This window comes from Carica papaya, chromosome 8 (assembly GCF_054855325.1).
Source record: "Carica papaya isolate Zhongbai chromosome 8, ASM5485532v1, whole genome shotgun sequence".
Lineage (NCBI taxonomy): Eukaryota > Viridiplantae > Streptophyta > Magnoliopsida > Brassicales > Caricaceae > Carica > Carica papaya.
Window position 1 is genome coordinate 15,562,103 of NC_142316.1, and position 72,089 is coordinate 15,634,191.

At 35.5% G+C, this 72,089-nt stretch overlaps 2 protein-coding genes and 6 pseudogenes across 4 annotated transcripts in view; 6 read left to right on the forward strand and 2 right to left on the reverse strand.

Moving 5' to 3' along the window:
• The window catches only part of LOC110807364 (POLAR LOCALIZATION DURING ASYMMETRIC DIVISION AND protein), a 5,175-nt gene extending 1,195 nt beyond the window's left edge, over positions 1–3,980 (reverse strand). Inside the window, exons 1-3 of one of the 3 annotated variants that reach the window (XM_022032485.2) lie at positions 3,385–3,979; positions 1,926–2,386; positions 191–446 (exon numbers count right to left, since the gene is read on the reverse strand). In XM_022032485.2, the coding sequence (XP_021888177.1) occupies positions 191–446; positions 1,926–2,386; positions 3,385–3,835 (1,168 nt within the window). In that variant the 5' untranslated portion in view covers positions 3,836–3,979. Of the gene's footprint in view, positions 1–190; positions 447–1,925; positions 2,387–3,316 lie in introns of all 3 variants that reach the window. The other 2 variants (XM_022032487.2, XM_022032486.2) reach the window with 2 other exon arrangements.
• Positions 3,981–9,548: 5,568 nt separating this feature from the next.
• On the reverse strand, positions 9,549–23,087 carry LPPGAMMA (Phosphatidic acid phosphatase (PAP2) family protein). The gene is made up of 2 exons (XM_022032488.2): positions 22,207–23,087; positions 9,549–9,932 (listed from the first exon to the last, which is right to left on the reverse strand). Exon 1 carries the CDS (start codon positions 22,899–22,901, stop codon positions 22,227–22,229), a length of 675 nt encoding a protein of 224 aa, XP_021888180.1. The 5' UTR covers positions 22,902–23,087; the 3' UTR covers positions 9,549–9,932; positions 22,207–22,226.
• Positions 23,088–69,229: 46,142 nt separating this feature from the next.
• On the forward strand, positions 69,230–69,348 carry LOC148242279 (5S ribosomal RNA; annotated as a pseudogene).
• Positions 69,349–69,554: 206 nt separating this feature from the next.
• Positions 69,555–69,673, forward strand: LOC148242280 (5S ribosomal RNA; annotated as a pseudogene).
• Positions 69,674–70,234: 561 nt separating this feature from the next.
• LOC148242281 (5S ribosomal RNA) lies at positions 70,235–70,353 on the forward strand (annotated as a pseudogene).
• A 561-nt stretch (positions 70,354–70,914) lies between these two features.
• LOC148242282 (5S ribosomal RNA) lies at positions 70,915–71,033 on the forward strand (annotated as a pseudogene).
• A 207-nt stretch (positions 71,034–71,240) lies between these two features.
• On the forward strand, positions 71,241–71,359 carry LOC148242283 (5S ribosomal RNA; annotated as a pseudogene).
• A 206-nt stretch (positions 71,360–71,565) lies between these two features.
• Positions 71,566–71,684, forward strand: LOC148242284 (5S ribosomal RNA; annotated as a pseudogene).
• Positions 71,685–72,089: the final 405 nt, after the last annotated feature.

Here is a 72,089-nt window from a genome sequence, read left to right on the forward strand (position 1 = left end):
TTTCAAGCTTTTTTATTTTTTTTCTTAAATCTTATTGATAATTTATTGAAAAAGCCCATCAAATGTGTATTGACTATTTTAATTGGTAAAATCATTGTTGTGGTTCATGAGCTCCCCTGGAAAAAATCATGTAACCTATACGCCACCAAAACAAGGAGCATGTTGAATGTATTGAGAAAAGAAATTCCACCTGAGACTGTTGATAGAGAGAATTCAGTCAGACGTCTAACACAATCCTTCAATGCTTGAAGTTCAGCTTCCTTTTGAAGGATCTTGGATTGTGCTTTCTGCAATTCAGATTCCAGCTCCTCAATTTGGTTTTTCTGCTGTTCAATCAGAACATGGCATAGTTTCTTATCCAGTTCTGTTGGCAACACTCCATGGCACTGAATAGATTCAGAACCCGGCTCCAACAGTGCATGAAATCCATTGCCAGAAACATCAGCCTGTACAACATTTATCTGGTTAACTGGACGATTTTATAGTTTCAGAAAGAAGAAACCAAGGACACCTTAAAGGGAGAGATTTCATCATCAAACCAAGACCTCATGCCAGAAAGAGCAGAGTTATTGGTATTCAGATGAGCAAAATCTTTATACCTATCAGTAAATGAATCCATATAAAGTAATATAAATATTACATGAATCCTATCTATCATTTTTAGGTCATAATTTCTGCATCTCTGTACTTGGGATTAAGAATTATACTAGTTGTGTATATCAAGAGTCCAGCCAACATATTATCCATCAAGTCTGCAAGCCTGCAACCTTGAAGCAGCATAAGTTTGAATTATTCACCAACAACATTCATACCAGTCAAAACTTAGTACTGATGTGATTAGCTGATAAACAACTAAATAGTTTCACCAGAGATAGCAACCAACTGATTTTGGAAGACAATTATGTGACAGAAAAGACAAGGGAGTATCGTTCAAGTTTCGCACCAAAGATTATTCAATGTCCCATCGAACCATGGCTTGTCACAGTAAATGGTTTAAAAAGTTACCAAGCATTATACTACCCATATTTTGCACACAAGAAAATGATGACACATGGCCTGAAGACCCAAGAAAACACATCTCCGTTTGTAGAGATGAAATAAGTAATAGAGGTCTCAGCTCCTTCCCTTCCGTCCCTTTTCTAGTTAGAGCAAGCTACTTTTAACTCTTATCTCATATTCTTCAAGGCACCAGTGCCTAAGCCACAAAAAAACACTAAATATGTTCACCCAATTCATTCTTTTCTTGTTTGCAGAGGCCACCAACATCAAGGTTCTATTTAGTTAATTTCTCATTCAATTTCTAGTCATTTCCGAGTTCTAATTCTTTTATAAGACAATGGATGTAATTAGAACAAATATTTTAGTATTTGAGCTATTTCTACTTCCATGTTAAATTTTTTAAGAGTAGAAATTCATCTCACTTCTCATGTGGGAATTCAATTTCTTTTTTGAAGAGTAAGAATTTAATTTCCAACCTCAAGAAATTTAAGTTGCGAGTAGAGGTAACTCAATAACAAATAATCAAGTTTTAGTTACATATATCAAGACTAACATGAACAATTGAACTAGGAAATTATAGGAATTAAATAGAATATGAAGCAAAAATAGCATAAGGGATGACTCAAAGCTGATTGTATATCATGGCAGCATGGAGAGAATTTTGGCTTGACGCCTACTAATATTGGAAAAGCTTACAACTTCTGCAGATTTTGGTTGCCTATGCTTCGATTGCCATTTTTTCCAATCAGATGTAGCTTAACAATTAAAAAGTCAAACAACATCAAGAAGTAGAAGAGTTTCTGAGATTTATAGAACTATACTTACAGAGAACACTCAGCTCAAAGCTTGATGATCAATGGACAAGAAAGCAGAAGCTAGTGATATTTAAATCTGTAAAAAGGAGGCAGATTACTTTAAATACTCACCTTGCTTGGATTATTTCTTATTGCTTCATCATTAGAACCTTCTGTGAAGCACCAAGGGAGCTTTTGCAGTTCACACTCTAGCTCTGCCTCTAGTTGATCCATTTCCAGCAACTCAGGCTCTGGTTCTTCTGTAAGTACACTACTTGGATATTCACCATCATCTACTGTAGGGAGACCAGACACATTGATAGCCTGAGGACCTCCATTGTCATTAATAGACTTACTAAGAAGCAATTGTCTATTGTTGCCACTTATTCTTTTTGAGTTTGCAGTGACTTCATTTGCAGAACTACAAACTTGAATGGTCCGTGATGATTTTCTTCTATAAAGCTCAGTCTTTAATTCCTCAACAACTTTTGTCGTCTCATCCATTGTTGCGTTCAGCTTACTGATCTCAGATTTCCCAGCTGACATCATATACATTATTCCAACACCAAGGCCCCATCCAAAAAGAGAATTATCTAGAAAGTAGAATGTAAAGTAACATTTAGGAAAAAAAAAAAACAAACAAAAAAAGGGTAAAGTCATTGCTCCACAGACATAGATGACATTCATGCAAAATCTTGAACATAAAGATATACTGGACAACCAAACAATTGGAAAGAAAAAGGGAAAAAAACTAGGAAAACCAATTGTTTTTTTCCTTTGAGCAGTGCTACGGTTAGAAAACAAAAGAAAAGGAACTAAGAACATTTGTTACCTCTACCTGGTACCCGGTCTCCCTTCAGTTTGGAACAAATGAACTTCATTTGAAGATCCACATTACGTCAAACTAAAATAGTAAAACTCTCATCCAAAATGATAAAAATTGACATCTTTTCAGGGTTTTAAGCGAAACTAAAGCAACATATTCCAAATTCCATCAACTTCAGTGGAGTTCTGGATCATTATTTTAGTTCTACTTAAAGTCTCTTTTGAGGTCAATTTCCATATAATTTTCATAATTTATTAGTTAACTAACGGCATATATTCAAATAAATTAAAGAAATATAGTTAATTTGTTCCGAAAATAACCTTAAAACCAAATGAATCTCTATGCTGATAGTTTATTCCAATAAAGCCAAAGAAAATATACTGTTCACCCCTTTTTCATTGCTTGAAGTCAGGAAGTCTCTTTGTTAAAGTGGGAATTTTCTACTACAAGCAAAAACGAAAAGAAGGATTTCAACCAATAACCCGTGACATACACATTTCCACTGAAACCAGTATGAACAAAGAGACATAAAGGAGGTTATTTTTCCTTTGTTACAACTGCTAATCATAAAGTATGCTTAGTTTTACTTCAAGTAATTAATCCCTATTGATGGAACCTAAGATCATTGTGAAGAAAACGCGAAACTATAACCAATTCCCCCTTCTGCAGACAATACCAAAAAGTGTTATCTGCTTACCGAGAAAAACAATGAACGATAGAAGAAGATAAATTTCAAGCTCGAGGTTCGGCATTCTAGCTTGCTACCTTTATTGGAACACGATCCGCACTTGACGTCGTTCTTAGAGGTTTTCATCTTCTTCAAGGAAACAGCAACTCTCCTCCTACACAAATCTAAGCCAGCACCACTTTTTTTGTCAGTTTTAGCAGAACCAACTGATTTTATCACGCGACGAGCCCTAGCCCCAACTTTCTTTCGCAAAATTTTGGACCTAGATTGACACTCACTTTTGCAAGTGGAACCAGAACTCGAAAACCTGAAGATCGCATCTCCATTTTCACAGTTACTCACACAGGCAGATTCGATAGAGGTAGTTTTGATCGGAGGAGTCTGGGGTTCTTCGGGAGCTTGTTTTTCTCTATGAAAAGCATTATCTGTCAGGTTGGCGACGGCGCGATCAGCATTGGGGCCAAGGAAGTGCTTAGCGAGGAACCCCGTAGATCCTGCTACTGCAGCTGCTAAGAGAGCTTGCCACATCCAAGATCAATAGAGAAGGAAACCACAGCGTCTTTTTTGCAGGGGGCAAGAGAAAGAGGAGAGTAAGGTGGGAGACGAGACGAAGACGAAGGCTCCTTCACATGGCTTTTCCCGCTTTGCACCAATTTCCAATTTTTTGCGATGTTAATTGTTATTCTGCGGGTTGCGTCAACGTGGTATCTTACGCTACGGTGTCGTTTTTGGATTTTAGAAAATAAATTATAGGAAACTTTGTTATTATCTCAAAATTCAAAGAATGTTCAATTAAGGAAGTGGGTAGGTTGATTTACAGCTAGTTACAGCTTGCATACTAAATATATATATATATATATATATATATATTTTTTTTTTTTTTTTTGTAAAGGATTGCAAGAATGAATTCCACCATTGCCAATTCACATTCAACAGGGAAACAAGAAAATTTATCTCATCCTAATTACATACTTATTTACTTTACATATGTTTTTTTTTACGTGTAAATACTTTTTAATTTTTATATTATTTTATTTTATTTTTATAAAATTACTTTTAACAAAAAAGTTTAAAAAAATAAAAATTAATAACTCTCTTCTCCCTCCTAGGGCTTTGACCTGTCTTTTTCCTTAAAACTCGTACCAACTAGATAGAATGTCAACCTACACCCGGTTTTCTCTTTCTTATCTTTTAAAAAAATATAGATAATCGTATCAGTCGCTATTTTATTTTGTAATAAGTTATTTTCACTTTATTATTTAAGTTATATTGTAGTTACTATAAACATCTTAATGTTTAAAGTAAGATACCAACTTATATTTATTTTTCTCCTCCTCATCTTTTAAAAAAATACATATAAGCTGGCAGTCGTAATTTTATTTTGTAATACATTATTATCATTCTATTATCTAAGATATACTGTGAGTATTATGAACACTTTGATGTTAAAGGTAGGATCTCAACCAAAACTTGTCTTTCTCCTCCTCATTTTTCAAGAAAGTATATATAAGGTAGTAGTCGCTACTTTATTTTACAATAGATTATTGTCATTCTATTATTTAAAGTATATTGTAGGTATTACAGACATCTTGATGTTAAAGGTGGGATACCAACCCAAACTCGTTTTTCTCCTCCTCATCTTTCAAGAAAATACATATAAACTAGTGGTCACTATTTTATTTTGTAATATGTTATTATCACTCTATTATCTAAGGTATATTGTGAGTACTATAGACACTTTGATGCTAAAGGTGGGATACTAACTTAGACCTGCCTTTCTCTTCGTCATCTTTTAAGAAAATACAGATAAACTAGCAGTTGCTGTAACACCCAAAATTTTCCTTTATTTTATTTTATTTTTATTTTTATTAGAATTTTGTTTAATTTTATTCTATTTTAATATTTCATTTATAAGGTTTTAATTTAATTTAATTAAATTTAATAGAAATAAAAATAATAATAATAATAAAATGAGGTAAAATTATTTTTAAGATTTAATTGAAATTGATTTTGGGAAAAATAGGTGAAAATTTGAATTCTGGGGGTGTTTTTGAAAAGAAAATCGAAAACTGGGGGTCAAAATGGTATTTATAAAAATAGTGCCACGTCAGCAGCCCCGGCCAACCAGGACACGCCGCGTGGCAGGGACGCTGATGCGGGAAGCCACGCGGGACGAAGACACGTAAGCGATCCGCGTGCGCGCGATCGGACGGCCCAAATTTGTTCCTGCGCGTACGGACGGCCCAGATCAAAAGCACGCATGGACGGTCCAGATCTCACGCGTGCGGACGGCCCAGATTTGATCACGCACGGACGGTCTAGATCGCATTGCGATGGACAGCCCAGATTCATTTCTACTTTAATCGCAATCGGACGACCCAGATTAAATTATGATGGACGGCTCAGATTAAAAGGGGAAGGTTATAAATAATAGCATCCACACCCAACCCCAAGCTCTAGCCGCCAGAACCCTCGTCGAAGAAGACGACCCAGCTACTGGAGGAACCCGCCGCCGCACCGGAGGATTTTTCGACCGCCAAACGAGGTAAAATTCTCCCGTTGGCTTATTTTTCGATGCTGAACCTCCCTGTGGCCAAATCGGAGCCAAACCACCGGTCAATTGGTCAGAAAACACCGCCGAAGTCCAGTGGCGCCACCGCGGGTTTTCTCAATTTTTGCCTCCGATGAGGCCCTTCCTGGTTCCCGTTCGATGTAATTTTTATACCACTATGACCACCGTCCTTTTTTCTACAGGTTGAATGGAGCAAAACACCAAATCGCAACTCGCGCCGGAGGAGCCGCCGCACCTGAGAGCTTCACCGTCAGTAAATCTCGGTTTTCTGGAATTTTTTGGCCCACCGAGGGCCCTAGGGGTGCTTTATCATAAGAACCAATGCAAGTTTGGTCGAATTCGACCGAAAACGGCCAACCCAAGGTGGATCGCTGCCGTGGACGGCAGCGCCGTCGGAGGAGGACGGTGGAGCCACCGTGCCGGAATTCTGAAATTAGCCGAAAAGGCCCTGGGTCTGATTTGGGATTTTTTGGGGACATGTGCAGGTACCGGAAGTGTGTTTCAGTTTCCGGAAAAAAATTCAGGGAATCTAGGGACTGCCCGTAGGAGCAGTGAGAACTTGATTTCAGACTCCGAAACAAGTAAGGATCCCTCACCCTATTTTTTATCACGGCGTTAAAGGTAAATAAATGATAAAACAATATCTTATGAATTAATAGATATGTATAATTAATTAAGACTGCTAATGGAGACCGAATCTGATGTATTTTTCGGTCAGGTATTGTTTGATTTATTTTACAGTTTTGAATGTAGTATGGTGCCTGATGTGTTTATTCCATGGTTTCGTATGCATGAATCACAGTTTTATTTTTTATCACGGCGTTAAAGGTAAATAAATGATAAAACAATATTTTATGAATTAATAGATATGTATAATTAATTAAGACTGCTAATGGAGACCGAATCTGATGTATTTTTCGGTCAGGTATTGTTTGATTTATTTTACAGTTTTGAATGTAGTATGGTGCCTGATGTGTTTATTCCATGGTTTCGTATGCATGAATCACAGTTTTATTTATTATGTTTGGAATTAGTGTGAACCCGATATTGTGTTGCCTTGTTTGGTGTCCATTACTGGTTTACGTATTTATATTTGATTGGATAATTGAGATTAAGAAAAAAAATGAAAAAATGTATGTGAATTGATAAATGGATAATGTCGACAGCCTGACTAGATATCTTGGGAGATGGTGGACAGACCGAGTCCATAGGGAACCCTATCGGGAATGTAGTCTCTCATATCGGATGGGGTATGAAGACTTTATGTGTTTTAGTGCCCATACCGGACGGGGTATGGGGACAATCCGTTTTCTCCTCATACCGGACGGGGTATTGAGGTTTATGGTTTTGGCGCCCATACCAGACGAGGTATGGGGACGGCCCTGGAATTAAGTTATTAATGTGAATGGTTCACGTGTAGCGGAGACTCCCTATGGATCTCCATGGATACTAGTAGACTGATAAAAGAGAAAATTTGTTACCTGATGATTGAAATACAAAAGTATGATATGTGTTATGTTACAGAGTGTGCATGATCTTATGATGTTTATGATGTTATTGTTTCTCATAAGTTGTTTTCATGAATTTCACTGAGATAAGTGGACAGTAAAAGTTTTTATTATTGATAAATGAGTTTGTTATAAATTATGCTCCATTGATAGTTTTTATTTTCTACCAACCTTTACTTCTGTGACAGTGAGATAATATGATGTCTTTACTGGGCTAGTGTAGCTCATTACTTACTTAACCATTTCAGATCAAGAGGACTTGGTTCCCGAGCCCGTTCTACAGGAAAATGGCGAGTAGAAGCCAAAGAATTTATCAATTTTCCTTATAGCATTCATTCATAGTATTTCTTTTAAGTTAGTTTATTCTTTCATACGTTTAATTCGTTTTGATTATTGTATAATGGATGTTAATCATAATCTACTTTATTTCGCTTCCTTACTTAAAATAAAATATAAACATTTCCTTTTAATTTCCGGAGTCGTTACAATTGTCACTTTATTTTGTAATATGTTATTGTTGCTCTATTATTTAAAGCATATTGTGGGTACTATGGACACTTTGAGGTTAAAAGTAGAATACCAACTCAAACTCCTCTTTCTCCTCCTCATCTTTTAATAAAATACATATAACCTAGCAATTATCACTTTATTTTGCAATAGATTATTGTCGCTCTATTATATAATAAAATAATTCATATATCAAGTTTGGTTACACACGATAAATGTATTAATGGTGTTAACAAAAAAATAGATATGGATTAATATGAATATTTTTTTTAAGTACAAAGACCCCAAAAATTAAGGAAAAAAAGCATCTAAAGATCAAATGGAATATAATAAAATAGTACATTGACAAAATGGTATTCATACTTATTTTTTTTATATGGCCATATTATAAGAATTTATGGATTACTTTTTAATTAAGAATTTATATTTATTAAGAATATGTTAAACTATAGTTATAGATATATTTACACTCAGCTTATTGTGTAATATAAATGAACTAAAACTTACATAAACATCTTGTAATATTAAAATATAAACTTATAATTTAGTGTAGGCTCATATGTCCCAATAGGAAGTTGTAATAAGAGAACCTTATATAGAAAGTAACCTAGGGCTAAATTTTCCCAACAAGTCCTATATATATATATGATTTGTCTCATTAATAGTTTTCATTTTTTAAAAAATAATAAGAACAGAAACATTTAAAAGCAATTAGAAACTTTATCATAATAAGATATCAGATACGTATATTCTATTTTTACTATTTAATTATTTTATATTCTAAACTTTTATATTCAATTATAAAGTTTGCAATTGGTACCAATAGATACACAAAGTATTCTTCTCCAATACCATTAGAAGCAAATCCACAAATAAAAATTCATTTTCTTCTCCTACTAAAAAATGGAATCTTCATTGAAAAGTAATAATCAACAAAAATGCAAGAGAAAGTAGAAAGATCCCATCAAATGGATGTTCAAAGATCATAGTGCAAGGAACAGAGTATCCAAATTTCATCAAAATTAGGCAAGAACTAGGCATCTAATCTTGGTAAAATAGCTTGTTCCTTTTTAGTCTCGAAAATCTTAATATAACCATTATATATATTTTTATCACATTAATTTTATTTTGTATTTTAAAATATAAGATGATAACAATATCTAAAAAGTTTTATCTACCATCCAACATAACTATTATATATTATTATATTAATTTCACTTTTTATTTTAAAATTTGAGTAAATAATAATATTTTAAATTTTATCTTTACATAAGGAATATAATTATAATTGATCTTAAACATTATTTTATTTTTTATAGAAAAAAATTTCATGTTACATTGATCTGTATTCCTTATATATATATATATATATAATTAATATCAATATTAATATTTAAATTTTATTTTACAATTTACATTGTATTTTACATTTTTTTAATTAAAATTTTCTAATTTACTTAAAATTTTTTTTTTTAAAAATTATTTTTTAATTTTCTTTTTAGTCTTTGTTTTCTGTTTTTTGTTATTGTCCTTTTCTTTTACTTTTCCATTTTCGCACCGGAAGTACCGTTTGATCTAGCAATTGAGGGAGAGATAAATATAAAAATTTTTCTAATATAAGAAAAATATATATTTTTAAAGTATAAGAAGACAATTTATACTGCAATAAAATATAAATTATTATATTTAATTTTTTTCGAATTAATATTACATCTTTTGTTACATTTTTTTTAAAAAAAAAAGAAAATAAATTCAAGTTACATTTCCTTTTTCTGTTTCGTGTTAATGTAATACAATGCCTATTTTAAATACAAAAATAACCTAACAACTTATGTTTTTCTTTTACACTTTCTTGATGCTTTCTACAGCAACAAGCACTTTCCAAAACTAAGTCCTTCATCGGTATCCAAGTTATAAAGATCCAGATTCAAAGAGAAGTCTAATAACACGAATAATATTTGCTAATCATCAGATCTAGACCCCAGAAAAAAGAAAGAATACAGAAAACAAACCTAGAATGCTTATTTAGGCTTTCGACCTGCCACAAAAAGGAAAATTCGAAGATTAGTTTCAGTCGATAAGATGTATGAAATAGAAGGATCTCTCAGACAAAGGTTGTACTTCTTAATACAAGAAACAAGATACTTGGAAGTACCTGAGCAAAAGATTAGACATAAGCTTGAAATCACACACTAACATGGAATTAAAAGGCTCAGTCATTGAATTAGGTAAAGTAAACAGATACAATTTTACAATTCCGAGAACAGATAACAGAGACAATTTTTAGTGTACTTTATACAAAAAGCTCAGATATACTAAAGAAAAATGTTAAAAATTGAATTAAAAGCCTAGTACTTCAAGTAAAAAGTGAGGATACAAAATATCTCAGAAAATAGTCTCAAGTAAGTTCATATGGCCAACCAACACGAAGAAGAAACACCTGCTAATCTCACTGCTTTAAGAGTTGAGATTGGACGACAACAGAAGTCGTTTGGAGGATCTTGAGAAGCCCATAGATGCAAGTAAAACAAAATTCTCAAATATTCTTTCTTTTTTATAATGGTTAAATACCTCATATAATAATTCTTGAATTGTACACTCAAGAGCCATAAATCATATTACCAATACTTCAAAATATTTTCATATATATATATATATATATATTCTTTATTCAAGTAATAAAAAGATTGTCACTGCAGATGATTTTGTGAATACTAATGCAGGCAAGGGCGACATCAAGATTAGTTCTACTCTTATCTTAGAAAATGTGTTATACATTCCTAAACTGTATGCTAATCAGTCAATGAGTTATCACATAACTTGAATTACAAATTAATATTTGATTTTTCTCACTATGACTTTCAAGACCAAAATTCAAGGAAGATAATTGGACATACTAAAGTAAGAAACATATTCTACTACTTGCATGCACGTAGGGGAGCCTTCTCTACTATTATCACCGACCCACATACAATATCTAGCTCCACTATAAAAGATTTGGGCACCCATTCTTCTCTCATTTGAAAGTTATGTTTCTCTTATTATTTAAAATTTAGAATATGAAAATTTAATCTACAATATCTTTAAGTTCACAAAACATAAGCTTATAACATTGGTAAAAAAGTAAAATAATAAACGGAGAAAATTAGTCTTTTATATGTATCAAATAGGGTTAGAGTTAGAATAATTGTTTTGAATTTAGTTGACAGCAGCCACCGCTGCATTGATTCTGACCGTGCTAGTGATTGCTTTAATTGCTTATAACCTATAGAGTATTCAATTTTTATGTTATAATCAATCAAGAAAAGAGTAAGAATAATTTTCGCAGATTTTTCTCTCTATTTCTCTTCTCTATCTTCTCTTTTTTTTTTTTTTTCTTAGATCAGATAGTCATGCTAAAAGCTTCGGACAAGGTAGTATCAAAGTCAGCTAAACGGATGGAACCCGAAACACTCGAACTCACCATGGAGGAGGACGTCAATTGGAAACTCTCCATGTTTATGGAAGAATCATGCTAGTGGTTCAGTGTGATCCTGAATCTACTACGTGGCAGCTTTGCCGACTGGGTCGAAGAAAGTTCAACGCGCCTGGTAGTTAAGACTCACAAAAATAGAGGTCTCTTGCCTCCTTCAAACAGCGTGCCTATAGGTTCAGATGAAAAAGGAAACATTAAACCGGTTCAGTTTTTAAATTAGTCCTAAAAATGCAGACCAAACTCAATTCTCTAGCGGCTCCAATTCAAATTGGTCCAGCCAATATTTTGAATCGAACCGATTCACCTGCTACACTTCTCTTTCTTTCTCAAGCAGTAGCGGCTGGAAATGGAAACCTTAGAGGTCTCTCTCTCATCCGCCTCGGTCAGCCAGACGCAACTCTTGGCGGTCAACCAGATGGAAAGAGTTACCTCCTAGAAGCTCTACTCGGTTTCTGTTTCAATACTCGTGAGGTCAAGATGGGATCTTACAAGCCTCTTATTCTCCAGATGGTTTTCAATATGGAAAAAAAGAAGCAGAAGAATGAGAGACAGAAGTAGAAGAGGCAAAAGAAGAAGAGGTGGAAGAAGAAGACGTTACCGCGACGACAGAGGCGGAGCAATTAGAGCGGCCGACTGCGACCATGGTGTGGATGGGTCATTCAGTAAACAACTGATTTCTTAGGGGTAACCAGTAGAAAACTGCTTTAAATATATATAAAATAATTAATATATATAAAATTCTTTAAAATATCTATAATATATATATAAACCTGCTTTAAAATATAAATTTATAATAATTTAAAAAATATTTATATATAAATAAAAATAAAAACTACTTTAAATATATATATATATATCTACATATATACAAATATACTAAAAAATATAAGAATTAAACAAAAAAAAGTAAAAATTGGATTTTCAATTTTGGGGACAAAGTTGACGTTGAAGTAAAGGGTATCGTCAGAATATTAAGAGTAGAAAAGTGAAATAATAAAAAATATAAATTAATTTTTTGCATGTATCAATTAGAGTTAAGGTTATAGTTAATGTTTTAAATTTATTTCACAACAGCCACCGCTACATTAATTCGACCCTAACATTAATTTGGCTGCTTTAATTGCTTATAACCTATAAAAGGTTCAAATTTTATGTTACAATCAATCAAAAAATATAAAATAATTTTGCAGATTTTTCTCTCTATTTCTCTTTTGTTTCTCACTTCTTTCTCTTTTCTCTCTTTCTCATATCAAATAGTCATATCAAAGACTTCTAACAAATATTTTTCATTAGTAATAAAAGAAACATAGCTCTATTTTCATTAATCCATAATGATATTTTGAAACTAATTCGCGCATTTAATCAATATGGGACTCGATGATTCGTGTCATTTATTGACGATTGTATTAGAATTACTTAACTACTTTGCCTCATTCAAATTTGAAATTACCTATATTATACCCCCCAGTTCGCCAACATGATACAACCCAATCTGGAATTGACACTAAGAGATTCCACATGAGTAAAACCAAAGATTTTTTTTAGTCACATACTTTAATCATTCTTTCATTAGGAATCAATTCTTCATAAATTATCCTACGTTCATACTCCAAAACAAAATTGAGTAGCAAAACACAAGGATAGTCACCTTTTAGCTACCATCATAGCTTTCCTATTCCAAAGCAACATTCTAAACAATATTGAGGTAAAATCATCTTTAAACCACCTATATTATTAACCGTCTGCCAATCAACATTCTTGATTTCAAAAGTCCCTTAGAAATGCTTCAAAATTTTTTTCCAACTATAATTATTACAAAACCATATTATCTCTCGGATATTTGGGTGCATTGTCTTACATTCATATTCATCCCCCATCAAATAGGAAAACTTAATTCCCATACCTTAAAATGTGTATTTTTATAGTACTCCTCTCAAAATGAGTATAAATATTACCACCTATCCATTCAAAAGTTTCAAGTGTCCGTAATATTATATTTGTTGAACAAGAATTCTATTTCACCCAGTCTTATCTTCATAAGGAGCTCATATTGAAAGATAATGATATAGAATTCTTAACAAACTTTACCCTACCACCTTTGCTATACATCCTAACACCATCATCACAAAAGAACATTCAGAACTCATCATAACATTCACCTATTCAAGAGATCATATCAAACTCTAGATTTCCTCATATATATATAAGAAAAAAGATGTATTTAGCCTAAATCAATTCAAGAATCCAACCTTGATCTTAGAACTGAAGACATATAAGACAATCGATAGATATAAAGTGAGATTGGTGATAAAGAGCTATACACAGACATATGGGATAGACTATTATGAGACATTTGCACCAGTAGCCAAGATGAAAACTGTACAAATCTTTGTTATTATTAGTTATTGACTTTGATTGACAACTATAATAATTTGATATAAAAATATCTTTCTATATGGAGATCTTGAATAAGAAATCTACATAGATTCCACCAAGCTTTGATAGACAAGTAAACTTAAATAAGGTATGTAAAGTAAAAAAGCCTCTCTATGTACTTCAATAATATACAAGAGCATGGTTTAATAGGTTCACAAGGATAATGAGAGACCTAGAATTTAACTAAGCTCAAGAAGACTATGTTCATCAAACATTCAAAAATAGGGGGAGTTACAGGCCGATGATATCATCGTGACAAAGATTATGAAAAAACAAAACTGACAATAAAATAGTATATGACAGAAGAATTTGAGATTGTGTAACTTGATAAGTTGAAAAAGAAAAACTTATATGTTGATGACATTGCCACAACAGGAGATGATGAAAAAGAAAACTAGTACTAAAATAGTATTTGATAAAAGAATTTGAGATCAAGTAACTTGATAAGTTGAAGTATTTTTTGGGAATTGAAATCGCTTGCTTAAAATTTGAAATTTTTATTTTTCAACAAAAATACATTCATGCTCTATTGAAAGACTATGGTAAGTTAGCATGCAAACCAGCTAACAATCCTATTGATCTTAATCACAAGTTAGAAATAACAAAAGAAGATACGCTAGTAAAAAAAAATATATTAGAAATTAGTTAGAAGATTGATATATTTATCTCACACGAGACCAAACATTGCCTATACAATGAATGTTATAAATCAATTTATGTACAATTCAAAAGAAGTGCACCTACAAGCAGCCTACGGAATAATATATAACCTAAAAAAATCACTTAGAAAAAGAACTATATTTAAGAAGAATGATAAACTGCTCTTAGAAATCTATACTAGTGCAGATTATGCAAGGTCAATTGTAAAAAAAAAGTCTACCACAAGATATTGTACATTCCTTGAGGCAACCTAATCATTAAAGAAGCAAGAAGCAAAATGTAATTGTTAGATCAAATGCAAAATCAAAATTCCAAACTATGGCATAATGAGTATGTAAACTACTACAGCTAATAAGAATTTTGAAAGATCTTGAAGTCAAGTGAAAAAATCTCATGCGTCTATAATGCAACAACAAGTTATAAGCATAGCATACAATTCGATGCAACATGACCATACCAAACATATCGAGGTCGATAGACATTTTATAAAAAAAAAACGAAATAATTACCTAATATGAACTCGTACATGCCTATAATTCTAAACTGGCAGCTGTTTCGATTAAAGGTTTAAGTAATCTACCATTCCAAACTTTTTATTGGCAAGCTAAGGATAGAGAACATTTATTCCCTACCCTGAAGGAGAATATTAGAGAAATAGTGAATTAGGTTAAAAGGTATAAAAGTAAATGATATATCATGTAACTAATTCTAATTAATTGTTTATTTTCTTTTCCGTTCTAGAAAACCTGTATGTATAGGATAAATAATATTCAATAAAATATATATTAAACCATTCTCAACACTAACCAATAGCATCCCTAAAACCTTTAATCGATCAATAAATTGTGTCCCAGGCAATTTCTTCGGCACACCCATCTTTGACAGGTAAAGAGAGAAAACAAAAAATTTACCCCAATTCATTCCTATATGATGAAAAATCAATATGTTGAAAACATGCAAGAGAATTCATTCCACAAGCCCCACAAAAGAAAGGAAGATAAGTGAAAGCAAAACCATAAATGGGTGTAAGAGATAAAAGGAACAGTTGGCTGTCATTCTCCTATTTATCACAATTTCCCAGCAATTATGATAAATGGATGATTTGACAAACGATCTTTAGGATGGGGCAGGATCAAATAAAAATGTAGTCATGGTGAATTAATTTATTTTCCTTGGAAGATTTCATCGTCTACAATGATTAAACTATTACTTGAATATGTCAATTTCCCTGGTTTTAGCTAAGATATGAATAAGAGCCATCAAAGCTTCTCAGAAAAACATATAAACAATATTGATCACTTCTCATTGTAAGACACCATAAAGATAACCTCATACTACTACTCCTACTAATAATAATGATAAGAATAATAATTATCATCTTTGCAGTTTAAAAACAATAAACATTAGCAAAAATGTCTTTTAAAAAAGAAATGTAAGCAGAGATGATAAAAAGAAATTACATCCTTACATGCCAGACCATCTCATTGGATTAAAGCACACTCTGCCTTCAATGAATAAAAACAAATACTACCTCAATTAAAAAGGTTAAGATTAAAATTTTGGATCCTAAGAATGACTAATTGCCAAGGAACATCAATAACCATATGGATAGTTGACATTGATACTTTTCCACAATTGCAGCATTGACCTAATTTCAAATGTAAATCCATTTCAATGATTACAAATATCCAGGTTGTCTAAGGCATAAAACTCCAAACTACTTGTCAATCTGAAGAACAAATACGAAGGTCAGACATGATAATTAGTTTACAACTGCCTAGAACTTTTTCACTCTTTGCACAGTTGGACGCTTTCTTTAGTAGCTTGCACTGTTTGGGAATTTTATAGATATTCCCTTCTAAGAGGAAAGCAGTGTAACTTATAATGAAGCAGCATTCCTACTGTGGTCAGAAATACAAAAGAGTTTTCTAGTTTAGATCATGCATATGGACTAGAAATCTACCATAGTGAATCACCAAGCAACATGAAATGGCAGCATCAATTTGTCATGCATGTAGGATCCCTTGCTTACAGGGAGAGCACTCAAAGAGCGATTCCCTCATATTGATGCTATATCTCGGCATAAGAACATCATAATATATGAGTCATGCAAATATATTAGAGGGAATAGAAAGTGGATTGTGAATGTGGTGAGAAATCTCAATGATTGGGAGATTAATAAATATGAGTCGCTCTTAAGTAGACTTTCCCTTATCTCTCTTATTGGGAGCAATGATCAACCATTTTGGAACCTCAAAGACAATAGATCCTTCACAATCAAGTCATATTATACTCACTTGATTAAGAATGAAGTTGTAGAACTCAGGTTCCCATTTTAGAAAATATGAAAGGTAAACATTCCTCCCATAGTTGCTTTTTTTGCATGGGAGGTTGGAGACGGGTGTATCTTGACTATTGATAGTTGATGAGAAGGAGAACGATTATGGTGAATGGTTGCTTTCTTCGTAAGAGGAAGGCTAAATCTTGTAATCATATTGATGTAATCCCAGATAGGCAATCCCGCAGCAAGCAGGAATCCGCGAAAGTCCAATATCCCGCGGGATAGTGACCCGTGAGCATGCAGCAGCCGGGACAGCAGATTCCGTGCACACTGCAAGATGGCCGCGTGTGCGCATCCGCACACGCTTGCGGGGAAGGGGAATTTTCCCTGTGGGGTGCGGGAATCCTTCCCCAACAAGGATTCCCGTGACTTCCACTCCTAAGTTGGATTGGCTTCTCTTCAAAGAGGGCTTCTTAGACCGGCCCAACAGCCAGGAAGATTCAAGCCCATCCGAAGGCCAAAAGAAACTAAAGGCCACGGGTATGAGAGACAAGAGAATCCGCAAGCTTGGGAGGTTACTTGGTGAGATTAGGAATGTCAGGATAGCCCGAGAAGAGTCCAAGCTTAGCCTAATCAGGCATGGAGGTCCGTGGTATGCGTATGCCACGCATGCGAGCAACTTAGCTCACATGTGCTGGCTCGGATGTGTTGGAAAAGGGAAACACGCACATGCGGGATTCCTCCACCCATGAGGGAGAATCCTCTCGCAACTCTCCTCTAAATATTAGATCAAAGAGACCTTTTGGGATTTGAACACGTGGCATGGATAAGGTAACAAGAAGAAGAATTCATGAAGGAAAGCAAAAGGAGAGTTCTAGCACAAGAAGAGCTTATGGGAACGCAAGCAGTGTGGGAAAAGAATCCCACCCACGCGGGAGAGTTCCAACCCGAGTGGGAACCTTTTTTCTTGCAATCTTTTCATATGTTTATTTGTTTTTGTATTTTGATTTCTTTTAGGAGAGTGCTGCTACAAGGGATCTACTTCATGTTGAAGACAAGTTGCAAGGGAAGATAAAGAGCACATGATGAAATTCGGCCAAGCATCCAAGGATTCCTAGTCAATTTCTTCTACTTCAACATCAAAAGATTCTCGGTTTTCTTCAATTCAAATTCTTCAAGATAATCAATTAATTAAAGGACATGTAATGACAGATACTTCAAGCCAAGAGGGACTCAAAGATTTGTCCAAGAGAGAAGACACACTATCCTAGTTATCTTTATTTTTTTAATTATTATTTTAACGAAATTTGGGTTGTATTTAATTTAAGAATTTTATTAGAACTCTAGAGTTTAATTTCAATTATAATTAATCCGGTAAATGTCTATATAAAGAACTCACCTTTAGTTTGTAATCAACCAATTTCAAATTAGTAAAATTTTAAAATTATCTTACTTTTAACTTATGCTAACTGTGAGAGTGAGTGTTCAATCAAGTAAGATTACTGCAACCGTCTTGTTGAGCTAAGAAAACGAATTGACTTATTGGGTGTCTTTGTTACTCCAATTGATTTCCCAGTTACCTTGGTTTGCATTTATAAGTTAATTATGGGTCAAGTAGGGAGGGTTTGCTTCGGGATTTAAGATTTCTGCATACTGAAGTTATAAGTAGGGTATTTGATTGCATTATTGATCTTAGGTTCCGCATCAGATATACTGTTTTGATGCCCATTTGCATATAAGTTATGGACTATGGTGTATATCCTATTACGAATTAGATAGGCAATTGTTGCCTTAGTAAGAGATAAGATCTAGGTTTGGAAAGGCATTAGTAAATGAAAGAAACATGTGGGTCGCAATCCTCTTACTATTTTATAAATGGTGTGGAATGAGAGAAACAAAAGAGTTTTTAAAGGGGTATAAAACGATTTAATTAGTGTTAGATATAGATGGCTCTAGATCCTACGTTCTTTGATTATGTGGCATCCTATTCATTCTTCAAAGAAATTTGGGGATTTTATTGATATACTAACTGACTTGTAAATATTTTTATACATGGAGGACACCCCCTTGATGTTTGTGAAGTAATGAATTATTTTTTAAGATAAAAAATGTAAGTATATATATAAATAAAGGTACCAAGAGAGTACCACCTATACATAAAAGAGTTTACAATTCAGTTAGGAGATCAATGACATTCTCAAAATCTTCCATCCTATATCTGTCATGATCGAAAACAAAAGAACCAAAAGTGTTTAATCATCTATTTGTAATATTAACAATCTCTCCCTCAATCTCATTAAAAGCTTTAGAATTCTTCTCCTTCCATATCATCCAAAAAATAGATAAAGTAAAAAGCTTAAGACAACCTTTTGTATACAAATTCTTGTCCACGCCCAAAGTTCATCCTTTACTGATCCTGCCATCACCCAATTAATCCCTAGAAGCCCATACACCATATAACAGGCACCGAAGAAGAATATGGTTACAAGATTTTGCATCCATTTTACACAAGAAACTTTGATTCACTAGAATTTTCCCTCTTCGCATTAGTTTGTCAATAGTCAATATGCATTCTATGCCCATTTTTGAAGCGAAAAAACCAATTCTTGGTGGAGTATTTGCCTTCCAGATCTGATTACCGGGAAAATTATTAGTCCCCACCCGCTCCCTCCTAGTCAGAAATTTGTAGTAAAATTTGACAGTGAATTCCCCTTTTTTTCCCACATTCCATACCAATTGATCGCTGAAACTATTTAACTGAATCTGAGATAGCACAAGAAGTAAGACTTCATACTCATCGATTTCCCAATCATTGAGATTTCTGGTGACATTCACAAACCAACCTCTACTCTCATTCTCCTCAAAAAAGGCCCCCATAACTCTCATACTTTTCCAAGAAGCAATTGCATAAATACTCAGAAATATATCCTCAAGTTTACTCTTTCCAACCCACTCATCTTTCCAAAAACGAATTCTGTCACCATTCCTCAACTTCTATTTGAAGCATTCTTGGAAGAAGTAATGAATAAATGAATTACACAATACTTTTTGTTTACAAAACAAAAATTGTATTGCATGTATGCTCTGTGCTAGAAGCAAATGACAACAAATAAACAAATTTATGAAAGCTCCGTCTCTACATAAATTTGAGAGGAGACTTGCTCGATAGAAGGGAGCTTTCTATCTAAGGGAGATAAGTTCGTTATCATCAAGAGTACCTTATCAACTTTCTTTATTGACAATCTGTCACTCTCATAGATTCTTGTCACTCTGGCTACAAACAATTTAGAGATATATGGTTTCATTCTTGCAGAATGATCTGAGGAGCAGAGAAGGTACCTTGGGAACATGGGACTTGGTTACATAGCTTTTTAACGTAGGGACCTTGGCATTAAATCACTAGTATCTTTCAATAAAATGCTTCCTAGCAAATGGTTATAGTACTTTATGATTTCTCAAGGATATTTGTGGTGGAAGGTGATCAGGGCTAAGGTTGGGTTTGCTGATAGGGATGGATAGCAAAGCAAACAAGGATCTACATGGTACGAGCTAATGAAAGTAGATTAGTGCAGGCTAGAAGAATTTAATGAAACCGCGTCGACCTCAAGTTGGCTTTTGATGTGAGAATGTGTTTCTGGATCAATGTATAGTGAGATAGTCTTGCCCTACATGTGCAATTCTGATATTTTTTTTGGCTAGGTGGAAAGAAGTTTTGGTGGATAATTGCTTCTTGGTTGCTCTTGGCCAGGTGGCACGTGATATGGAGCTCAAGTGCAAACTAATTGATCGAGAGGAGGGGGATTCTTCATTTGTCTTCTTCACTGGCCTAGATCCTCCCAACTTTTCCTCCATAGACAGGATGAGCCCATCTAGGAACTTAAATCAAAGGAGCCCTTCTATGTTAAGACATTTTACTGCCATTTAGCCCATCCTCCTCCTATTCCAAATGTGTTATCATGGAAGCAATTTGGGAGATAGCAGAATCACCTTTTCTGCCAGGGCAGTTATAAAGGGAGAATTTTGACTTTTCGCAAATCTAATGAAAAGCAGATAAAGTACTTGCCAATGGATGGTACATCTGCAATAAGACAAATGAAATGATTGATTTTTTATTTCTTTACCCTGAATTTGGTAGTGGTGAGCTCCATTGTGGATGAACTTGGTACTTAGCTGGGTATCTAGGTTGATAAGAGTAGAAAGAAACCTCTCTCTAACTCCCCTGGCTACCATGTCGATTATTTGGAAGGAGAGACATAAGGGCTTTTGAGATGTTTGTTATCCTTTTGAGTGTCAGAGATTTGAGGTTCAAACCTTTTATCCTCCGTTCGAGGGTCAACCTCTAGTTTCTACTTGAGGATTTTGTTGTAAACATATTTGCACCAACTTGTAATGTACCAATCTTTTATACATGGGTGGCAACCTCTTGGTCCCTTGTCAAGATAATCTTTTCCATCTTGAAGAAAATGACAGCCATATATTCCTGAGATGTTTTTACCTCATAATCACCTTGCATCAACTATTTTTTCATTGACTTGATGCAAACAAGTAAAATTTAGTCATATGCATGTTTAAACTTCTAACTTTTGTTTTACCCAACAAATCTCCACCAAAACTTTTTGAATGTCAAGGAATCTAGAAATTTTCTTATGATGATGAAACACACAAAAAGAAACAGGCCAATGGATATAAACTGAGCACATAACATGAGGGAAAAATGGCAGTAGACGATCCTGAATTAAAGATTATGACCATTCAAAGGATAATAGTTGGGAAGATAAGGCTCTGTTTGGTCAATTAAAATATTTTCTAGCTTTTATTTACTAAATTCATGTATCTTTAAATAAAAATATATTGGCTGATAGAAAGGAATAAAAAGTAGTTCTTTCTTTTTTCTAACAGAACTCTGGTAACTTCAAAAACCCTAATTGGAGCCCCTTTTTTCTTTATAACACTGAAATCAACAATAAACATACCTAGAAACTCAGTTATACTTGTTGATGAATAGCCAAAAATAAGCAAACTAGAGCATCAATGTCATATATCAACGCCTGATATCCCAGACCTTTTCAGATGCGCCAGAGCATATACGTATATGCATATATGTATATGTATATTGAAAAGGGAAAATGAAATAAAACTGATGAGCCCTAACATATATTACAGGAAATGGTAGAAAAAGGATATAGGTTCACATTCCCAAAACAGCACAACAAGATCAATTAAAATGAAACATCTGATCAGCAAGCAAATTATATTTTCTTTTTCATCTTACTAGTACTTATATTGCAGGACTGATGCTTCCAAAATTCCATACCATCACTAACCTCATATGATATCACATATATTTTCCACCAAAGAAGCAAAACCGATGGAACACGCCTAAGCTTAACCAAAGCAGTAAAAACATCCAATTAACTAATTTAATAAATTAGAAAAGAAATTAGCCAAAGTCCAACGTACCCAGTTGACTATTTCATCAATTAATCGCACTTACAATCCACGCCCTTCCTAGCAGCTCTTGCATTATCATACTCAAACTTCAATACGTTGGGTATATGCGAAGTATCCTTCATATAAAACATTCTCCCAAATGCGCTCTCCTCGATCACCGGGAAGTAGCAAAATAGAATAGAATTCACTACCCAAAACCATACAGCGCCAAGCACCGTCCCCAACGTAGCTCCGGCGAACACCTGAGCCACCGTATGGTACCCCAAATACACCCTCGAGTACATGGTGAGCAAAGCCATAGACCAGTTCAGCGAACTCACGCTCCATCTGTTCTTGACCCCCATCCAAAATCCAATTCCCTTACAAGTCATAAGTGTGAAGTACATAGAAAAAAAAAACATGTACTGAGAGTGGCTAGAGGGCCACCCATGAGAATCGCACATCTCAAGGAGGGCGCAGGTCTCGGGTCGGGCCTGTTGTACGGATTTCTTAATGAGTTCGTTGATGAATTGAGAGATGAGGAGGCCTAGAGCGAAGAACATGACTTGAAGCTCGCGTCGAAAGATGAAGTGGGAAACGAAACCCCCTAAACTGATGAAAACCGGAACCAGAGAAATCCAGGCCAGGAAGTGGCCCAGCTGATCGCCTCTCTGGTAACGGACGTGCGTCAAGGTAACGGCCTTTAACGGAGGGTGATGAGCCATTATTCTTGCAGCTGGAGATGGGATTGAAGGAGACCTGTGCAGTGACTAATATAGGGATCGGTAAATGCAGAGGGGGACTTTTGACTCTCTTTTCAGGTGTTTGCTTCTCGAGAAACTGTCGAGAAAGGAAATAGTATGACAGAAAAGTGAAGAATCAAGGAACGGAGGAACTGGCCTTGGAGATTTTGACACGTGGATACAAAGTATAATTTAAAAATTAAAAAAAAAATCGTCTTCTTCTCCTTCCCTCTATGCAATAGGTTTCAACTCCCGGCCGTTCTCATTGTGTTCTAAACTATATTTTTGTAGGTATCCGCATTATAATTTAATTAAAATATTCAATTCCAATAAAATTTTTAATTTAATATTTTTAATCTAAAATAATTTGTTAGATATTTTAATAAAAATTTAATTAATTTGATCTTGATGTAATTTTAAAAATAATTACAAGACTTTTCAATTAAACATTTAAATTTTAATAAAGTTTTGAATTAGAAAAATAATGTAAGTTTTAATCTGAACAAATATTTTTAAATTAATAATTTTAGATCCACGAAAATTTTAATAAATGCATTTAAACTCACCCTTCTTCTACTCATATATTCTCTTAATTTTTTTATCTTGTTTATATTCTTTTCTGTCATCTATGCCAAACTTACTTTTATTTAAATAAATATTCATTAGTTCGAAATTAAAATAAATTAAACTGTACTAAAAATTAAAACTTGTAAAAGACACGAATGGATACTCAATTAAGTATCAACACTAAATAGAATATAAAATATTCTCAAAATAAAACAAGTTTATGCATTAAATTAAAGGAAATAGAATTATGTTTCATACTTGCTTTCTCCAATAATACTCAATTTGTGTTACCTCCATATTCAATTGAAAGAAAACCTAAAGGAGAAAACCTAAAGGCACGAAAAAAAATAGGAAACTTGAAGAGGATAACTACGTAAATTGTCTAATATTTGACTATGAAAAGAATGTAGAAGTCGTTGGATAAGAACTAGTAAAAATATAAATGTGAAAAAAAAGAAACTTTAGATTGTCAAATAGAAGAGATTCGACTTTGAGTTTTTTATAGTAAATGTCGAGCGTTATGAGGAATAAATAATAAGTAATAGAGCATTAAATATGGGATAAAGAAAAAATTTTCCATGGCCATGTAGAATAGACAGAAGTAAAGGTGAAAAGCTGGTGAAAAGCTAGCTTTTAGTCTTTGACATTTCGGATTTAAATTTTCAAATGAGGGATTTAAAGTTTCTTCGTTTTATACATACATACATACATACATATATACATGTACTGTATTTTTAAATTTTCATGTTATCTAGTTTGCTTATGATTTAGACTGTGACTAAAACTAGAATATACCAACTTTTCTTATCCTTATTTTTTATGAAGTGAGGATTGAACCAAAACTTCTTTAGTTCAATCCAATTTTTTAAAGTGGATCCAAAAATGCATATTTTTAAAATCAAGTATTTTTCTCGTTGACTCAACTAACTCAACATCATATAAGCACTCCAACTTCATTCGCTTTCATTATTAATAAATAACATATTATTTTATAATGCTACACTTATCAAAATAAATAAAAGGAAACTTTTGCGAATAATGAATTGATCAAGATAAAAAAAATGTATATTATATTTGTTTTTAATTATGATAACTCTTGCATCATGGGGTAGCATAAAGATAAACATCCAATATAAGAAGTACATGCTTCTAAAATGCTACGTCTTTATCTCTATAATTATGAATATAATAAAATTTTGATTATGACTTATTAGTATAAATGTGTACTATTTATGACATCATAAAATTAAAAAAATAGAGTTAAAAATAAATTATATCCTAAAACATAATATAGATTAAATATTTATTGTATTACTTGAACATAAATAAATAATTATAATTCAAATAAATTAAAAAAATAGTAATTGAATTTGAATTGAAAATAGAATAAAATAACAATTACATTCGAATTGAAGATAAATAATAAAATAAAATCTGAAAAATGAAAATAATATATTTTTTTTAAAATGTAGATAATTATAAGATTATATTATTGTATTATTTATTATTATAATTTGGATAAATAAAAAATCAAAATAATGATAATAAGAAAATCAAAATAATGATAAATTTTGATTTGAAGATAAATAATATTTTAGATAATATTGATTTGAAATATTTTAGATAATTATGAGATAACTTTGTTATATTTTCTTTTATTTATCAATTAGGTATAACGTCTATCTACTTATAAACTTAAATTTAAATCATAAATGAAGATAAATAATTTGTCATAATTGAAAATTAAAATAATATAAGAAAATAAATAATTTCTCACATGAATTTAATATTATTGAGAACTATTTAAATTAAAAAATTGAATCTTACCAATTAAATAATTTATTATGTATATTCATATATCAATTCTATATATTTAAAAAATTATATTCAGAAATAAGAAATTAACATGATATATAAAAATAATAATAAATTCCTAGTAGATAAAATAGTCCTCTATTTTAATTCTTTTAGATTTTACCCCTTTATTTATTTGTAAAATTATTAAATCATATACTCAACTAATGTAAAATAAACAAATAAGCATAATGTAGCATTTTCAAACAGAAAACCACAAAACATGTTAATCATATCAAATTACATAGTATACTAAATAGATAACTAGTTTTCCTTTTAATTTAAACCTAACAAATTGCAGAACTTGGAAGCATTGATTTCATTGATTCAAGTGTGTGTACATATATATATATATATATATATGTGAAGGTAAAGGTTCAATCCCATTTAAAAACCGATAACATATTTATGCCAATTAACTCAAAAATCCTCACATATCAACATAATATTCATCTCTCATATCATTCCAACAAATTATTATCCAATAAAATTTTAGACTCATAGAATTTAAGGATGAAATCATACTTATAAATGAACAAACATGACAAAATTTCTTTTGCTTAATTTCACTTTAGAATATACCCAAATCATCCCCCAAAATTCTCTTCTTTCCTTACAGTTTAGTGCAAAATTTTGTCCTAAATTCTTTTTAGCAAATTTTTTTGAAATATCCTAAAATGAATTTAGGTTTTATAAAATGAATTTGGGTTTAATAGTAGTGATTGATCGATTCTTTATATAATCTTTATCTATGTTCCTATGTATGCTTAATAGAAATAGTTGCAGTGTTATTCATGAAGCATGTTATCAAGTATTTTGACATACCTATGGATATTATCAATTATTGTGATTATTGGTTCATGGGAGAGGTATGGCCTATGCTGTGGAGTATATTTGGATTAGAACTTAAATTCTCAACAACAAATCATTCTCATATGGACAAACATGATGAATATATTTTTGGAAGAGTTTGTGGTAGTTACACTTCACAAGAAAGAAAAAATGAGTGGAGTTGTTAGATATAACACAATTTTTGTAACACTCCGAATATGGAATTTAGGCTCGGGATGACTAAAGTTATATTAATAATAATTTTAAAAAATTTTAATTTTAATTTTTTTGAATTTTTAAAGAAATATGCATTTTGGATGTATTTGAAAATAATTTTAAAAAGGAGGGGCCAAACTAAAAATAAGGAAGGACCCATTTGAAATAAAAATTTGAGAACTGGGGCAAAAGTGCAAAAATAGAAAAAAAAGGCCACGTAGGATGGCCACGTTAGCAGCACGACTAGTCGTCGTGCACTGCGAGGCAGACACGCGGATACATGTTCCACGTGGGAGACCACACGGGTAATTTGTGTGCCAATCGATCCAATAGTCCGGATTCACTCCCCCACGCACGAACGACCCAGATTCGTTTTTCTATCAGACGCGATCGAACTGTCCATGTGCCTTCAATCGGACGGTTATGATTTGCTTCCCAAATAAGCAAGATCTAACAGTCGAGATTGACCCAAGCAGCCCCAAACGAACGACCTAGATCGAAAGTGGAGAGGGATTTAAACCTCTCTACCCGAACCCTCTAAAACCCTAGTCGCCAAGGAGCACCGGAGAAGAAGAAGAAGGACGACCAGAAAGTAAACCAGTCGTTGGAGAAAAAGACTGGCCACCGTCGCCACTGCATCGGAAACCTAAATCGATGATAGAGGAGTTTTTTTTCGTAAGTCGTGTAAGGAGGGCGACTATGCTTGAAAATCTCTCTACAAACTTGTAGTAATAACCTGCCATACCCAAAAAGTTTCGAAGTCCCTTAATCGAAATCAACTGCTTCCAACCCATCACTACATCAATCTTATCAGGATTCACTAACACACAATCCTTTGAAATTATGTACCCGAAGAAAGAAGTCTGCTCAAGCCAAAATCCACATTTACTCAATTTTGCATATAATTTTTTTCCCCTGAGAATCTATAAGAATTGAGTTAGATGCTGAGTGTGTGTCTCTCTGCTCTTCGAATAGACCAGAATATCATCAATGAATACTATAATGAATTGATCCAAGAACGGCTTGAAAGCCCTATTCATCAAGTCCATAAAGATTGCAGGTGCTTAGTTAACCCAAATGACATGAACAGGAACTCATAGTGCTATACTGGATTTTGATGGCTGTTTTAGAGATGTTTTCTGCCTTGATCTTTACCTGATGGTATCCCGAACACATGTCAATCTTGGAAAAAATCTAAGCACCCTATAATTGATCGAAAAGATCATCAATTCTGGGGAGGAAGTACTTGTTCTGTTCATTTTCCTGTGGTCAATACACATCCTTAAAGAGCCATCACTTTTCCTTGCGAACGTGACTCTAGTACCCCAAGGGGATATGCCATGTCAGATGAACATATTATCCTGCAACTCCTTGATCTATTTTCTCAATTCTTCTATCTCGACACGACTCATTTGGTATAAGACAACCAAGATGGGTTGGGTATCAGGCGGAAGATCTATGGTAAATTTGAATTCTTGACTATTAGTAGTTTTGGTAGTTCATCAGGGAATACGTTCGAAAAATCTTGGACAATAGAAATATTTTGAATGCAAATCTCTTTCTTAGGCTTGCATAATGTTGAAAAAAATAGTTGAGTTAAGGCATTTGATAAACAATGCAGTTACCACGTGTGAATAATATCTAAAACTTTTATAAATTTGTGAAAGACTCTTCGTTAGGAATATTGAATACAAGCTTCTTATGAAAATAGTCCACAGTGGTATGATACGCCGCTAACTAGTTCATTTCTAGAATTATATCAAAATTCCTCATGTCAAGTGCTATCAGATCTACGCTCAATTTCCTACCTGTTATTTCTTTGATACAAGTTTTATATATAACATTCCTTAGTAGTGTCCCATCCCTAAGTGTAGACATAAACAGTATAGAATCAAGGCTTTCAAGTAACACATTTAAATTTTGAGTAAAAGTATGTGGAACAAACGAATGTGAAGCACCAGTATCAATTAAAACATGTGCAAGGTAGTTGTAAATAGTATACGTGCCCTGTATTACGTTCGGGTTGACTTTAACATCCTAGTGGGTGAGTGTATAGACCTCCAGATCGAAAGTAAAAGCGAAAGCAAAACTAAAAACTGAAAACTAGAAACTAAAAATTAGACCGCACCCGAAATCAGCCTTTGATGCCTCTGACACATGTTGAGATCTTTTTAGGTGAATATATGTTTTAAACTCTTATGGTTTGTATTATGGAGGGAAGGGTTATTGCGCCACCGCACCCGAAATCGAAAAACCCCTCCAGTGAGCCCGAATCATTTTTCTGTTCCCTTTCGTTTCTCGGCCATAGGTTATCTAACATATTTTCAGTGCAGGGCAACTGAAGGAGAACCGTGATCATGAGTGAGGAGCGGCAGAGCCGTCGTATTGAAAACCCCAAACCATTAGTAAGTTTCAAATTTCCTCATTTTTCCACCAACAGAAGCCACTTAACCTCAAATCGTGCAGATTTTCACCCAGAACCGGCCGAATTGGCTTGATCGAGAGGGGGAGCTGCCATAGGTGGCAAAATCAGGGCCGGAGCATGGCAGCGCCACTGTGTTGAAACTCTAAATTGGCCTTGGGATAATTTTGACCTTTTTTGGCCATTTTTCATGTATTTTCATGATATTTGATGTATATTTTGGTTTTCATAGAAAAATCCAAGAAATCTAGGAATTAGGAACTGCCGAGAAGTGTAGTGAAGAAAATGGTGTTCTGGATATCAACCTGGGGTAAGAATCTCTCACATTTTCTTCTGTTACGGTTAAATTAAAGTTTAATAAATAATAAAGGAAAAATTATAAATGTTGGCAACTCCTTGATTAATTAAATATAGGTCACCGATGGAGCCAGTAACCGGTCAGTGTATAATTGTCCTTAGCTTATTTGTGTTGCCTATTTATTGGTATATTGCCTTACTTGCCTACTGTTACTTCGTGTACTTTAATTTATTGATTTTGATTATTTTTCATGTTTATTTAGTTTATTCAATAGTTTTCATCTTTATCCGTTAATTTAGTTTGAAATGAATGTCTTAATTACGTTCCCTTGAGTTATTGAATATTAATTTACATTGCCTATTAAAAGATCATCCTATTGTTCTGTAATTTTGAAATATGAGTGTTGTATGTGTTTTGGTGGCTAAATGGTAATAGGGACTAGTATGTGTATGCAACGTTCCAAAAATTAAAGGAGCTTACTGGGTGTCATGGGAAATGGTGTATGGACCTGGTACATAGGGTGAACTTTATCGTTGATGTTACCCTTAGTTGGATAGGGCTGAGAAATCATATACCGGAAGGATTGGAAATTATTTGATTACGCTCATTATCGGATGGGGTATTGAAGCAATGGTGTGTTTGGCGCTCATTATTGGACGGGGTATGGGGACGGCCAGTTGACTAATAGAATGGATACTTGGTCCACGTATAGTAGGAATCCTTATGGACCTCCAGTAGCACCGGTAAGTAAGTAAAAAGGTAAAGGTTGATTATTGTTGGTCTTTTAGAATATATGATGTGAATTACTTTTCTGGTTTTTTCCTATATAGATAGTATATGGGAACTTAAAGGTAAGTGAGGAAATAAATGTTTATAAGTTAAAATAAATTTAGTTAAGAAAGAAAAATAAGGTCCATTGGTTGTTTTACAATTTCTACCAACCTTTAATTTTTTCGTATTGGTGGTAAAGTGTTCATATTTTTACTGGGCTAGTGTAACTCACCTCCTTATTATTAATAATTTCAGATCAGGACAACCAGGATCCGAATCTTGAACAATAAGAAAATTAGCAAAAAAGTTACTCCTATTTTTTCCAGTTACGCAGCATAGTTTAATCACATAGGTTCTCGGTTTATATTTTTCTTTCTTTTATGTTTTTCAAGGGGCATTCCCATAGCCCTATTAGACATTTCAATTAAACTGTGTAAGGAATATAACCCCAAATTTTAAATTGCTTCCGCAAAACTAATAAATTTAAATATTATTATATAACTAATTTTGGACCTTTATAGTTGGTATCAGAGCTGCGTTCCTCGAAATCATTCATTGCATATAGGGTTAGAATAATTCAATATAATCCGAATCTCAAACCTTTGTTGTGACATGTATGCCGCTAAATAGAGCAGTCTGAGAGAGATCACTTCAGGTATAACACCTGGGCTCGAAAATTGGCTCGAGATAATTTTACGAATTATGGAATATATATATAAATAATCAAAAAAATTATTTTATTTTAATTTGATTGAATTTTTGGAAAAAAATGAATTAGGGACGAAATTAAAAATAATTTTGGAAAGAAGGGGTGAAAATTTGAGTTCGAGGGGTGTTTTTGAAAGATAAATTGAAAACAGGGGGTCAAAGTACAAATAGAGAAAGTTTGGCCATGTAGAACTGCCTAATCAGCAGTCTCAACGAACTGGAGTACGCTGCCTGGCCAGGCGTGCTGACGTCGGCGCCACACAAGAGGCCACGCTGGTGATCCGCGTGTTCCATGATTGGACAGCCCAGAATTGATCCCTTGCGTGCAGATGACTTGGATCCGTTTTCACCTTAGATGCGATCGGACGGTCGAGATTAATTATGATGAACGGTCCATATTCGTTTCTTCTTTAGGCGCGATCGGATGAATGAGATCGATCGCGATGGACGGTCTAGATTAATACAGGATGAGTATAAATATTTCATATCATATAGAACTCGAATCCTAGTTGCTAGCTCCCTCCCCCCCGCCAGAGAAGAAGGACCAAACGCCGGAGAAGGTAGCCGACCGCCGACTGCCGACCGCCGCCGTACTAAAGCCACCTCTGACTGCCAAAAAAGGTAAAAATTCTCCTACCCACTCGAAATTTGATTTCGAGCACCCCTGTGGCCATATAAGAGCAAAACGAATAGCGGGTGAGTTGAAAACTACGGGTAAAGCCTGACAGGGCTGCCGCGACCCAAAACTCGCAACCTCCTCTCATGAGCCCCTTTTCGGTTCTCGTTTTATGTGATTTTTTCACCGTTATATTTACTATTATGTTTTCTATAGGTTGACCAAAGGAGGAATCCTAGTCGCGAAGGAGAGCCGGCGGAGTCGCCACACCCAAACATCCTCCCACCGGTAGGTTTTAGTTTCCTGATTTTTTTCGGCCAACCGAGGCTCCTTAACGTATTTTTTGCAGGGATACATGTAAAGTTGGCCGAAATTGGCCTAAACTGGAAGAAAATGGTCAGGCCGAGGCAAACTGCTGCCGCGGGCGGCAGTGCTGTCTCCGTAGCACGGCGCCACCGCTGTGTCAGAATCTCAAAATTTGTCAGAAGGGATTTTTAACACCGATTTTGAATTTTTGAGGTATTTTTTTAGGTGTGTGAAGTATGTTTAATCTCCGTAAAAAAATTCAAGAAATTCGGGGCCCGTCAGGAGGTGCAATAAAAAGTACGGTATTTCGGACACTGATTCGGGTAAGAATCTCTCACTCTATTTCCTATTATGGAATTTAAACTTAATAATTAATAATGTGGTATTTTGTTAAATTTAGAAAACTTTGGGATTAATTACAAGTTACTAAGCTGTTAGTTAAATGATTCAGTTGTGTTTCCTTGATACATATTGCTTGTTTTGCGTGATGTATGGTTGATTTGTGAAATGTGAAATTAATATATAGATGAGAAATTGCTTGATTATGTGAATTAATAAATGGTTATCTTACTGGATATCTTGGGAGATGGTGGACGGACCGGGTACATAGGGAACCCTACTGTAAACGTTACTTCATATCGGATCGGGTATCAAGGGACGAAATTTTTGGCGCTCATAGTAGACATGGTATGGGGACGACCAGTTAATTACAAGTTTAGATATTGGGTTCACGCATAGGGAGACATCCCTATGGACCCCTAGAGGTACCAATAAGCAGATAAAAAGGAATGTAACACCCAAATAAAAAAATAAAAATTTTATTTATTTATTTATTTGATTTTTTATTTAACTTAATTTAATTTAATTCAATGAAAATATAAATAATAAAAATGATAAAATTAGGTAAAAATATTATTTGGACTTAATTGAAATTGATTTTGAAAAAAAGGGGTGAAAATTTGGATTCTGGGGCTGTTTTTGAAAAACAAATCGGAAACCGGGGGTCAAAACGCAATTTAGAAAAGTTGTGCCACGTTAGCACCACGTCAGCGGCCCGGTCAGTAACCCCGGCCAATCAGAATGCGCCGCGTGGCAAGGCAACGCTGACCAGGGAACGGGCCACGTGGGCGATCCGCGTGCGCACGATCGGACGGCCCAGATCAGTTCTCGCGCACACGGACGGCCCAGATCAAACGTGCGCACGGACGGCCCGGATCCACGCGCACGGATGGCCCAGATTCAATCAGGCACGGACGGCCCAGATTGCATCGCGATGAACGGCCCAGATTTAATCCCAATTAAATCGCGATCGGACGGTCCAGATTCAATCTTGATGGACGGTCAAGATTAAAAGGCAAAGGGTATAAATACCCCTACCCACACTTGACCAAGGAAACCCTAGCCGCTAGTGCTCGCCGGAGAAGAAGAACCAAACGCCGGAGGAGCCGGTCGCCGCCACCCGTCGCCGCACCGGGGAAGTTTCCGATCGCCGATCGAGGTAATTTTTCTCCCCTTGCTTGTTTTTCGACGCTGAGTCCGCCTATGGCCAAACCGGAGCCAAACCACCGGCCAAACGGCCGAAAAACCCAGCTGAAACCCAGCGGTGCCGCTGCGCCCCTCCTCGGTTTTTTCCTCCGATGAGGCCCTTCCCGACCTCCGTTTGATGCAAATTTTATACCATTATGATCACCGTTCTTTTCTCTACAGGTTGATCGGAGTCAAACATCAAAACGCGACTCACGCCGGAGGAGCCATTGTACCCGAGAGCACCACCGCTGGTAAGTTTTGGTTTTTCGTGATTTTTTGGCCCACCGAGGGCCCTAGGGTTGTTCTATCGCGGGGACCGATGCAAGCATGGCCAAATTCGGCCAAAAACGACCAACCCAAGGCGAATCGTCGCTGCAAGCGGCGGCGCCATCGCCGGAGCACGGCAGAGTCGCGTGCCGGAATTGCGATATTGGCTGAAAGGGGCCCTAGGTCTAATTTGGGATTTTTTGGGACACGTGCAGGTACCAGTAGTGCGTTTCAGTTCCCCGGAAAAAATTCAGAGAAAATTAGGGATAGCCTGTAGGCGCACTGTAGAGCCGTATTCAGACCCCGAAACAAGTAAGGACCCCTTACCCTATTTCCTATCACGGTATTAAAGTTCAATAAATGATAAAACGGTTTTTCATGAATCAATAGATGTGTGAAATTGTTTAAGGTCGCTAATGTAGCCCGAGTCTAGTGTATTTGTCGGTCAATTGTTGTTTGTTCTATTTTACAGTTTTAAATGCAGTATGATGTCTGATGTTTTTATTTCATAGTTTCGTGTGCATATATCACTGTTTTATTGATTATGGGTTGAATGACTGAGAACCCGATGTTGTGTGTTGTCTTGTTTGGCATAAATTACTGGTTTGCATGTTTGTGTGTGATTTGATGATGGTGACTGAGGAAAAAAGGAATAAAAGGTTACATGAATTGATAAATAGATAATGTGGACAGCTTGACTAGATATTCTGGGAGATGGTGGACGGACCGGATCCGTAGGGAACCCTACCAGGAACGTGGTCTCTCATACCGGACGGGGTATGGAGACCTTCTGTGTTTTGACGCCCATACTGGACGGGGTATGGGGACGGCCCATTTCACCCTCATACCGGACGGGGTATTGAGGTTCATGGTTTTGGTGCCCATACCGGACGAGGTATGGGGACGGCTCTGGAATAAGGTTGTAAATGTTAAGGGTTCACGGGTAGCGGGACCCCTATGGATTCCCATGGATACTAGTAGGCTGGTAAATGAGGAAAATGTATTGTTTAATGATTGAGATGCAAAGGCATGGTAAGTATTCTGTTATACAGTTCATATGATTTTATGATGATGATAATGTTATTATTTTCATAAGTTGTTTTTCATGAATCTCACCGAGGTAAGTGGACAGTAAAGGTTTTTATGTTAATAAACGAGTTTATCATAAGTTATGCTCCATTGGTCTTTTTGTGTTTTCTACCCACCTTTACTTCCGTGGCGGTGAGATAGTGTGATGTCTTTACTGGGCTGGTGTAGCTCATTCCTTATTTAACCATTTCAGATCAGGAAGACATTGTTCCCGAGCCCGTTCCGCAGGAAGACGGCGAGGGGGACGCCTAAAGACTCCGTAGTTATATTTATAGTTCTTATTTTCGAGTATCTCTTTTAGTTAGTTTGTTCTTTTATATTTTGAGCACGTTTTTGGTTTTAGTGTAAGGGATGTTAATCAAAATTTTTATTATGCTTCCGCATTTGACATTTTTAATACACATATTTCATTCTAAATTTTTGGGGCCGTTACAAGGAAAGTTGTTGTTCTTGCTCATGTGTATAAGAAATCATAATGTTATTTGAGTTATTGTCTTTACAGGTCGATTTTGAAAATCTCATAATGGTAAGTATGCAATAAATGATTTTCCATATGATAAATGAATTTTCTTAAATTAAGAGCTCCATTAGTCATTTTATGTTTTTTTACCAATCTTCAGTTTCCATATCGGTGAGTAGTATGATATTTTTATTGGGATAGTGTAGCTCAGCCCTATTAACCATTTCAGATTAAGAAGATCAAGATTCAGATCCTAATCAGCAGGAGGTCTGTGAGTAGGTGTCCTCGAAATCCTATCAAGAGCTAGTGAAGGTTAATCTCCCTATAAATTTATTTACTATTTTGATTTGTTTATTTCGTTTTTTTATGAACCGCTATGAAATGGACATTTTTGTAGCTCTATTGGGCATTCTAATTTATATATGAAGAATGTAAACCCTGATATTATTATATGCTTCCGCATCTTTAATGCAAATTTATTTTACCTAAGGTTTTGGGTCTCTATATCAGGAGCATGTCAATTGGCTCTTCGAGAAGCTAGAGAGACACATATTTGCCTAGCAGGCCAGGAAAGAGAGGAAGAAGTTGTCTGATCCCCCTCCACCCGTGATGGACTCAAGCTACATTGAGAGGTATAAAAGACTTAATCTATCTACTTTTGCTAGGGTATCCACTTTTGAAGAAGCAGAATACTGGTTAGTAGAGATGGAGAAGGCCTTCGCAATCCTTGGAGTAGTTCTCAAACAGGAGATTATTTTTGCCACTTAAATGTTCGTGGGTGAGGTAGGGCATTGGTGGCAACTGAAGTAGGCTACTCTACCCACTCCACTCACCTGGAAGATTTTCTGACAGCTTTCAATATTGAGTACCTTTCAAAACACCTCGAACATCTAAAGGAGATGGAGTTTGCACACTTTGTTTTGAGAGATTTGTCAGTGTCAGAGTATGCTCGAAAATTCCTGAAGTGGCTGGTACTCTCCTGAGAGCATGACAGATGAAGGCGGAAAGACAAGAAGGTTTGAGTGGGGTCTCCATCCTAAAATCAGACAACAGTTGTATATGTTCGAGTTCAACACTTATTTAGCACTTACTCAGCAGTTTTGGCTAAGACACAGTTGATAGAAAGGAACCTCTGCACTTTCTTCCATTAGTGGGTAACTCTAGGCCCTTAGTTTCACATTGCAAGCCAGCACCTACTGCATTGAATCAGCAGAACAAGAGACCAATGCCCACAAGTCAAGCTCCCTCCTAGGCCCCAGTGATAGAACGCAACACGATTTACCAGCACTATGGCAGGAATCATGGAGACCAACCTTGCTATCGCTTCAACAATACCTGTTGCATATGCAAGAGTACCTAGCACTACGCAAGAGACTGTCCATAAAATTAAAATCAGGACAGACCCGCAGTTCAGGGCAGAGTATATACACTCACCCAGCAGGATGTTGAAGCCAACCTGCACATAATACAAGGTACGTACCTGCAACCACCTTGCACATGTTTTAGTTGATACTAGTGCTTCCAATTCTTTTTTTTCACATACTTTTATTCAAAATTTAAATGTGTTACCTAAAAGTCTTGATTCTATACTGTTTGTGTTTACACTTGGGGATGAGACACTACTAGAGAATGTTAAATACAAAATTTATATAATAGAAATAGTAGGTAGAAAATTGAGCGTAGATCTTATAACACTTGACATGAGAGATTTTGATATAATTCTAGAAATGAATTGGTTAACAGCGTATCACACAACTGTGGATTATTTTCGTAAGAAGCTTCTATTCAAATTCTTAACAAAAAGTCTTTCACAAATTAATAAAAATTTTATATATTATTCACACGTGGTAATTGCATTGTTTATCAAATGCCTTAACTCAGTTATTCTTTTCCACGTTAGGCAAGGCTAAGAAAGATTTTCATTCAAGATATTCCTGTTGTTCGAGATTTTCCAGACGTTTTCCCTGATAAACTACTAGAACTGTCAGTAGATCGAGAAGTCGAATTTACCATAGATCTTCAGCCTGACACCTAGCCCATCTTGGTTGCCCCATACCGAATGAGTCGTGTCGAGATGGAAGAACAGAGGAAATAAATCAAGGAGTTATACGATAATGAGTTCATTCGACAAAGCATATCCCTTTGGGGTGCTGGAGTCACGTTCGCAAAGAAAAGTGATGGGTCTTTGAGGTTGTGTATTGACTACAGAGAACTAAACAGGGTCACAATCAAGAATAAGTACCCCATCACCAGGATTGATGATCTTTTCAACCAATTATAAGGTGCTCAGAATTTTTTCAAGATTGATTTGCGTTCGGGATACTATCAGGTAAAGATCAAGACAAAAGACATCTTTAAAATAGCCTTCAGAACCCAATATGGGCACTATAACTTCCTGGTCATGCCATTCGGGTTAACTAATGCACCTGCGATCTTTATAGACTTGATAAACAAGGTCTTTAGGCCATTCTTGGATCAGTTCGTCATAGTATTCATTGATGATATCCTGATCCATTCGAAGAGCAGATAGGAACACGTGTAGTGCTTGACTCAGGTTTTACAGGTTCTTAGGGAAAAGAAACTATATACAAAATTGAGAAAGTGTAGTTTTTGGCTTGAGCAGAGTTCCTTCATGAGGCACATAATATCAAAGGATGATGTGTCAGTTAATCCGAATAAGATTGATGCAGTGATGAGTTAGAAGTAATTTACTTCGGTTAAGGAAGTTCGAAGCTTTTTGAGTATGACATGTTATTATTGCAGGTTTCTAAAAAAATTTTCAAGTATAGTTGCCTCTTGACACAACTTACGAAGAATAAGGATTATGAAATGAGCTTTACAGAACTTAAGGAATGACTGATTACCGTGGCAACCTTGGCTTTGCCAAATAGAACAGATGGATATACAGTATACAGTGATGCATCCTACCAAGAACTAGGTTGCGTTCTAATATAATATGGGAAGGTTATACCTTATGGGTCCAGGTAGTTGAAAACTTATATAAAGAATTACTCTATCTACGACTTGGAACTTGCCACCATTATCCATGCCTTGAAGACCTGGCGCCATTACTTATATGGAAAAACATTTGAAATTTATGCAGATTAGTTTAAAGCATATATTCATTCAGAATGATCTCAACATGTGTCAGAAGCGTTGGATAGAGCTCCTTAAAGATTACGATTGTAAGATTTTATATCACTCGGATAAGGGTAATGTGGTAGCCAATGCTCTCAGCAGGAAGAATGTAGGTGTGTTGGCTCACATAATGGTTTCTGAGTATAGGATAATAAAGGTTATGTAGTAGATACAACTCCAAGATTCTAAAAGGGCCACATGTCTAGCCTACCTAATTGTCCAATCTGAATTAATCTAGAGAATAAAGGAGGCTTAACTTACTGCTCAACTCTAGCAGCTCTCAGAAAGGATACAGAACAGAGTTTAAACTTAGAATTGAGTCTCTGTAGATGGGTTGCTCAGATTCCAAAATAAGTTATGTTTTCCTAGTGATAGTGAACTGAAAAAGGATATCATGATAGAGGCTCACAGTTCAAAGTTCACCATGTATCTTGGAAGTATTAAGATGTACCAAAACATGCGGCCCTAATTCGGGTGGAACGAGATGAAAAGGGAGATTGCTGATTTCGTCTCCAAGTGCCTTGTATCCTAATAAGTTAAGGCAGAGCATCAATGTCCAGGTGGGCTACTTCATATATTTCCAATCCTGGAGTGAAAATGGGAACATATCACCATGGACTTTATAATAGGGTTTCTTAGGGCACGCTCAGGATATAACGCGATTTTGGTGATTGTTGACCGATTCACTATGTCCTCTCATTTTCTGACCATTAGAATGACTGACCCCTTAGACAAACTAGCTAGAATTTATATTTTGAAGATAATCAGACTACATGGAGTTTCGATTACAATGGTATCAGATAGGGACCCTAGGTTCACCTCTCAGTTTTGGACAAATTTTCAACAAACAACGGGGACGAAATTGTCTCTTAGCACAACATTCCACCCTTAGACAGATGGAGAATCAAAACGAATTATTCGCACATTATAGGATATACTCAGGGCTTGTGTCCTAGATTTTAGAGGGCATTGGAATGACCACCTGCCCGTGGTAGAGTTTGCTTACAATAATAGTTATTAGGCAAGTATTGGCATGACTCCATATGAGACATTATATGGTTGACCTTATAGATCACCAGTATATTGGAAAAAGGTGGGCGATAAGAAATTAATTGGCCTAGATCTTGTAGATGAGACCACAACGAAGATTGTTAAAATATGGAGAAACATTTAGATGACCCAAAGCAGACAAAAAAGTTATACGGACACTTGAAGAAAAGATTTAGAATTTTAGAAAGGCGATCGAATGTTCCTTATTGTCACCCCCTTTAAGGGTATCACTAGGTTTGGAAAGAGGAGGAAGTTGAACCCCCAGTTCATCAGACTGTTTGAGATCTTAGACATGATTGAGATATTCACCTAAAGGCTAGCAATACCTCCAGAACTATCTGGAGTCCATAACGTATTTCATGTGTCAAGGCTCGTAAGTATAACCCGGACCCTTCACATGTCTTGTCTTACAAGTTACTTCCACTTTAGGAGGATTTGTCTTACGTGGAGGTACCGGTTAGTATTTTGAACCGGAAGAACAGAGTGCTTCGCAACAAAGAAATTCCCTTTATCAAGGTTCTGTGGTAAAATCACTTGTAGGACGAGACCATTTGAGAGTTGGAATCAGACTTCAAGACCTAGTATCCTCAATTGTTTGACTAGTGGGAGGGCAATAATTTAAGGGACCAAATTTTCTTAATGGAGAGAGAGTTGTAATACCCCAAACATTGGATTTAGGCTCGGGATGACTAAAATTATATTAATAATAATTTTAAAAATTTTAATTTTTTTTTTGAATTTTTGAAGAAATATGCATTTTGGATGCATTTGAAAATAATTTTAAAAGGGAGGGGCCCAACTTAAAATAAGAAAGAAGGACCCATTTGCAATGAAAATTTGAAAACTGGGGTAAAATATAAAAATAAAAAAGTGGCCATGTAGGACGACCACATCAGTAGCACGACTAGTCACCGTGCGCCGCGTGGCAGACATGCAGATACATGTTCCTTGTGGGAGGCCACACGGGCAATCCACGTGCTAATCGATCCAACGGTCTGGATTTACTCCCACACACACGAACGACCTAGATTTGTTTCTCTATCAGGCGTGATCGAAAGTCCGCGTGCCTTCAATCAGACAGCTCTAATTTGCTTACCAAATAGGCGAGATCCAACGATCGAGATCGGCTCACGCAGTCCCGATCGAACAACCTAGATAAAAAATAGAGAGGTATTTAAACCTCTCTACCCAGACCCCCCACAAATTCTAGCCACCAAGGAGCACCGGAGAAGAAGAAGAAGGGCGGCCAGAAAGCAAACTAGTTGTCGGAGAAGAAGACCGGCCACCGTCAATGCTGCATCGAAAACCTAAATCAATGCCGGAAGGTGAGTTTTTTTTTCTTTCACTTTGTTTCTGTATTTTAAACTACCCAAACCTCTTCTCGACACCAAAAAATCAAAGGAGAAGTTAGAAACTGAGGGCGGAGCTCGGCTAAGACGCCATCACACTCGAAACCAAAAAAACCCCTCAGTGGGGCCTGAATCCTTTTCCCGTTCCCTTCAGTTTCTTCACCATAGGTTATTTAATGTATTTTTTGTGTTGGGTAATCGAAAGAGAACTACGACTGCGAGCAAGGAGCAATGGAGCTACTGCACCGGAAACCCTAAATTGCTAGTAAGTTTAGATTTTCCTCATTTTTCCACCAACAGAAGCCACTTAACCCCAAATCGCACATATTTTCACCCAAAAATGGTCAAACTGACTTGACTAAGAGGGGGAGCCATTGTAGCGGCAGAACCGGCATCGAAGCACGGCGGCGCTACCGTGCCGAACCCTAAACTGACCCTCGGAGGAATTTTGAACCTTTTTAGTCATTTTTTGCGTATTTTTATGATATTTGACGTATGTTTTGGTTTTAACATAAAAATCCAAGAAATCTATGAACTAGGAACCATCGAGAAGTGTAGTGTAAAAGACAGTATTTCGGACACCGACTCAGGGTCAGAATCCATCACATTTTCTTCCGTGACTATTAAATTAAAGTTTAATAAATAATAAAGGAAAAATTATAAATGTTGGCGACCCCTTGATTAATTAAATACAAGTCACCGATAGAGCTAGTAACCAGTTAGTGTATAATTGTCCTTAACTTATCTGTATTACTTATTTGTTGGTATATTGCTTTGCTTGCTTACTATTACTTCGTGTACTTTAATTTATTAATTTTGATTGCTTTTTTATGTTTATTTAGTTTATTCAACTATTTTTTATCTTTATCCATTAATTAGTTTGAAACGAATTCCCTTGAATTATTGAGTATTAATTTACATTTCCTATTAAAGGATCGTCCTATTGTCCTATAATTTTAAAATGTGAGTGTTGCATGTATTTTGGTGGCTAAATGATAATAGGGACTAGTATGTGTATACAACGTGCCAAAAATTAAAGGGGCTTATCGGGTGTCATGAGAAAAGGTGTACGGACCTTGTATATATGGTAAACCCTGTCGTCGATGTTACCCTCAATCAGATGGGGCTGAGGAATTCCATATCGAAAGGGGTTAGGAATTGTTTGATTGCGTTCATTACCGAACGGGGTATTGAAGCGGTGGTGTGTTTGGTGCCCATTACCAGACGGGGTATGAGGATGACCGGTTGATTAATAGAATGGATACTTGGTCCACGTGTAGTGGGAACCCCCTATGGACCCTCAGTGACATCGATAAGTAAGTAAAAAGGTAAAGATTGATTATTGTTGGTCTTTTAGAATGTATGATGTAAATTACTTTTCTGGTTCTTTTTTACATAAATAGTATCTGGAAACTTAAAGGTGAGTGAGGAATAAATGTTTTTAACTTAAATGAATTTACTTAAGAAATAAAAATAAGCTCCATTGGTTGTTTTATGATTTTTACAAACATTTGATTTTTCGTATTGGTGGTAAAATGTTGATATTCTTACTGAGTTAGTATAGTTTATCCCATTATTATTAACCTTTTCAAATCAGGACAATCAAGATTCAGGTCCTGAACAATAATAAAATTAGCAAAAAGTTTGCCTCCTGTTTTTTCCAGTTACGCAGCGGAGGTTAATCACATAGGTTTTATGTTTATATTTTTCTTTTTTTTTATTGTTTTTCAAAAGCCATTCTCATAGCCCTATTAGATATTTCAATTAAACTGTACAAGAAATGTAACCTCAAATTCTAAATTGCTTATGCAAAACTAATAAATTTTAATATTATTATTTAATTAAATTTGGGCCTTTACAATTTTGCTACAATCTCCATAGGTCTTTATTAACGGGAATGAGTTCTTTAAGGCTATTATGGGAATTAAATTCCAAAGAAATTACAAACTAAAGTGATAAACTAGAATGCCATACAGCCTATAAATTTAATAAAGATCACTAAGATATATTTGATGATGCAAAGGAAAGCCTTACGAATGCAAACGAAATGATAAATAAATTATTGAAGAGAAAAGAAAAATAGACAAAATGGTTTTTTTTTTCTTATGTCAAAGATATAGCAGAAGAGGACAATGTATAATCTATACATGAATCTAATTTGGAATAAACTAACTACATTAATCTAGGTAGAATATTCAGATGATTTATAACAAAAAAAACTAACTTGGTAAGTAGAATATTTTGTAATTCCTATAATTGCTCCGTCAATAATTGTTTTATGATTTTTATATAACTTAATAACTAGATTATTTTATGATTCCTATTATTACTCCATCAATAATTATTTTGTGATTCCTATAATTACTCATATCAATACTCCCCCTCAAGTTGGTGTTGAGATATTTTAATGCCCAATTTGTCAAGTGAATCGTTAAATATTTGCTAGAGACAATCTTTATAAGTATATATACTAGCAGGTCTTCTAATTCCATAAAAGGAAATTGAATTACTTTGTCTTTGAGCTTTTGCTTGATGAAATTTCAATCCACTTCAATAAATTTAGTACCGTCATGTTGAACTGGATTATGTGTTGTCACTAGGCTTCCTATTCTTTTAAGATTGAGCGGTTGACTCAAGTTTGTCTTCGGGGAGCATTTGTCTATCTAGCCTCTTTACGTAAAAAGATTTTAAGATATATAATATAATGATGGGAAACTAACATCTTGCCATCGTCACCTTAATAAGCAATTTCACTATCTGAAGTCACGGAGGCATTGATTAGCTAGAACAGAGGCATACGAATCCAAAGACAAATTAGATGAAGCATTCGAACCAATAGGTTGCCTTATTATCCCAAAACAGGTTTATCATATCCTAAGTCGAATGCTTAATTTCCTCTAGTAATATCTTTAACTAAACTAATTCACACAATCCTTTAGTCATGCTTCTAAGCTCGGCTTTTGTACTGGATCAATTAACTGCTAGTCATTTAAACATTATAACATATTTAAATGACAAAATAAATGAAAATTAGCAAAAATAAAAGATCGAAAAATACCTCTTGCTATTGCTTAGTTTGAACAATTGGCTTGTTTTTTTCTTTATGTGTTGGATTTTTTAAGCACTTAAGAATCTTACATGATGGAGCAATGTACTAAAGAAGATTTTTATACTAAGGGACCAACAAAGCTGCTTTTATTTATAGAAGTTTTTCCATGAAAAACATATGTGTAATTAATGGGCAATTCACTTTTGCAATATTTTCCTTACTAAAACCGTAAAGAAAAGATTTAATTATGTAATAGTTGTCTCAATAAAAAATATAACGAAAATAATTTATGAATGATTTATATATGAGCTATTACACGAGCTGTTAAAGGAAAAATAACTCACATTCTCCTACTTGGTCTGTATATCTCATCAATAATGCTCAAACTTTATGAATCTTTCTCTTAAAGAATAAAAGAAAAATACATGAATCATGGTGATAAGTCCTCTAAAAATTGAGTATTATCTTCCATGTAGTGCTACGCATTTTACTTCTTTAATTTTGTCAATTATTACTTAATGAATAAATCTTATATTTATTCTAGGTCTAAACTTTAATGATATTTTTCAAAATAAAGAAATAAATGTATACACAAGAATACTAAAATGAGAAACGTCATAAACAAATAAATTTTCATTAACATTCATTCTAATAACAAAATACATAGTAAAACCAAGTACTGTCTTGATTACTTGATCCTTAAATTTTAATGGTGGTATGCTTTTAGTCAAAGGATTAATTATCATCAGTTCAGTTCTAACATGCTCTATCACCATTTTTTTTTATCTTTAACACATTCTCTTATGGCTAGTACTTAATGTCGATGCGTTTACTTCAACTACCACTTTTGTTATTTTTAACCATGAAGATAACAATTGAATTGTCATAATATATCCTCAATGGCCTAGAAATTGACTCAATGATTCTAAGCCCATAAATGAAACTCTTTAACCATACTTCATGTGAGGTAGCCTTAAAACAAGAACTCAGCCTCCATAGTGGAAGTAGCAGTCAAGGTCTACTTAGTGCTCCTCTAGGATATAACTCCATTAGCAAACATAAAAATGTATCTTGATGTTGATTTTCGTGAATCAACACAACTAGCAAAATCTAATAAGAGTGACCAATCACCTCTAAGTTATCAGTTCGTCTATACATAAGCAGTAATTCTTTGTTCCTTGAAGATATCTCAGATCTTTCTTTGCATCTCTCCAGTGATCAATACCTAGATTTCTCTGATATCTTCATAATATTCTAACAACAAATACAATGTCAGGTCTTTTGCAAACCTGAGCATTTATTAGACTTCCAACAAGATAAACATATGAAATGTTCTTCATTTATTCCTTCTCTAGATTGCTCTTCAGGCATTGGTTCAAATTAAACTTGTCACTCTTTATAATAGGAGCTAAACTTGGTGAATGATCTTTCATCTGAAACTTTTCTAAACTTTTGTTAATATAGGTTTCTTGAGATAGACCAAAAATACATAGATTTATGTTTCTATAAATTTTAATGTCTATACCATAGGATACATTACCCATATCTTTCATATTAAAATTTTTAGAGAAAAATTGTCCCACGTTATACAATATTCCCTTATCATTACTTGCAAGTAGAATATCATCCACATATAAGACAAGGAAATACATTTATATGTGGATGATATTCTATAAAACCAAATGACGAAATAATATCATGGAATTCTAAATACCACTAACGGGAGGCTTGTTTCAATCAATACATGAATTTCTTCAACTTTCACACTAAATGATCACCTTCACTAGAAGAGAATCTTTTGGTTGTTTCATGTAAATCTCTTCCTCTAGATCACCACTGAGGAATGTCGTCTTCACATCCATTTGTTGTAACTCTATATTCATCAGATTACGAGAACAGTCATGCACTCAGACTTGTGGATCCACGGGATTCTCATAGACTTCCAAGGGTGGGTCTATCTGCGGTTCCTCATTTTCTTCCTCATCTTGGAGGGAGGGGATGGAAAGACTGAGTTTCATATGCTCAGTAAGGAAAATAGTATTAAATTAACATCATAAGATTTTAAAAGTTTATTATTTTATCTTACCATTTAGCTTCCACGTTTACCTAACTCATCATTATGAAAACTATTTATTTGAATGCGAAAATGGAACGTTAGAACAAAAAATCAAATATATATATATATCATGCCAAATAATAGAGAAAATCTAATAAATCAATAAATTCATAGATTTTTCATGTCATGTTTCGCGAAGTCATTACAAACTTTCATCTCTGAGGCAGATACAGATTTTCAACTACCTAAATGGAATGACTAGATCAGATACAGATATAACAATTTGCTTATGCCCACTTCCGGCTGGCCAAACCATGGTGCGATATATGACCACGGTCATATAAACCATAGTAGCCTTAAAAGATATCTATAGTCATGACATTACTTAACCACGGATGATCCCTACAGATAGTGCGATACCACTCTCGTCAGAAGGCACGCTGTCATCCACTAGGAGCAGTCATCTTACATCTTTCCAGACTAGATAAGGTAAAGAGAAAAAAATACCCCAAAGGCTAGAAAAATAGATACCCCTAAGAGATAAAAAGCTTAACGAGACACTTGATGCAATATGCATATCAATACAGATGCACTTCGAACCATACAGACTTCATTCAACTTTTCTCTTTTTCTTTTCTTTTTACTTTTACTATTACGAATTATATATTATATTTATTACATGCAAATTCATCAAGTGTTTGTAATTCACATAGCATGCTTGAAAACTAAAATAATTCGACTCATTTGAACACAAAGACATACAAAGCAGGTTAAATATTAATCAGATTAAATTTTTTGATCTAAAAATACTCCTTAAGATGTCGAAGGTAATACTAGATTCCTTACTGAAACTTTGATGTTTCTTCTTCACCGTTTTTCCTTTCTTTCTCTACTTCTCTCACTAAGTTACTATCTCTCTCTTTCTCTAAACCTTTAAAAAATGAAAGAAATAGAAGTGTGGAGAGAAAGGGAAGGGGAAGGGCAATTTATAGAATTTTGAAATCGTTGGATTCACGCCAAGTGGCGAAATTAGATGAAGAGAGAGGAGAAAAAAAATTCTTGGCACGTAAAATGAGGGAGGAAGATTTCCTCCACTAGTGGTGGCGACATGTCCAAGGAAGCGGCGACGCACTTGGTGCCCCACCTGTGTGGAGGACGCACGCAGGTCCTAAACCCGTGCCGTGCACGCGGATGAGACTTACGTGTTGGCTTGCAGATGAAAAGTGCACGCTATGTGCACGCCTCACGACCACTGTGCACGCACGCATAATGCCCAACATCCGTTTGAGCAAACTGCTTTCCCATGGGATATTTTTTCCCATGAGCATGTTTTCTCCCATTTCATTATTTTCGATTTCTTTTCTAAATCTTCTTTTTAATTTAAAATAAGATAAAATAATTTAAAATACATAAAATAATTTAAAATACATAAAATAATTTAAAATACATAAAATAATTTAAAATAAAATAAAATAAAAATTAATAAAATAAATAAAGAATAAAAATAAATCGAAATTACGACTCACGAAAAATATTAAACAATGTAGATTAATTTAAGTTTAAGGCAGCCAAAGGCCTGAATAAATAGAGGTTTCAAATCATTTTAGCATAGTGATAGGTAGGGTGTTACACTTTTGCACCATCACGCAACTTAATAAGATCCAGTTCCTCATTACTCTTCATGGAATCCATATCATCTTTCATGGTATTGAACCATAATTTTGACTGTTTACAACTCGTGGCCTGTGAAAAGGACTCAAGATCATTTTCTGCTATAATATTATAGTCAAACTCTTGTAGATACACAATGTAATCAATAGAAATTGCTGATTTTCTCTCTATAGTAGATCTTTTTAATGTTACATCAACATGTTCTTGAGAATTCTATTGTTGTTCAACTGGTTGTTTAGAGTCTTCTGATATCTCTTGAACAATTTGATCTATCAGAATATTGTTAGCATCTTGTGGAACTTCCACAATTGGCTGCTAAACTTTTGTTTATTTTTCAGGGGTATTGTGTATGATAATCAATCTATCTCCTGAAGTGGAAGGCTGATCTCTCACATAAACTATATTCTAAAATTGATCACTCCCATTAATTAAGTTATTTCTCAAGAAACTTTGTATTTCTTGACTCTATAATCTTGATGTGAGATGGAAAATAGAATCTATATTTTTTAACCTTTCAAGATATCCAGTGAAACACCCATTAATAATTCTCGGGTCTAGTTTCTTTTTTTTGGGATTGTAGACTCTTACTTCAAACAGACATGCCCATATGCATATATGTTGTAAACTCGATTTTCAACCATTGAATAACACAAATGGTGTCTTTGGGACAACCTTGGTTGGAACTCGGTTTAATCATACACTATCATTTTAAGAGTTTTGACCCACAATGAATTAGGTAGCTTATAACTACTAAACATACTATTCATTATGTCTTTTAAAATTTCATTTCTTCTTTTTGTTACTCGATTATGATATGGAGAACAAGGCAAAGTGTATTGGACAACTATCCTATTTTCTTTAAGAAACTCCGCAATTGGACCAAGTACTTGTCATCTTTAGTGTATCTACCATAATATTTTCCACATTTATCTGTCCTCATTGTAACATCCCCGGAAATTCAAAATGAAATTTATATTATAAATATCAAATCCGGAAGCGGAGTCAAAATTTGAATAACATCCCTTACACTAAAACCAAAAACGTGCTCACAAAATATAAAAGATCAAACTACCTAAAGGAGAAACTTGAAAGTAAAAGCTACGAATATGACTAAGGAGTATTTAGGTGTCCCCTTCGTCGTCCTCCTGCGGAACCGACTCGGGAACGATGTCCTCTTGATATGAAATGATTAAATAAGGAATGAGCTACACTAGCCCAGTAAAGACATCACGATATCTCACCGTCACGGAGGTAAAGGTGGGTAGAAAACACAAAAAGACCAATGGAGCATAATTTACAACAAATCCTTTTATTAATAATAAAACCTTTACCATTCACTTACCTCGGTGAAATTCATAAAACAATATACGAAAGCAATAACATCATCATCATCATGAAACCATATATATAAACTGTATAACATAATACCTATCAAACTTTTCGTAATTCAATCGTTACACAACATATTTTCCTCATTTACCAGCCCACTAGTATCCATGGGGATCCATAGGGGTCCCGCTACCCGTTAACCCTTAACACTTGAAATCACATTCTAGGGCCGTCCCCATACCCCGTCCGGTATGGGCGCCAAACCATAGACCTCATTACCCCGTCCGGTATGAGGGTGAAACGGGCCGTCCCCATACCCCGTCCGGTATGGGCGCCAAAACACATAAGATCTCCATACCCCGTCCGGTATGGGAGACCACAATCCCGGTAGGGTTCCCTACGGACCCGGTCCGTCCACCATCTCCCAGGATATCTAGTCAGGCTGACCACAGTATACAATTTCCATTTACATAATCTTTCATTCTCCTTTTCCCTCAGTCAGCATTATCAATCACATACAAACAAGCAAAACGATAATTTATGCCAAACAGACAACATACAACATTAATATCCCGGTCATTCAATCCATAATCAATAAAACAGTAGAATATGCATACGAAACTATGAAATGAAAACATCGAAGCTCATGCTGCATTTAAAACTGTAAAACAGGCCAAATAACAGTTAACCGACAAACACACTAGACTCGGGCTCCATTAGCGACCTTAAGCAATTTCACACATTCGTTGATTCATGAAATACCGTTTTATCATTTATTGAATTTTAAAACCGTGATAGGAAATAAGGTGAGGGGTCTTTACTCGTTTCGGGGTCCGAACACGGCTTCACAGTGCGCTTGCAGGCTGTCCCTAATTTTCCCTGAATTTTTTCCGGGGAACTGAAACGCACTACTGGTACCTGCACGTGTTCTAAAAAATCCCAAATTAGGCCCAGGGCCCCTTTCGGCCAATATCGCAACTCCGGCATGGCGGCTCCGCCGTGCTCCGGCGACGGCGCCGCCGCTTGGGGCGGCGGTTTGCCTCGGGTTGGCCGTTTTTGGCCGAATTCGGCCACACTCGCATTGGTTCATGCGATAAAACAACCCTACGGCCCTCGGAGGGCCGAAAATTTACGGAAAATCGAAGCTTACCGGCGGCGGTGCTCTCGGGTGCGGCGGCTCTCCCGTGAAGTTCGTGTTTTGGTGATTCGGCTCTGATCAACATGTAGAGAAAAGAATGGTGATCACGGTGATATAAAAATTGCATTAAACGGAGGCCGGGAAGGGCCTCATCGGAGGCAAAAATCGAGAAGGGGCGCGGCGGCGCCACTGGCTTTCGGCCGTGTTTTTCGGCCGTTTGGCCGGGATTTTGGCTCCGATTTGGCCACTGGGGAAATCAGCGTGGAAAAACGAGTCGGGGGTATGAAATTTACCTCGATCGGCGGTCAGAAATTCCTCCGGTGCGGCGGCGGGTGGCGGCGGCCGGCTTCTGGTTCGTCTTCTCCGGCGAGGGCAGGCGGCTAGGGTTTGGGGTCTGGTGTGGGGGTCTTATTTATACCCTTTTGCCTTTTGATCTCAGCCGTCCATTTTGATTTAATCTGGGCCGTCCGTGCGCGCGATTGATCTGGGCCGTCCGATCGCGCGCACGCGGATCACCAACGTGGCCCGTCCCCGGTCGACGTGGTTTTGCCACGTGGCAGGTCCTGGTTGGCCAGGACTGCTGACTGGGTCTGCTGACGTGGCTGCTGACGTGGCACGCACGTTTTTTTTTTTTTTTTTTTTTTCAATTTCTTCAATTTCCCCGAGCGCTACACTCATGATCTTAATTTGTTTATCACATTGTTTCCTACTTCAACCTTAAAAAATTTAAAGACATCTAAAGCTTCATCTTTATGACAAAACATATAGAGATATATGTATCATGAATAGTCATCTATAAAGATGATGAGAATTTCTGACCATATGCGTCCATGTCTGGACAACAGATATATGAATATATGATTTCTAATATATTTGAACTCCTCTTAACATCTTTCTTTGACTTATTGGTCTACTTGCCCTTAATGCAGTCCATATAAGTGTCAAAATTAATAAAATCCAAAATTTGAAGTACTCATCTATTACTAATCTTTTAATTCTATCAATGGAGATGAGCTCTAATCTTAGGCGCAATAAAATAAAATAGTCCTCATCCATAACACATTGTTTAGTACCAGCTTAAACATGCATAACATCATAAGTGATTTCATTTTGTAAATTAAAAGAGAAAAGACCATCAGAGTACCATTCCCAACAAGTTTATATTTCTGAAATAAATCAAAATTAGTATTTGAAAAATTAAAGGAATATCCAAAAGGTATAAGTCTTGAAACTGAAATCAAATTTCTAGAAAATTTTGAAATATAAAATATTTTCTCTAACTTCAAAATAAAACCACTATTTAAAACTAAATTGCATGTTCCTATGGTCTCTACATACATATGAACGCATGTTGCCGCCTAAATAGATGCATTACTTACTTGCCACTAGTTTTCATAGGTTTTGCAAATCTTGCAAGGAATTTGAAATATGGATTGCAGAACCAAAATCAACACACCATGTGTTATGACCAACATCAACCATATTAGACTCATAACAAACTAATGAGATTGGATTACCTTTTTTTTCCAATCAATTCTGAAATTTAGTAAAATACTTCTTCATGTGCCCCTTCTTTTTACAGAAAATACACTTAAATTCTTTCTTTATATTATTATTGGGAGAAATTTTATCTTTCCCCTTATTATTAGCTTGATTCTTCTTTTTTCCTTGTGTTGCTGTAAAAACACTTTCTCTTGAACACACATCGCCAAAAGGTTATTAATTGACCACTTATCCTTATGTTTATTGTATGAGATTTTAAAGGGTCTATACTGATGTGGAATAGTTTTTAAAATATTATCAAACATCTCAACCTCAAGTTTCTTTAGCTGAGTAGCAATGCCCCTCATCTGCATGATGTGCTCATGCACATCTGTCACACTAGTAAGCCTTAGGGATGGAAACTTCAAGATTAGGGTGCTAGCAAGTGCCTTATCTAAAGTTTCAAATTGTTCATCAATTGCCTTCAGTATGCCTTAATATCGGTATATTGTTTGATAGAACCACAAATACTAGCAGGACTTTTTATCTTAATAAGCATCACACTAAGGCGGTTAGACTACTCCTACTATCATGAAGAGCAATTTCAACTAGAGTACTGGTTTTAGAAATCTTGGTTCGTTTTTCCTAATAGTATAGTCAATGTCCATGCACTCTAAGTGGAGGAGAATTCTCTCCTTCAAAACCCTATAGTTTTTACCGTTTAATTCGGGAATATTAATTTTAATATTAGAGAAATTTGCAGGTTGCATAACTGCAAAAATATATGTTTATCATTAATTGAGTCTAATTAACAAAAATTATGATTTATTAATGCAAATTATATGAATAATGAATCTAATATTTGTGCACTAAATTTTTAACTCAGTTAGATTCATACTTTATGGTAGAATTATCAATTTTGATTCATAAATAATTCGATATTCCATCTATTCCTTATGATAAAGCTATTAAATTTTGCTCCGTAATTCTTGTGGGTATATTATAAAAAATTATCTAATACTTTATCCTAATCAATTATGCAAAATATAATTAATTTCATGTGGAATAAATTTATTAGATTGAGCATAATTAATCATAATAATGTATATAATTATCTTATGTGATCCTAAATATGATATATAATTTTATTTAATCAAAGATGTTGTGACTACTCTCCAGTTAAATACGATTATGTAGATCACTAAATATAAAATTAAAATTTAATTACTAATTCACTATGCAATTTATAACTTCTTTATGCGATTTTAGGCATATATCTAACTAGACAAAATTATATTGATCACTTTTCATTAATTTTATTCAAAATAATTTTCTAAATACATTATGCAACATCATGAATGAAATTATGTACTTGTTCCGAAAATTGTATGTATAGAACAATAATTGCATACAATAAATATAAAATTTAAGCACATAAACTTATATTAAGAAAATTAAAATTTCCTTAATTTTAGAGCATAGTTTAATAAAAATTTATACAAGATAACCAAATTTATGAAATTTTCATAAAAGGTTAAATTTAAGAAATATCAACAAATAATGCCAAAATATTTCTAAAATTGAATCTTTTTTTGACAATTTTACCATAAAAAACGACTATTCATTTGGAGCATTCTTAAGCCAAAATGATGTGTTGTTCGAATATTAAGTTTGGGTCCGCTATGCAATAAAAACTACATGTAGTTTTTCGCAGCCCTATGGAAAATGACAATCATTTTTAGCCTCAAGAAACTACAATAACTTCACTGCAAATAACGTTTCACGAAAACTTTTGTAAATGCTCAAACATAAAGAAGGCAAAAATTATAACTCACTATGATACTAAATGTTAGTCATATAAACATTATAACAAATTTAAATGATAAAATAACACTAGTAGAAGCAAATATCGATAAATACCTCTTGTCATTGCTTGGTTTGAATAGTTAGCTTTTTTTTTTCTTTCTATGTTGGATTCTTCTAAGCACTCAAGAACTTCACACGATAGAGTAATATACTGAAGAAGATTTTTGCACTAAGGGACCCAATAAAGCTACTTTTATTTATAAACATTTTTCCATAAAAAATGTCATGCGCAACGAATGACCAATTTAATTTTGTAACATTTTTTTTATTAAAACTGTAAAAGAAATACTTAATTATGTAACAATTTTCTCATTAAAAAAGGTAATAGAAATACTTTATGAAAGACTTATATTTGAGTTATTCCATGGATCATTAAAAGAAAAATAACTCTATTAACTACCTTTTATTTTTTACTCCTCCAAGTAACTAGATTTCCTCCCATAAAATTAGCATAAGTAAAGATCGATAAATACCTCCCACCGTTGTTTATTTTGAACAGTTACCTTGTTTTTTTTTTCTTTTTTGTGTTGGATTCCTCTAAGCACTCAAGAACCTCACACGATGGAACAATGTACTGAAGAAGATTTTTGTGCTAAGGGACCCAATAAAGCTGGTTCTATTTATAGACATTTTTCCATAAAAAAATGTTATACACACCTAATGGCCAATTCAATTTTGTAACATTTTCTTCATTAAAACTGTAAAAGAAATACTTAATTATGTAACGGTTTTTTCATTAAAAAATGTAACAAAAATATTTTATGAAGGATTTATGTTTGAGTTATTACATGGATCATTAAAGGAAAAATAACTCACATTAACTACCTTTTATTTTTTACTCCTCCAAGTAATCAGATTGCTTCCCACAAAAGTGAGGTACTCAAATCTAGATTTTCTGTCAGTAATGTTCCATGCCCAATCTACATCAGTATAATTGTTAATGTGCAGATGTTAGTTTTTCTTAAACATCAGTCCTCTTCCTGGAGAAGACTTTAAGGAATGTAAAATATGAACCACAATACTCATGTGATCTTTGTTAAGACAATCCATGAATTGACTCACCAATCTCATCGTATAAGTAATAACCGGTTGTGTGTGAGACAAATAAATTAGCTTTCCCACAAAGCATTGATACCTTTCTTTATTAGTAGGGGTCTGATTAGGAAATTCTTCCTAGCTAAGGTTTTGAGCAAATAGAGTGTCAACAAATCTACAATTAGACATTCTTATTTCAGGCACCAAGTCAAGCATGTATTTCCTTTGGGATAGAAAAATGCCTCGTTTTGATTAAGCTACTTCAATCCCCAAAAAATATTTCAACCCCCCAAGATTTTTAATCTCAAATTCAGTTACTAAATGCTCTTGTAATTTAGAGACTTCCTTCCTCATCATTCCCTGTAATTATTGTATCATGAACATACATTATTAGACTTATTACATTCATTTTTTGGTGCTTCAAGCTGAGAGTATGATCTCAATTACTTTGTTTGAAACCATGGTTTCTCATTACAAGGTTAAATCATCCAAACCATGTTTTAAAGGATTGTTTTAATTTGTGTAACATCTTTTGTAACTCACAAACTAGTTTTTTATGTCAAAGAAATAAAAACAGGTGGAATATCCATTTATACTTCATCATCAAGATCCTTATAGAGAAAGACATTTTTTAGGTCAAATTGGTACAACGACCAATTCAAGTTTGCAGCAAGTGAGATTAATACTCTTATAGTATTTAATTTTGCTATAAGTGAGAAAGTTTCTTAGTAATTTATCCCATATGTCTGAGTGTATCCCTTCATAACGAGTCTTTCTTTATATCTTTCAACTGATCCATTTGTCTTGTGTTTGATAGAGAGCACCTGTAACACCTCGAAGACCTTTGCACTTAATTGTGTTGTGAACCCCTAATCATTCGGACCTTGAGGCTATTTTAACTCTTTAAAATTTCATGCTTTAATTTTTGGATAAAATTTAATTTACAAGTTTTGTATTTATTGGTTATTTAGTTTAAATAATTGTTAAAAATTTATTTTGAATATTGATTTGTAAAAATTTATTTTTAAAATTAACTTAAAAATGTTTCAGAAAAAAACAGAGGAGAAAACAACAGAAAAATCCCATAGAAATGCCCACGGGAAAGACCCTCGGCCTATGCGGGCCTTATGCGCTGCTCACGCGTGCGTGCACGCCGCCAACATGAGACATGTGCCTGTGTGCATGTCCCATCCATGTAGCGTGCGAGGTGCGCGGTTTGCGCGTGCGGCAGGCTGGGGCAATGTGCGCTGCCTCATGCTATACGCGTTGTCGGATAGGTGGTGTCGTTGTCAGTTGGACGATGTGTCGTCGTCATTTGGGCGGCGTACCTCTGGTTTTCGCACTATTGTCATGTCATCGTCATCATATCGTCCATCCATTAATGACGTCCGTCAGTCGTTACATCACCTCAAGTCGCTTTTACTTTTCTCTCTCTTTATAAGATTTTTTTAATTTGTGCAAATCTAAAAATTCTTATTTTCTATAAATAGGGACACTTTTTCACTATTTCCTCACCACTCCAACTTTATTTTTCCATCCACCTAAGAGTTTTAGAGAGAGAGTGAGCTAGAGAGATAAGGGGAAGAAATATAAGAAAGAAAGACGTAGGAAGACTCCAAAATTTTAGTAAAAAATTTAGTATTTATTTTTAACATACTAAGGAATTTTTTAGATTAAATTAATGAAATTTTAATTGATTGGTTGCATGTTTAATTTTTATATGCTTAAATAAAAATTATTACATGTTAATGCATGGTTAGATGAACGTAAATAAATCAAATTATTTTGTTTAACTAAAATAAATAAATTAGTATGTGATAAATGTTGATGCATGATATATTGTACAATGAAGTAACGAAGCATGAAGTTATATTTTAAGCATGAGAAATTTGTGCCAGTATTGGCATGCATTGTTATAAAATATTTTGTTAGACTTTTTATCTCTAAAAAATTTCTGTTTATCTGAATTTGGTATGAAAATACATGAGAGAATCACTCTTTGTGGATGACAACGTACCGTCTGACAAGAGTGATGACGCGATATGATTGTAGGAGTTACTTTTGGTGAAGTACGATCATGATTATAGCTTAAATATAGGACCACTATAGTTAACATGGTCGTGATCATAGATCGTATCATAGTTTGGCAAGCCGTAAATGTTTTGTTGGTTTGGCAAGCCGTAAATTACTGATATAATATGAAAGGAATTTGGTCATTCCACATAGGTAGAAAAAATTCATATTGCCCTTAGTAGATGGAAGTTAGAACAACTTCGCGTGAAAAATAAAATAAAATAAAGAGCACGTAATGATTTATTTGATTTTTTCTACTTTCAGCACGATTGATTTGATTGATATGATATGACTATGACATGATAGATTTGATTTTTTTAAATAAAGTAAATTGTTTTCATAATTAATGAATGAACCCTTGACACAATTCCCCATGGTGAGTAATTATGATACTTTATTTCACTGTAAATTTCTTTTGAAATCCTGATGAGGTTATTTAAATATTATTTTTCTTACTGAATATGTGGAACTCACTTCTTTCCATGCCCCCTATCAAATGAGGACGATAGTGAGGAATCGATCATTGATCTAGCCCTTGAAGCCTTCGAAGATCCCATGGGTCCGTGAACGTTATGAGTGCATATTTGCCCCACACTCTAATGAGTATATCTTTTATAGATGCTTGTAATTAAATTTGTTTCCACCTCAGTATTATATGAATGGAACTATATTATTTTTAAGAGATTGTAATTATTTATTCCACTGCATACAGTTATCTTATATGCATTCGTATCTATTTACGTATCTGCACTCTTATGCTTTAATTAGCATTGAGATGTCACAACACCTATCTATATCTCATAATTTTCTTTCCTTGGGTTGTGGTGCAAATGCCCAAGTATCATTCTTCTGTAACGCTTTCATCTCTTCCTCTATCGCTTAGATCCACCTAGGATTATTCATGACTTCACTTACTATATGAGGAACAACATCTACATATAAGTTATAGACTAATTCCTTGAAAGGTTCAGATGATTATTGAGCCAAGACATGGTTGGCAATTGGGTTTTTGATTTCTTAGTTCCATGATCGAGTGAACAACTATTTGATGGTCATCCGTGGTTATGTCTCAAAGGTAATTTGTAACCAATAGAAATGTTTTATGATACTTTATAGCTTGTACCCTCAGGAATATTCTTATAAGATTAGTTTGATTGTTGCATTATTAGGTCATGGAAGGGTTATTGACTTTCTGTAGTTTTTTCACTTATCTCTAATTTTACCTTTACATGCTCAACATTTTCAATATTTTTTATTTCTCCTCTTTCGTGTATCAACATTGCCATTGGTTCTCTTGGCTGAACCTCAACCCTTATATCATTTAAAGCTTCTTTGAAGCTTGACCAATTTTCTCAATTATGTTTTTCACTCATAATCTCCCCCTAAAAAGAGAAGTGTGAAGATTGAGAGGTCAACAAAATTCTCTTATTCAATCAACATAACATCCGTATGGTATAAAGGCACCTTGTAGCTGGATTATAATATTCATATCCTTTTTCTTGAGCTCTATGGCTAAGAACAGCACAAAAAACATCACATGGATCTAGTTTCCTTATTTGATTTTTTGTGTAGATGAACATATTTAACACAATGAAACTTTCTTGGAGAAAGTATTGGAATTGATGTTAATGTCACATGTTTCACTAGAACTTGAAGATGATTTTTATAGTTCAAGACTCATGATGGCAATAAGTTCATCAAGTATATAACAGTTATGATTGCATCTATATAAAAATGTTCAAGTACATATGTCGTTGTTAAGAGAGCTCGAGTGATTTTCAAGAATGCATATTATTCATTTGGATAAGGGATGCCCCAACCGATCATGCCATAACCAAATCTACCTTTCCTTGGCCCCTGCAGAATGCATATTATTCAGTCTACCACAACTGAAATCATCCATGTAATACAACCATTCGCTTTTAATACCATGACCAATGATCTCCTTAGGGAAAATATCCAAAAACAAACATAAGTTAAGATACATTAGAGCAAAATAATTCAATTCCTCAATCACTTATTCTATGGATAACAATTTATTAGAAAGTAATGGAACTAGTAAAGTGTTTGGTAATGAAAAAGAAAGAGAAAAGACAATTGCTTCAACCCATGTTATTGGATATATTACTCCATTAACATTAGCAATGTATATATGTTTTGGTTGGGTGGTCTTAGAGAAGTCACAGGGTTCAAATGTCATGTGGTCGGTTGCTCCAGAATCAATAATCCAACCATCATGGTTCCCCATTTTAGAATAGAAAAAAAACCCAACTTTGGTTACCTGAGCCATTTTGAGCAATTTTTTTAGTTGAAAATTCTTGTTTTGGTACAAAAGATAGTTGAGGCTTTATGCTCATAAGAGTTGCACAACTAGGATTTCCTTCTCCACTTACTTCATGTTTTTTCTTTACCTTGAGTTCGTGCCACCAATCTAGATGAGCATGTAGTTTAAAACATGTTTCTTCAGTATGTTTTATATTCCTAAAATGTGTGTAGCTTTCTCATTGACTTTATGACTTTGGTTTTATAACTGGCTTTTTATTCAAAAGTGATAAAAAAGATAATTGATGTTGAGATTTCTGTCCCCTAAAAAGCATAACACCACCAAATATTGTATCCTCCTTAGCCATCATTATATATTAACTCAAATCATCTCTTTGAACTAGTGCACAAGCTTGTTCCACTATTGGGAATGGTTGTATCTGAAGCAAATCTACTCGAATCTTGTCAAGACAATAATCAAACCCATATAAGAAGCTATAAACTCTATCACCCTACAAGATTGAGTAATATTTATGTGTATTAGTATCATATTTTATAGGATTTGGTTGGAGAAAATCGATTACTCTTCTTTTGAGATTACATACTTATGATGTATTAGTGTCATCAAAGTACATTGTAGCAATATTATCCTAAATAGCCTTAACTGCTGAAAATATAATAAAGTTACTCACTAACTTTGGATCCATATAATTGATTAGCCATCCCTTTACCATTGTGTTTTTAGTTCTCTATTTTTTGAATGTAGGATTTGTTTGTGGGGGCTCTAGAAGTTCTCCATTTATGTAACCTAACTTGCCTTTTCTTGAGATATGCACCTCGACAATTTAGGACCATAGTGCATAATTGGTGTCATCTAACTTGATTCCAATATGTGTTGAAAATTCATAATTTGAGACCTGGTTCTATGTTTGATTGAGGTTTAGTTCTTGCATCATTCTTATTGTAAGTTATGCGAAAATTGAATTCTCCCCTTTGTGTTTTTGCATATTAATGGTTGGTGTTTCCATTTTCCTTCTCTCTCTCTTTTCTTAGGAAGTTTACGGCTGTAGAATCTTTACTATGATACCATGTTGAAGAGAGAAGAAAAATGGACAATTTTTTTTTTCCCATATGTTAAAGATGTAGCAAATGTGGACTATATATAATCTATACATGAACCTAATTTGGAATAAACTAATCACATTAATTTAGACAAAATATTTGGATGATTTACAACAAATAAAACTTACTTGGTAACTAAAGAATATTTTGAGATTCCTATAATTGCTCCATAAATAATTAGTTTATGATTCTTATATAACTTAGTAATTAGAATATTTTGTGATTCCTATAATTACTCCATCAATGATTATTATTTTTTCTTATAATTGCTCATTCACAGCTCATGCCAATAGAAATATGCTAACAAATGGATCATGCCTCTAGAGTTCAATGTTGATGACAAAGTTTTATTAAAAGCTATACCCTAAATGTAAAAGAAAGTCTACAAAATTATCAAACATCATGGGTTGATACTCATATATAATGATTCCTTTAAAGGGACCAGATGAGTAGGCAAAATGGCGTATTTTTCGAAGTTACCGAATCACTTGAGGATTTATCGAAAATTCTATATAAGTTTCCTCAAGCTTTATTATGATAATGCTAAAGACCCTAGCAGTGCCAGAGTTCAATGAGAATTATTCCTTGTCACAAATAAATATAGAAGGAAAGTGGACTTTATAAGATCATAATGAAAGAGAAGATTAGTAGTTAAACTCATTATCTAATGAGGTAGACTAGACTCTTTTTAACTAATAATAATTTAGAGTAAACTGCAAATATAGAGACTCCTTACTTATACCAATAGGGGCACTGATTCTTTATGGTGGAGTGGTTCCTTAGACCCTTGAAGATTACATAACCATGGTAAATGACTCATCTACTTTAATTGCAAGTGATTGACTTGAAAGATGGATGAGGCTAAGAAAAGCTTGACATGCGTGGGTAGAATATGGTTGCACGACTCAAACATGTTAAGACATATAAGTGTACAGATGCTAACAACTAGCCAGTCATATAGACATCTCACCTTCGTAGACAAGTAATCAAGGGCAAGTATACATGTGTGCACGAGTTTGAGGTAGGATGTGAGCACTATAAAAAACATAGGCATGCAAAGATATGTAACCTTACCTAGGGATGATGTAGCATACATTGCACTTTAATAAGTATGGCTTATGAGGTTCTCAACAAGATGTATCTACGAGTGAACACATGGTGATTTCCCAAGGCATGTGAAAGTGTTATGAGTCGTATAGACTCGTAGGTGCATAGTGGGCTACTAATGCCTAGGGATATTTGTTGTATACAAGGGCACATGATCCAGAGATAGTATGCATAGGGAAGCTGTACACACATATAAGATATGCCAAACACGTGCGAGAGGCTGTTAGGTGCTAAATGACGTGAATACCTACTGAATTTTTTGGAAACATGTTAAAACATAAATAAACATGATTGCTAGGCGTGTTGGGCTTACAATGTATCAAAAATATATATTGATTATACAAAATAGTTACTGGTGGTTTCAATGGTTATTATAATGCTAGAATGCATTTATGATATGAGCAAAATGAGGGCAACTCACGGGAATTATGATACCCTGACTTTTTGACAATTAATGAATTTTAAAAACTACGATATTTCAAGCCTTCGACCATATGAAATTTTCGTTGAAAATATGAGTTTCTTTTATTTTAGTTAGTTTCCCAAAATTTTTATTCGAATTAACCGAAATTTTAGGAGAAAAACGATAAAAAAATAAATGACACAGAAAAACACGACCCACAGCCCGCGACCTGCGAGTCACAACCCGTGACCCACGGATAGTCTGCACAGACAGGCTGACGTGTGCACAGTGCGCAGTAGGGTTGTGCACGGTGTGTAGCATAGCAGCGCTTGTGCGTGCACAGTGCTCAGCATGGCTGCCTACATGCACTATCAACTGATGAGATAGCCTTGTCCTGCCAGTCAAAAGGCCATGCTTGGCCTTTTTTCTCTTTTTGGCCATGCTTTGTGGGCCCCAAATCCACCCCCTTACTCCACTTCACCGATTTTTGCCAAGTGGTACGAATTTGGCCTTTATTTTCCCTATTTAAACCCTTTTCTCCTCTCCATTTCTCCACACCATTTTTTTCAAATTTAGAGAGAAAAAGAAGAGACTTTTAGAGAGAGAAAAGAGCAAGAAAGGAAGGAAATCAGTAAAAGTTTCACACAAGACATTCCAAAAATTTTTAGAAGCTATTGCTTCGCTACCAAAAGACTAAGTCAACCTGGTTACGGTAAGAGATTCTTAGTATTTTAATCTACGTTTCTAAATGCCCTTTTTAGCTAAATAAAATGATGTATATGAAAAATATTTATTGTGACATCCCAATAAATAAGAAAAAAAAATAAAAGAAGAAGGAAAATAGGACCAAACTAAGAATATTTTTAAAGAAGAGATACATTATAAAAATAGGGTAGGGGTTAGGTTGTAAAGATTTTAAAAGGAGAAGAAAAATTGGAAATTTAATAAGAAAAAGGGAATCGGTGGCTCAAAATCGTTCTGGAGATCGAATGGCTCTGGGACTCCATATTTAAGCTCCCTTTTTCCTACCTATTCAGGTAAAAGAAACCCTAGAGGAAAAGAGGGGGAGGTAAGATGAAATAGAGGTCAAGAGAGGGGAGAAGAAGAGAAACGAAAGTGAAGGAAGGAGAAGAAGAGGAAGAAGAGACGATGGTGAAGAAAAACGAAGAAGAGGAAGAAGATCGGTGCGCACGACCGAAAAGCATTGTGTGGTACGCCTTGTGTAAGGGGTGCAGAAAGAGAGAGAAAAAGTAACATTCGAGCAATCAAGGAAGAGGTGGGCGATAAAAGGTTGAAAGCAAAAAATCACTTCAGTTATGAACTCTGACGCGAAGAGAGCTTAGGGAGAAGAGAGATCGTCACCAGGATTCTATATCATCTCTATAACCGCTGGGTAAGTCCATATGCTCCTCACAACTTAGATTAGAAATTATATACTAAATTCTTTAGCATGGTACACTAGGAAACAAAACCGATGAGGGGTGAGTGTGGCTGAAAGGCGAGGATGGGTGTATGGCCAAGAGTAGGCCGATGCATGTGCTTGTGGTTGGGTGAAGGCCGAGGTAGGTGGCCAAGGGAAGGCCGATGTGTGTGTGTGGCAGTGTACAGCCGATGTTGGTGTGGCCAAGAGAAGGCTAGTGTATGTGTGTGGTAGGATACTGCCGGTGTGTGTGGCCAAGGGAAGGCTGTTGTGTGTGTATGGCAGTGTACTGCTAGTGTTAGTGTGGCCAAGGAAAATCCGGTGTGTGTGCGTGGCTATGTACTGCTAGTGTATTTATGGGGCCAAAGGTGGGTGGTGTATGTGTGTGGCTGCCTAATGCTGGTGTGTGTGCATGCATGGCCGAGTAAAGGCCAGTGTGTGTGGCTGAAAGGCTGGGATGTGTATGTGGCCGAGTGAAGGCTGTTGGGATGTTATTGTGTGTGTGTGTGGCCGATTGAAGGTCAGTGTGTACATGTGTTATATGGTTAGACTGCTCTAGTAGGATATCAATTAGGGTTGTTGTTATATTATTTTCTCTTGGGTCATGGTGAGGGACCGGTGTGGATATTCTAGGGCCGATGCGGTTGGTATGATTCTGCATGTGTGTAAGGTCAAAGTATTTTGTATACAGGTGTAGAGTATTGTATGAATGTCATGGATTGTGAAATATGGGCTGGTTAGGTCTCTGTAGGTATAAGATACATCTATGGTGATGAGGAGATAGACAAGTCAGTATGGTTAATTGGTTAGAAAAAGGGATGCAGACATTTAAGTTAGAGTGCTGAGTAGGAACTGGACAAGATTATGCAAGAAAGAGACTTGAGGATAACTGAGGGGGTGTTTGGGATTATAAGTAGATAGGTTAAATTAAATTTATAGAAGCTGAACAAAACTTTGAAACAAAAATAAAAGAGGGTCGAAGGGTATAAAAGAGTACTTAGGAAACCTATTGGATGAGTTAGGAATCCCATTGAAAGGATAACAAACTTTTGTTTTAGGGAGAGAAAGTTAACAAGGAAATTAAATAAGCACTGGGTTGTACCACCACATTTAGTTGTAATATGTTATTTTGCTCTAATCTTTGAGTGTGATGTGTATATTCTACTTACTGGGTGATGTAGCTTATTATGTTGTAAATTTCATAGCAGGTATAACGGGAAACAAGAACTAGAAGATTAAGAATCATGCCACCAAACTTAAGCACTTGCAAGGACCTTCATCGTCATTACCTAGGTCGAATAATTGAGAGTTAGTTGTAGGATATGATCGATATTATTGTGTGTAGGAGGAAATACTTGTACTTTCATTTTTTGTTATAGTTAAAAGGTGTATCGTTTCTTGTGGAGACAGATTGGTAGATACGTGAAGCATGAATATATATATATTTATTTGATTCAAGATACATGAAATAATTACCTTTGGAATAACATTTATGAATCAAAGTGATATTATTAATCTCTCTTATAGATGGCATTATAAACGATGGTAGTTGTACGAGCTACAACCGACCTTGTTGGGGAATGGGTTGTTTCATTTGTAGTGAATTTTCATATTTGTTTGGTGACATACATTGATCCATGTTGGTTGATAATCTATTTCCGTGATTTTATGCTTTGTTTTTGAACGAATGATAAAATGGAAATTTAAGAATATTGATCCTTTGTCCTACCCTCGGTAAAGGCAAAGAGGGGTATTTTAAGGAGCTCCGGCCTAAAAAATATCATGATGGTCAAGTCTAGATATAAGAGACCTTTGGCCAAATGTATTGGACCCCCACCAAGTTCTGAACATGAGGCATGATCTATGAGAGTATTTTGTATGATTGAGATGCATGAAACCTTGGTAGATTGATGATTCGCATGGTTAAACTAATTAATTTGATGTTTAATATCACTACAGTATTTGGTATTGTTTAATCATGGAGACATGGAGCATAATACATAAAACTTGATGATTGGAACTATATGTGAGTTTGACCATTTGCCTTACCTTAGTAATGGCGAAGAGAGTTATTCTAACGGACCATTGGTTCAAAATGATAACTTGAAGGTCAAGTATGAGTAAAATGAGCCTTTGGGCCAAATATGAGACTTCGAGCTAGATAAGAAGTAGAATCCAAAAAGGATTCGGAAACAGTTGCATTGAACATGTAGTATGCATGTGAAAGAAACATGACGTTGTTGTGAGCATGAATTAAATAAGTGAAAAAAAAGAAAAAATTCGTTCGACCGTTATCTTTGAAGGATTTTTGTTTCTCCCTCCCTCTGAATAAGTGTTGGTGAAGCGCTCTTTGATATCCCAAATGCTAATTAAGGCATGTGGGTGTCAGATACAGAAACAGATTACAAGTGCATGATAAAAATATTATACAGCGGAGCAAATTGATACAAATCCCTTCCAAAATATATGAGTTCCAATTATATATATATATAACTAAGGTCAGAAGTGGCTACAAAATACAAATGTTAAAATATAAAAAATGACCACTTCTATCATTATACTATTGGACTCATCAGAGTGCAGGAACAATCATGCACTCATGGTTTGCGGATCCATGGGATCCTCATAGACTTTAATGGATAGGTCAACCGACGATCCCTCACTATCTTCTTCATCTGGGGGGGGGGGGGGAGGGGGCATGGAAAGAGTGAGTTCCATATGTTCAGTAAAGAAAATAGTATTTAGATAACAATATAAGGTTTAAAAGGTGAATAATTATAATATAGACACTTACCATTAGGTTACATTATAGTCCTATCTTATCTTATGAAAAAATTTTATTTATTAAGGAAAAATATCTCGATATAGTCACAACAATCAAGATAAAACACACAACATACTTGACAGTAAAAAAAATTAAATGAATCATGAAACGCTCAGATTTTCATGTCATGCTTCGCAAAATCATTCCGACTTCCATATCTGAGAGCAGATATAGATTTTCGATTATCCATATGGAATAACCATATCAGATATCGATAACGATAATTTGCTCAGACACATTTTTGGCTTACCAAACTATGAGACGATCTATGACCATGACTGTACCGACCATTGTGGTAATATTAGATATTTTATAGTCACAACAGTACTTAGCCAAAGATGAACCCTAACAAATATTTACGTCACCACTCTCGTTAAAAGGTACACCGTCATCCATAGAGTCTTCTCACGTCTTTTCAGACCAGATGGGGTCGGAGAAAATAGGTACCTCGGATGGGGAAAGGGAAATAGATACCTCTAAGAGATAAAAGGCCTAACAAGACACTTAATGTATTATCCAAGTCAATACAGATACATATATACTTCGGACCATTCAGGCTTCATTCTCCTTTTATTTATTTATTTATTTTCCAGATAACCTTACCGGTTTCATATTATTTTATTTATATGCAATTCATCAAGTGCCTATAAATCACATAACATGCTTGAAATCAAGAACAGTTCACTTTATTAAAACTACTAAACATAGAGCATGCAAATCACGCAAAATCATAGATTTATTAATTTTAATTTTATCTAAAAATACTCCTTAAGACGTTTAAAGAAATACTAAATTCATTACCAAAACCTCGATTGTTTCTTCTATACTATTCTTCTTTTTCTTCTCTCATTCTCTCTCTATATCACTTCTTTTCTCTCTAAAATCTTATTTATAGAAAACAAGGGTCGTTGGATTTGCGTCAAGTGGCGAAATCCAGTGAAGAAAAAAAGTGTTAAAAATGGAAGATGTTCGATTCGATGCGACACAAAAAATAGAGGAGAATCCGTGCGTGTTGCTCGTCTAGCCTGCAGGCGCCGGGCAACCCTGTTGGGCGTAGGAGCTAGCCTGCGCTCGGGCAGAGCCTACGAAGCGCTAGCCTATCTGCACAGGCCTACTGTGCAGATGGCACGCACACAGTGTGCGGTGCTAGCTTGTCCGCGCACGATGTGATGCTTGCACAGGTTGATCCCCCCATCGCGCGCAGATGGGACATGCACATTCCGCATGCATATGGGACGAGTGCATTATGCGCGCGTTTTATGCTTGTCACTTGCGCGCGCACAATGCACGCCCAACGCACGGATGCCCTCGCAGGCAGTCCTTTCTCGCAGGAGTTTTCTCGTCAGATTTTTTTCCCTTTTTTTCATTTTTTTCTAAAAATTGTTTATTTTAAAAATAATGACAAAATAAATAAATAAAAATAAAATGAGATAAAATTAAATAAAATTAAAATAAAATTAAATCAGAATAATTTACGAATTATAATAATAAACTGCGAAATAAAATTAAATGAGTTTAGTAATGCCTTAAGGCCTGAATAAAGAGGATTTTTCAAATATAATTAAGCACGATAGTGAGCGGGGTGTTACATACCCCCACCCTAAAAAAATTTGGTTCCTAAATTTATCTCGAACGTTCCCGAAAACTTTTTCTTCATCGCGCTTTCCAACTCCCACACTACCTATTCCGATGTATGGTGCTACCACTGCACCTTCACCATGGGAATCGTCTTGTTACGGAAGACTTTGTTGATCCATCCAAGAATTTCTACGGAGAATTCCTCATAAGTCATATCGGCTTATATCTGTGTTTCATCGTGAGGAATGATATGAGAAGGGTTAGGATGGTACCTTTTGAGCACAGAGATGTGAAAAACATCATGTAAACCCATAAACTCTCAGGCTAGAGTTAGATGGTACGCTATGGGTCCAATGCACTCTATGATCTTAAAAGGTCCCACATAATGAGGACTCAACTTTTCTCTTTTTTCGAATCACATTTTTCATTTGAAGGGAAAAACCTTGAGGAAGACCTGATCTCTAATGATAAATTTCAGGGTTCGCCTACGATTATCGACATAACTCTTCTAATGGCTCTAGGAGGTAGCCAAGTTTTTACAGATGATTGCGACCTTCTCAATAGTCTCTTAGATGAAGTCTAGTCCTAAATAACGCTAGTTTTCGACTTCACTCCAACAAGTGGGAGAACGACAGGGCCTATCGTACAAGTATTCATACAGAACCATGCCGATGCTGGAATGATAACTATTATTATAAGTAAATTCACACAGAGAAATATACTCATATTAGTTATCACAAAAGTCAAGGACGCAAACACACAACATATCTTCTAATGTTTGGATAGTATATTCCAACTAACCATCTGTTTGGGGATGATAAGCGGTGCTGAAGTACAATCCACACCCAAGAGCTTCTTGAAAACTATCTAAAAAATAGGAGGTGAATTGAGGATCTCGATCAGACACAATGGATAAAGGAACACCATGAAGTCGAACAATCTCATTAATATAAGGGCAGACTAATTTACTAGTAGAGTCAGTGGTCCCAATGGGCAAGAAATAGACAGTGTTGGTTAGTCTGTTAACGATGACCCAAATAGCATTAGGACCAGAATAGGTCCTAGGCAGTCCGGTGATAAAATCTATGGTTACATGCTCCAACTTCCATTCTAGAATCGGGAGGCCCTATAACAAACCACGGGTCTATGATATTCTGCCTTAATTCTCTGGCAAGTAAGGCATCTAGAAACATAGTCGTTAATGTCGTTCTTCATTCCCCACCATCAGTATTGACACTTTGAGTCCCGGCACATCTTAGTACTTCCGAGATGGATAGACAGCTTGGAAACATGGATAACTTTGAGAACATCTGTCCTTACAGTGATAAGAACCCAAATTCAGTTTCGAAATCTGAATAGCCCATCATTTGAAATCTTAAAATCAGGAAATTTATTAGAAGAAAACTTGCCCAGATTCTTGGTGAGTTCCTGGTCCGTGGATCAAGCTTTCTAAATCTTCATGAAAAGATTCGGTAGGACTCGAATTTGAGCAAGATAGGTACCTTTGCCATAGTAGTTGAGGTGAAATAACTGTATAGTATCAATTATCTTCCAATAAAGGCCATGGTTTAGGCCAACACTGCGGACTCCTCATCGCTTAGTGCATTAGCAACTACATTTCTTCTATCAGGGTGATAGATGATCTTGTAATCATAGTCCTTGAGGAGGTCCATCCAATGTCTTTGTCTCATGTTCAACTCCCTCTACGAGAAGATGTACTTCAAATTTTTATGGTAAGTGTAAATCTCGAAGGTCTGACCAAATAGGTAATAATGTCATATCTTCAAGACAAAGATGATGGTCGTCATCTTCAGGTAATGCGTAGGGTAGTTTCACTCATGAAGTTTCAACTGTCGGGATCCATAAGCGACCACTCTACCATATTGCATTAAAATACATCCCAAGCTAATATGAGATGCATCGCAATAGACCTAAAACCTTCCAATGTTGTCAGGGAGGATCAACACAAGAGCAAAGGTAAGATGACATTTAATTTCCATAAAGGTTTCACTATATGCATAATTCCAAACAAATGACATGCTTTTTCGAATGATTCGAGTCAACGGAGCAGTAATCTTAGAAAACCAGCACTAGTGCAACAGATTCTATTAAAACTCCACAAGTTAAGGGTTCTTGGGCGAGAGTTGTACTAGGATGGGTGACCTCCTACGAAGTCCTTATATTTCACCCATTTTCTTGGGAAGTCCTCGTGTTGCACCCATTTTTTTGCAGATGATTCTTTCGACGTTACGCGCGACTTGAATTATGGACCGCAGGTTTATTCACAAATGTGAGTCACGGCACCGTGGAATTTTACTTGATATTAGAACGAGAACAGGAGGTGCAGTGCGCACGCATAAGGAAACAAATGTCGGGAGGGGGAAGAAAGGAGAAGGAGCTTATGTATTTGCAGCGCGAAATGAAACATGTGCGATCATACCAGCACTAATGCACCGGATCCCATCATAACTCCGCAGTTAAGTGTGCTTTGGCGAAAGTAGTACAAGGATAGGTTACCTCTTGGGAAGTTCTCGTGTTGCACCAATTTTTTTTTCTGATGGGTTGTTCGACGTTACGCGCGACTGGAACTATGGTCCACTAGTTTATACACAAATGCGAGTCAAGACACAGGGGCATTTTAATTGATATTAGAACGAGAAGGAGAGGTGAAGTGAGAACGCACCAGGAAACAAATGACGGGTGGGGGAAGAAAGGAGAAGGAGTGTTTGAATTTCCAGCGCAAAATGAAACAGGTGCGATCATACCAGCACAAATGCACCAGATCCCATTAGAACTCCGCAGTTAAGTGTGCTTGGGAGAGAGTTGTACTCAGATGGGTGACATACTGGGAAGTCCTCGTGTTGCACCCAATTTCTTTCAGATGGGTCGTTCGACGTTACGCGCAAATGGAATTATGAACCGCTGGTTTATTCGCAAAGGTGAGTAACGGTGCCGGAGCAATTTACTTGATATTAGAACGAGAATGAGAGATGCAGAGTGCACGCACAAGGAAACAAATGACGGGAGGGGGGATGGAACGAGAAAGAGTGTATGTATTTACAACGCAGAATGAAACATGAGCGATCATACCAGCACTAGTGCAATGGATTCTATCAAAACTCTGCAAGTTAAGGGTTCTTGGGCGAGAGTTGTACTAGGATGGGTGACCACCTGCGAAGTCCTTATATTTCACCCATTTTCTTGGGAAGTCCTCGTGTTGCACCCATTTTTTTGCAGATGATTCTTTCGACGTTACGCGCGACTTGAATTATGGTCCGCAGGTTTATTCGCAAATGTGAGTCACAGCGCCGTGGCATTTTACTTGATATTAGAACGAGAACGGGAGGTGCAGTGCGCACGCATAAGGAAACAAATGACGGGAGGGGGAAGAAAGGAGAATGAGTTTATGTATTTGCAGCGTGAAATGAAACATGTGCGATCATACCAGCACTAATGCAGCGGATCCCATCAGAACTCTGCAGTTAAGTGTGCTTGGGCGAGAGTAGTACTCGGATGGATGACCTCCTAGAAAGTCCTCGTGTTGCACCCATTTTTTTTTGGATGGGTCGTTCGACGTTTCTCGCGAATAGAATTATGAACCGCTGGTTCATTCGCAAAGGTGAGTCACAATGCCGGGGCATTTTATTTGATCGTAGAACGAGAAGGAGTGATGCAGATTGCACACAAATGGAAACATATGACGGGAGGGGGGATGGAAGGAGAAAGAGTGTATGTATTTGCAGCGCAGAATGAAACATGAGCTATCATACCAGAACTAATGCAACGGATTCTATCAAAACTCCGCAAGTTAAGGGTGCTTGGGCGAGAGTAGTACTAGGATGGGTGACATCCTGCGAAGTCCTTATAGTTCACCCATTTTCTTGGGAAGTCCTCGTGTTGCACCCAGTTTTTTGCAGATGATTCTTTCGACGTTACGCGCGAATTGAATTATGGTCTGCAGGTTTATTCGCAAATGTGAGTAACGGCGCTGTGGCATTTTACTTGATATTAGATCGAGAACGGGAGGTGCAGTGCGCACGCACAAGGAAACAAATGAGGAGAGGGGGAAGAAAGGAGAAGGAATGTATGCATTTACAGCGCGAAATTTAACAGGTGCGATCATATCAGCACTAATGCACAGGATCCCATCAGAACTCTGTAGTTAAGTGTGATTGGGCGAGAGTAGTACTCCGATGGGTGACCTCTTAGGAAGTCCTCGTGTCACACTACTTTTTTTTTCAGACGGGCCGTTCGACGTTACGCGCGACTGGAACTATTGTCCGCTGGTTTATAAGCAAATGTGAGTCAAGAAGCAGCGGCATTTTAATCGATATTAGAACGAGAAGGAAAGGTGCAGTGTGAACGCACAAGGAAACAAATGATGGGAAGGGGGAGGGAAGGAGAAGGAGTGTATGTATTTTCAGTGCGAAATGAAACAGGTGCGATCATACCAGCACAAATATACCGGATCCCATCAGTACTCCGCAGTTAAGTGTGCTTTGGCGAAAGTAGTACAAGGATGGGTTACCTACTGTGAAGTTCTCGTGTTGCACCCATTTTTTTTTTCAGATGTGCTGTTCGACGTTACGCGCGACTGGAACTATGGTCCGCTAGTTTATACGCAAATGTGAGTCAAGACGCAGGGGTATTCTAATTGATATTAGAACGAGAATGAGAGGTGAAATGTGAACGCAATAGAAAACAAATGACGGGAGGGGGAAGAAGGAGAAGGAGTGTATGTATTTGCAACTCTAAATTAAACAGGTGCCATCATACCAGCACTAATGCACCGGATCCCAATAGAACTCCGCACTTAAGTGTGCTTGGGCGAGACTAGTACTCGAATGGGTGACCTCCTGGGAAGTCCGCGTGTTGCAACCATTTTTTTTCGGATGGGTCGTTCGACGTTATGTACTAATGGAATTATGAACTGCTGGTTCATTCGCAAAGGTGAGTCATGGTGCCGGGGCATTTTACTTGATATTAGAACGAGAATGAGAGATGCAGAGTGCAAGCACAAGGAAACAAATGACGGGATGGGGGATGGAAGGAGAAAGAGTGTATGTATTTGCAGCGCAGAATGAAACATGAGCAATCATACCAAAACTAATGCAACGGATTCTATCAGAACTCCACAAGTTAAGGGTGTTTGGGCGAGAGTAGTACTAGGATGGGTGAGCTCCTGCGAAATCCTTATATTTCACCCATTTTCTTGGAAAGTCATTGTGTTGCACCCATTTTTTTGTAGATGATTCTTTCGATGTTACGCGCGACTTGAATTACAGT

Bases quoted from the DNA above. Each gene is read 5' to 3' on its own strand.
- LPPGAMMA (XM_022032488.2), bottom strand. From the start codon at position 22,901: ATGGCTCATCACCCTCCGTTAAAGGCCGTTACCTTGACGCACGTCCGT.